The following is a 71,645-nucleotide window of genomic DNA, read 5'->3' as shown; positions in this document are numbered from 1 at the left end:
GGTTTGTCAAGCACGAGCTGCCCTTAGTGAAGCCATGTTGGCTTTTCCCAATCGCATGCTTCATTTGACTTGTGATGGCCCCCAGGAGGATTCATTCCATAACTTTCCCAGGGATTGAAGTAAGGCTAACGGGCCTAGAGTTACCCGGATCCTCCCTCGAGACTTTCTTGTAGACAGGGGTAACATTTGCCTTCCTCTAGTCCTCTGGGACATCTCCTGTTCTCCACGACTTTTCAAAGATTATGGAGAGTGGCCTTGCAATTATGTCAGCCAGCTCTCTCAACACCCTTGGGCGGATGGCGTCAGGGCCCCAGATTTGTAGGGGTCAAGCTCCTCTAATAATTCATGGACTAACTCTTCCTTCACTGATGGGGGGTTGGTGTTTGGATCAACCGGCAATTTCGTTCCCAAAGCCTGGGACTCGACAGTGCTGGTAATGACAGAGGTGAAGAAAGTGTTAAGGACCTCTGCCTTTTCAGCATCATTGGTGATTGACTCTCCTATTCTGTTTAACAGTGGGCCTGTTTTGCTTTTTTTCCTGCTTGTGGTTGACATATCTGAAGAAACCTTTCTTGTTATTTTTGACATCTATGGCCAGTTTCTATTTGAGCTGGTCTTTTGCTTTTCTAACTGCATCTCTGCACACTGTGGCAATGCACTTGTAGCTTTTGATGGATAATCCTCCACTTCTCCATCTCTGGTATGCTTCCCTTTTGGATTTGAGTAGACCCAGGAGGTCATGGTTGAGCCAAGGGGGCCTCTTGCTCCGCTTACTTCCCTTTCCTTTTTAGGGGATAAACTGGTTTTGTGCTTCCAATAGAGAGTTCTTTAAGAACTCCCAGCACTCACTAGATCCTTTATCTTCCATGGAAGCATCCCATGGAATCCCTCCCACCTGAGCCCTGAGTGAACTGAAGTTTGCTCTTCTAAAATCCAGAACCCTTGCCTTAGAACTGACTTTCAGCATGCTCAGCATGATCCTGAACTCCACAATATTATGATCACTGCAGCCAAGGCTATCACTGAGATATTACAAAGCAGGTTTTCTCAGTCTGTGAATAGCAAGTCCAGCAGTGCCTCATTCCTGGTTGGCACATCTAACGTTTGTATGAGGAAACGGTCCTCTACGCATTCCAGGAACTTGGTGGATGACATGCATGCTGCTGTATTGCTCTTCCAGCAGATCACATTAGCAATTTGCAATAAAATATGTTATAGGAATGTTGGATTATCCTAAACCCAAAAGGTTTTAAAATCTAGAATGATTAAACTAGGATATGAGATTATTAAATGCTTATCTAGGACACGAAAAAGGATTTAGCCCTGTCATAACAACATAGGGGAATTACCTTTAGAACAGGAAAATGCCTTTGGAGTATTGTATTGCATTTTACTGCCATAAAACAGTAGGTCATCTGGGAGTCTTGATGTTGCATTTCCATCCCACACATTAGGGATGGGAGAAACATCCCCAGTTTCTTAAGAAGAGAAGGATTTTGTGGTTGAACCATCTGTTGTTACCCTGCCCCATAGGTTTCAGGCCTATTGGCCATACTCAGCACCATTTAAATCATGTAGAAGTCTCAAATGTGATCCTAAGAGGGTTTTTTACTGAAAAAATTGATAGCCAGGGAGGCAGACTCCACAGCTGAATGACCCCCATGAGAAAAAAAGTAGGCAGAATACAGGCATTTTATACAAGCTAGTCAGCTGGCCAGTCTGTGGATGGCTGCACAGTTAACTGTAGCGTGTGCTGCCTATGCCCAGTGGGCACTTCAGGGGAACATGCAGCAGAGCTACTATTATGAGGTGGGCAGCAGAAGTTAGGAGGCAAAGAACTAAAATCTGTAGGAATCTACATTCATTGCCTCTGTTGCTCATTGAATAGCTTGAGAGGATTTATCTTCTACATTTCTTTGAGGAATAATTCTTGGCTTGTGCAATAAATGACTACAGGATAAATGTATGAGAATATTAATAATGAGAGCATCTTGCTCTTTATGCTGCAGCCCATCAAAAGATCAAAATCTTGATCACTACCTGTCTCCTGTGAAGTTGGGAGCGGTGCTTATTTCATTCTAGGGAAACAGAAATGACACTCAGCCGCTGTATCTGACTTGCTTATGGCCACCCAGGAAAACCAACAGGGAGGGAGGGTTTCAGTTAAGACAAGCCTTGCCATTTTTAACAGCAGTATGCGCATAACTGATGTTCCTGTTGTCCTGGTTTAAAGGAAAGGAAGGACTTGTTCAAAACTGGAGCTAGATGACTGTATTCTGGTTGTAGTCTACTGAAATAATTGCTACCTGGAAGTAGCAAACACATCGCTTATTAAACCAAGTAAGCAATTCTGTTATTCTTGCAAAAGTTACATTTATAAAAGCCCCCTGAAATCATCTTGTTTCCTGAAGCTTTTCAAGTATCATACTTAAACTGATTTTTTATAGACGATGTCTTTCTATTATAGTCACTGGGATACAAGGCTAGTTACTAAAATAAACCTATACTAGCTATTCAGAGTGAAGCCAGAGATGAGGCACCTACTGACTTGAACAGAGCTCAGACTTTGTGTTAGTACCTTAGTACAGCATTAAGTTCTGATTTTACAAATTCAGCTGTTAAAATATTAAAAGTTAAGGAGATTTCTTTCACCAGCTCGACAGGAACTTGCCCATGCTGCATGTAAAAAATATTAATAGCCCTAAAATGTTTTCTGAGATAATAGGAAGGCAATGAGTTGGAAGCACACTGGGCTGAGCCCTATTCTCCCCAACCCTCTTGCCTGTCTCTCCCTCACCTGTAATTCGTGTCCTCACATATCTTGGCATTCTTGCCATGTTTGAATTTCTTCAGCGGTCAGTCCCAGCATCAGCCTTTAGCTTGGCTCTCCACAGGAAGGTCACAAAGTCATTACATAGGGCAGGTTGGGATCAAGGCAAGGCTATGTCTGAGAAACCAGCCGTGAGCCTAGAGCAGCTCTGTGCTATTTCTGTGGGTGTTTGCAGAAGAGCAGGTGGAATACATCTCTCTGCTGGGTAGGAGTATCTGGTGTGGCAGGAGCCGAGCTCACACAAGGTAGGTTGCAATCACCTTTGTTGTTTTTTTTCTCTTTAAGAAAGGGGAAGAGAGGACAAATGAGTGAGGCTGTTCTGAGAGGGACTGCAGATCAGTTTTCTTCACCCTAGGCCATTCATTATTTCAGGACTTTGCCCTCATTCTCAGGGTTGCAAGACCTAAATTACTGTGTATACATTAATACATCAAATCATTGTAGATAGGGAGAGGATCCACTGATACTGCATAGAGACTGTCGCCAGTGATGTATGGTTTTATGACTATATTGGCCTCAATGCTATTCACTCTGCATTGATACCAGTGTTAAAAGGAAATGAATTGTGTATACTTTAAATTTAACCTGTACTGTTTTTCTTAGCTATGTACACAGAATGCATCTTTTCATCTCCAGTTTGGTTTGGGTATTCATAGTGGAAAATTAGCCAGAAAGAAAGTAAAAGCTTTTCCTGTTTCCTGATGGATACAGCCTCAAATGTCCTATGATTTGAGCAAGGTGTTGGACCACATGATCTCTAAAGACCCCTTCCAACCAAAATTAAGTCTGTAATTCTATGCCAATCTCCTGTTCAGAAGAAATTGCCACGACCTGTGTGTGTTACACACTTTGTAGCCACACGCTGATTGTTTTCTATCTCCAAGCTTGAGCTGCAGTTTTGTGGGAATTTAGGGCTCTTGTACCCACAGAGCCTGTCAAGTCCGAAATTGCTGCTCTGCCTAGACAGCGGCATACACGAGTATGCATTTTATATGGCACTGTCTACTGTTAAGATACTCCTTGTAACATGAAAACTTGGGGGTGGGGGTGAAATGAGGACAGGTTGACAATGTCCATAGCAGAAATACCTCCCAGTGATAGTTGTCATCTCCATTACTGTCAAATTAATTCTGAATTGTTGCCCATCATACACTGTTTAGCTTCAGGGAAGCGAAATGGTGGCTTTTCTTTGGCGGCAGAAGTGAGAGTAGTTCAGCCCTCTGAGGAGCCTTGCAGAGTGGCAAAGGAAATGTCAAATATCATTTGGTCAAAAAGTATTTTTAAAGTCCTCTGAGTCCTTGCTCTATACACTTTATCTCCACTACATATATAGAACAGAGAAACAGAAGGAGCATTTACTGAGGAAGTATCAGCTTTCAGACACAGCTGGAGACATTTAAAGTTGAGGCTACTTTTGGACTGAGACTTAAGCTTTACAGACAAAATCTGCACCTTCAAGCAGCTATCCGTCAATTTGAGAGCAGAAATGAGCAGTAGATGGGACAACAGGCTGAAATTCAGTATTAGCAGTCTTGATTTCAATACTTAACTTGTTATGAGACACTAGGCAAGTCCACTAGGCACTATGACCACTCCTTCCCTAATCCAGCAGAGAGAATCTCAGTGCAGCAGACCTTCTAGTCCAAACTATCTCAATATTTCAACTCTCAGGCAAAATCTAGGTACGTGTTTATGCACTCTGATAAATGAGATGATTGCATTTCAATGAGTGTAAGTAGCTCAGTAAATGAAAGAACATCTATTTAGATACCTAGCTAGAATCAAAGTACCCAAAGAGGTTTGTTTCTACCTTTGTAGCATACATATTATGTCTAGAGAAAAGGAAAGATGATCATATGCTGAAAACAAGGGAAACTGATCCCTCTGTGGACCTTAAGCAGTTTTTCCCTAGATGCCTCTCTATCAGCTTGCTGGTTCATTTTTTTCTTCACTCGCTTGAAGATGTACATGAGCTTTTCTTGGATCCTCCAGCTTACCAAACTGAAATTTGGTGGAAACATATTGGGGAAAATGGGAAAGTACAGTGCAAATTCTGTCTCTCAGAGCCAGCTAGAGGTCTTGAGAAAGAAGCTAATGGTGCTGAATGAGTTTAATGTGATGGTCTTGTCTAGAAAGCACAAAGAATCTGAGTACTGCCAGACCTGTATGGCACTACCAGAACTATCTCAGATGTATGGAGTGTGAGACAATGATTAGGCCTTCTGGTGTATGATGCTACTGGTGGACTGTACAGAAAGAATTAAATGTTTAAGAGTCATATACTTGGGGTGATTATACAAAACCTGGATTATTCTCTGGGGTCAAGCAACTGCTGTTGTTGCTTAAAGCTTCACAGATTAACGGCCATCCTCCATATTGTGAAGCAACCTTAAAATTGCAGTCAAAATGGAACTTAGAAATTACAATGACAGTCTGCACTAATTACTTTGTGTTCAAGTAGGAACAAGTAGTTTACTATATATGCATTCTATATGCCTGGCTAAAAACAATGCAAGACTCTCAGCAGGAGCTGGTGAGAAAACAGCTAAGGGGAGCCCAGGTGCAACTGGTAGGGTCACCTTGAGGAGAGTGCAACCCTGTAATTCCTGGCATGAAGTTTAGAGACTCTATGGATTTTTCTCTCTCCCTTGCTTTCTTCCCTGGGTGAATAATGGTGGCTCTGTGGGTCCCTGTGGCCAGAGGCAGAATCACTTTTTTTCTGTGGTGAGCAACTCCGGTGAAGGTTTTATTTGTGGGGTCACTTTGACATAATTCTAGGAGGTGGCATTGTAACTTTCAGCTGTTAAATGCTTCAGTCTATTCCATATAAAGCTGTGGAGCATGACTAATTAATGTAATCACCTCTAGCAGAGAACACATTAACTGCCTGAACTCTCAGGTCTTAGAAGATCAGAGAGAACAAGTTGGAAGATGCTGAGAAATTAAATTAGCACATCCTCAGGATGGCAGCCAGTAAGGGACGTTATGCACTCATGTGTGGTAAGGGATGAGCTCCATGCCCTGGGGACGCAGGCAAAGCCCCTGTCTTCTCTGGAATTACACCATGTGGGTACTTCCCTGAGGACAAGAAGGGAATGAGCTCCAGAGTGCTCTAGAGACCTGTATTTATTCAAACTAATATTCTGGGAATCAAATTATCTAATTAACTAAACATGCATTCAACCACAAAAATGTTATTTTTAGCTAACATTGCAAACCTACATCAGGGGTGCTGCTTCTTCTCACCAAGCTCTGCATCTGTTTTCTACAAAATTCCCCTATTTTTCTGATTTAAATCATCAGCAACTTGTGTGGTTGTTCTTGATTTTTGATCCTCGGAGCCTGTTATGTCTCTTCACCCTTTTTAATGATGAGATAAGCTTCTAACAGAAAGACAAACAGAAGTAATCAGGTTCTTTGAAACAAGTTGTAGCCAACTATAGGTACAAGTTTTCTTCCTGTTTTCAAGTAGAAAAAGAGGGGGCAATTACAGATCAATGTGATCCACAAAATTCCATTCCTATTTGGATTTTTATTACAGATTTCCAAGGTTCAGGCTAAGCTTGAGATGTCACTGAAATCACCAAAATGGAAACAAATAAAACAGTGTCAGATTCTGAGCTTTAGCCCCTCCAAAACTGAATGAGGTCTTGTAGAAATCACATTTCACATTCAGAGAGAGAAAGCCTCAATGGCCTTAAATATTTATTTGTTGCATACCAGAGTAATTTTTGTCATCTTAATTTTGCTGACTTTGGGGACTATGGACTGCCTGAGGTATGAGCAGCCACTGCTCTAAACTGTCTTTTTTAATACTATAGCCACTAACAATATATCGCCCTACTGTGTAACATCGCTGCAACATTTTGTCACATTCTCAGTTTCCAGAAAGATGATAGCAATCTGGAAGAAAAAAAAACCATGATAAAAGGCTGTACAGATGGTTCTATAACAGCTGATAGGTAGCTGTGGTTGTTGACAAGTACTTTGGAGGTGACAGGCAGCAAGGGCAAAGAATTACTGCCAGCACTTAAAGAGACTCTGCCAGGCCACAAAATAATCCTGATGAAAGAAATGCTTCAGAAACTTTTCCAGCACTGAGATTTCTTAAATGGGAATAAATTCCCCAAGAGACAGGGACATCTCTTTCTTTTTTTTTTTTTTAAGACAAAACTGTGCTGTGCAGTAGCTTTCAGAAAATGTGACCCTGGAAATAGAAATCTCTTAAGTGTCTTGCACAAGCTATTTGCTGTGTGCTGCTGCGAACAATTACAGAATTACCTTCTGTTGTAACAAGGTATGCATAGGGTCTTGCAGAAAAGAGTTTGGATTGTAATAAGTAATGACGACAGTTCCTATCAAGTTGACTTTTGACCAAGTACTAGTCATATATCACTGCAAAGAGCAGAAGAGGCTTACTATGGAGGCTGTAGAGCAGGTAGATCTTCTGGGTCCTTTAAGAAAAGCCTTGATAGGCACGACACCAAATCCATCAGCTAGTGACTCTGCTCATACCCAGGAGTGGTCCTGGGTCCAGGCCCTGCCGGTCAGTCTGGGACTGCAAGATGTAAGTGTACCCAGCAGTTGAGAATGGTGCCCAAGGTATCGTGACATGGTGGCAGAGGCTTACTCAGGAGCATGCAGCTACCTGAGTCCTCCGGGAAGAGTGTTACAGGTCAGAGCCTGCAGATTGCATGAGATTGCACCTCTTTGCTACGCTACCACACATAAAGGCTCAGCCATGTAACACTCCCATTTACTGCTGCAATGCATGTCAACAGCAGCAGGAGGCAGGCTATGCTAACCAGCCAGACTATTCCAAATTATTGGATGTATGATTAGACAGCTGTCATTTAAGATGAGCATGATTTCAGTCTTGGGTATGTGTGAAAAAAACAAATTTCATCCAACCTCAACATGAGAAACCCGGGCCTCATTAGCAGCAGTTAGGGAGACATGCTCTTGGACCTTGGCATATCCAAGACTACGGCATCCCCCATAACCCCAGCAGCAGGTTGACAAGGTGACGGTCGGGTTCAAAGGACAAGAGATTTTTGAACATAAAGGCATCATTAAAGAATTAAAGGGGTACTGTTGCTCTACCAGCAGAGGTTTTTAAGGCAATTAGGCCTTTCAGCAGCCTGGGGGCTGCACCCACCAGAAGATATCTAGGCATCCAGCATCTTTTACACAGAAGATGTTTCACCAGCTTTCATGATGGGTCCCTGGGGTCTTTCCGGTAGGAAGTTATTTCATGAACTTTCATCTGCCTTGGGAGGAGATGAAGGAGTTCCTCCCCAGAAACAATCTCTGAACACCGAGACAACCTTAAGGCCTTTACCGAGTGATGGGCTCAGGAGTGGGAGTGGAGCACTAGCAAGCCACTTCTCATGTTTCCCAGTTATCCTTAGCAGTGGGATATGACAACCAGATTCTGAGAGAATGCTTTCAAACATTAAGCAATGAATGTCAAAGACAGAAGTTGGTTTAGGATGCTGGTCCTACCTCCAACCTTCACATAGTCATTCTGGATGCCTTTAGCCTCTTTAGACATTTCTGCTCTTTTTATAGGTGCCCTTGCTCTGTTTGAGGGCCCACTCCATGCACAGGCAACTGAAGCATAGCCATCTGCCAACTATATTCAATATGTCCCTATTAGCTGTTTTACTTAGGCACTCTGAGCATCTTCTAATTTCTGATGGTGTAGTCCAGCCTTTCCAGGAAAGCCTGACAATAGATATTTTCATTTGGCTATAAAACAACCCTGTGCTGCAGGGACCTTGTTTTCCCCTGTGGTCTGTCACAGGGCTGAGGGCAAATAATCCTACTGAAGAGGTAATCTCCCGGATAGTGATATCAGCCCTAAGTAGAGATCTTTCATGCAGCAGGTTCTCCCTCTGGTCCCACATATTTCCAGGTAGCTTTTCACATTGTTGGATTTGCTGAGTGCCAAGATAACTCTCCCCTGACCATGACAGGAAGAGCTTCATCAACCTGGAAAACTACAACCTATTTCTTCTCTTTACTTGGAAGATTAACCTTGAATTTCTAATGCCTGCCACCAGCAGCTAAGTCTTGCTGTTTGGCAAGTTGTGGTGAGTAGCATGAGACACAGCACTATGACCTTAGTACTAAGCCCGCTTAATGCCTGTGGCTATATAGAAACTGCAGAAGTTCTCCCATCTATGATGATAGGTATTCTTAGCTCACTCACTGAAGAATGACAGTATTCTGAGCCTGATTTCCCAGTCCTAGCCTCACACCTCTGCAGTGAGCTTACTGTATGTCTAGGCAACACATCAGTGTGGGCTCTGAGAGGATAAATCAGGCTGTTGCTACAGGATGGCATTCAAGGTCATGGGTGAAGTACAGAAAAGTCAACTACACTGTGAGTACTGCAGAATCCTATATTAAAGGGCTGTGCTGGTTTTAAGAAACAGCCCAACTGACCCTTGCTGAAGGCAACAAAATTTTTGGTTGTACAAGAAATATATATACTTTTGTTTTAAAGTGCTCCTTCTCAAGATATTTCTATATGAACAAAATCTGAAGAACAGGGACAAGAGTTCATAACCATATTGGCTTTATCAGTCCTGCAATAGCTGGCTTCCTGTTTTCTCCAATTAACCTAAATGTATTAATTCTGTCTTTTCCATAATAAGGTCCACTCAGAACTTGGTGCTCCCTAGGCAGGAAGTCATATTAATGTCATTAAGTCTCTTCCTGGAAGCCTCCTACAGCAATAAGGCTTAAAAATTGTGAGGAAAAAAGCAAGGTGGACGCTTTGGTCTTTAAATATTTACGTCTAACCACTATATTTGTTGATTGTTTCAAATGAGGACAGCTGAAAATATTTAAACATATCTGAGTACAAAACCAAGATTTGTTAAACTGTGTCTGTCAGTTGCCAAATGTCTACAAGCATCTAAATAGATGGGCCCTGCCTTACCCAAAGGATATACTGAGGCAGTAAGCTCTTTAAAGAGTTATATTCAGACATGGTGTTTCCCTTCTGTTATTTCCACTGATGACAGTGGGCCTCCTCTACAAGCCTCACTGCCCACCTCTTGCTTGCTCATAAAGTTTAAGCCAGAAAGAAATATGCTCTCACCTGATCTAATGTCCTGACTAGAAGATTTCACCCTGCTTTTATGGATAGAACTTAATAATCTGTATATGGTTAAAGTTTATCTTTCAAAAAGAAACAGTCCTGATTGTAAGAATCAGAGAATCTTCACTCACCTTAGTTGTCTGCTCCTAAGGTTACTTGCTCTCTCGGCTAGAAATCTGTGCCTTTTCCTCTAATTTGTCTGACTTCATCTTCCAAAAAAATCAGTTCATGTTACGACTTTCTCCATTAGTCTGAAGAGCTTGTAAGTACCAGGCATTTTCTCCACATGAAAGCACTTATTCACTATAATCACCTTAGTGTAATATAAGTAGGACTGGATTTCAGTTTGGTTTCTGAATAATACATGACAGATTAAAAAACCATGTAGTTCAGTAAGCAGTGGAGCTAATGAAGTTTGTTTTCCTGTGGATTTGTATCCCATAGTTAGATTCTCTGGTGTCTCAAGACCACACATTAGTCAAAGGTTTTCCCAGCAGTGAACCCATTCATCATCATCACCATCCATATGGATTCTCTGCTCTAATAATATAGTTGAACACGTTAGGATGTTTCTTCCTTCTCTGCTGTTCTTGGAATTTGTAGGAGGAGAAGAGATACAGAGACTGAGAGGAATATATTGGTGGTATGATCAGTTAAGTTCCATTTCCATAGGAAATCGGCCAAAAACTCAGTTCTATGCAAAGTAAACACTGGCTTTTAAACCTTTGCAGGGAAAAATGCCACTTCAGATGGTGGCACTTGAACTGTCTTGGTTTTTAAATCTTTGTTTGGTATTGGCATTGGGAAGCCCACATACCAGGATCCCCACTAAGGCAATAGGTGTTGCAGTTGCTCCAAATTTCAGATCTTTCCTGTTGAAAATCAGGCAGCTGGTTTCTTGTAATTTGAGCTTAGGGACACTGGGAGTTCTGTACCATATGGTACCAGAATATGTCTTCTGCCAAAAATTTCTGTCTCTCCATCCTCCGCTCCAACCACATGGCCCTTTTTCCTTAACAGTCAATTACATCAGATATAACTGATATTTTTGGCACAGGAATTTATTCATCTCCTCAGAGCAAAGGACTGTTATGAGGTTTCTCTGTATTTCTACATGGGGCTACAGTATGTTATGTACTTGTACTGTCAAGAGTTCCAACAGACACGGTGCCACCTGTTAAAACATTGCTACACCTCTTTATGGATCTTGCTTCATGGAAAATACTGTGTCTAACCCTTCTTTCTAATGCACTTGTAACCTTTAACATTACAAAATCTGACTGCGTATTACGGGCAGTGCCCAAACAAGACTAGGCATTGTAAATTGGATCAGTATGGTATGCAAACTGATTCCTTCAGTATCTGCTACCAAAAAAATACCTGAAGAGATATTCTACTTGCAATAGGTAACTAAAGTTTCCTCTTCTCCATTTGCTACTAAGTAAGCAAAATGTAGGACTGATGAGGACTAAACTCTGCCTTTGTCTAAATAGAATAGGAATAGGGGTGGCACTGTGTCTCTGCTGGCAGTTGGTTTTGAAAATTTGGTCAGTGAATGCATGCTTCAGCCAAAGGAAGTGTGGTGTGAATGAAGCTGGAGAGGGCTTGGCTGTCTTCCAAGCTTAAAAGCTGAGTTATCAAGACTTTGCAGAAGCTGTTGTGTCATTAAAGAGTGCCCCAAAGTATACTGAAGCCTTCAACTGGAAGGCAGAATATATTTGGCAGCAACTGCACACTATCTTACCGCCTTACTACCTTCTGAGTGTACAGGAAGGTACTGGATTCAGACTAAGCCTTAATTGCATGCCCTTGTGCAGGTGCGATGGCCAGGGAGAGAACGTAGAGGAGATTTCGCCATCATTATTAGTGATTTCTCTTTAATGTGATTTCTGTGCATCTTTCTCCTATGGGAGAAGCAAGGCAGAGTAAAAATCTATTATTCTTATGGATGGCATGGGTCTATAGACATGGGGGGTTAGAGAAATAATGACTGGCCTGGTAATGAAAATACCTGTGAAAATAATGGTGCATGTAGATCTGGTGATGGCTGTGCTTGAAAACATTTTCCCCAATATGCCTGAAGGGACTGTGAGTACAAATAAGTACATAGAAAAACATTTGAGACTGACTGGTCCATAATAAGAAACCCTAAAATTCAAGCACTTTCTGTTCTTAAGGTAAATGAATACTATTTTGAAAATTAGCATATATATGAAGACATATAAAATAGATAGGGCTGGTTTCAAGAAACAGAGCTAAGTAATTATATACTTTCAAAATGTCCAGCCATGTATTGTATTTAAATATTCCTTTTATAGAATGTAAGGAATGGATAAAGCAAATCTGGAGTTAGAAAATTCATATGCTTCCTTCTCTGAATGAAAAAACATGTCTTTTCTACTCTCCTCAGCCTCCTCCTCATTAATTCCCATGCTGTTAGATTTTTGTTTTTTCAGTGCTTCATGTAAAATCTTAACCTGCTGCTGAATTTATTTCATGTGAGTTAATGTTTTCCTCATTTTAATGGTTTGCAATGCAAAACAATAAAGGTACAGCTGCTGCAACAAACTCCCCTATTGAAGCTTGCTGGCTGTGCATATCGCTTTCGGAGTCTAACTTGGCTTTGAATCCTACATTCATCACAAAAAATGAAAAGTAGTATGGTCTTAAGCACTGTAATTAATGCTTCTAAATTTTGTTCCTTTGCTGTCCTGTCCACAGCTGTGTTGTGCAGAATTTCTTCAATGAACATGTTCTTTGTTTCCCTCCCAAACCAGTAGAGGAAAAATACTAGGAAATGTTACCCTCTGGTACTTTTTAGACATGTTTCTGTCTAATATCCCAGCATTTTGTTTTTGTTAATCCTATATATGGAGTTTGACATTAAAGTCAGCAATTAGAAAATTAGAAAAAAATGGTGTCATCTGTGTACAGTAATCCTGGGTAAATGTAAGATTTCTGTGCATGGACCAAATAAGAGAAGGTGAGGAAAAAAACCCCCATTGTGCATAAAGATATTTAAGGACAAATGCAACTGAATATTAAAAATTGAATATTAAAAATTGAATATTTAAAAACCCAAAGCACTTACGTGGTGAAAATGAACTAAAATAAAACATTCATGTCTCGGTCACTCCAATATTTATAACTCTTCTTGTTGTAATTTAAAAGCATTCTTAAGATCTCTTACCTTGCTAATATTAGATAGTCAATTCCTCTTTTTTTGCTGGAAGATTCTGGCACTTTTCTGAGATCCTGGAGTATGATTTTACCTGTGTTTCACCTCTTTAAAGAGAAAAGACAGGGTTTTCTCAGATATTTTTCTAATTATTTTTAATGAAGTATATTTATTTTTCATTATTCATCCTCTTTGTGTTAATTTTCAGTACTCTTCCTACTGAGCTTCTTTTCTGTTTCTGAATCCGCACTTCCATGCAATTTTCTCTGATTGGCTGTCAAAAAATGTTGCCAGAATTATAATTTAATTTGCTACAGTAATTGACAATACTTTTTTGCTATTAATCTGTATAATTATACTGGCTTATAACACAGCAAAGTGTTAGCCATTTAATTTTACTTATTACCATGCGTGAAAAAGAAAATATCTGGGAAATATCAAATTACCTACCATAATATTTATCTTTAGCATTTAATATTTTGTTAGATTGTATTGGGTTCACGTGGCAAGGTTTTGGTAGCATGGGGGCTACAGGGGTGGCTTCTGTGAGACACTGCTAGAAGCTTCCCCCATGTCCAACAGAGCCAATGCCAACTGGCTCCAAGACGGACCCACTGCTGGTCAAGGCCAAGCCCATCAGCAACGGTGGTAGCATCTCTGGGTTATCGTATTTAAGAATGGAGAACAACAACAACAACAACAAAAAGCTGCACAACTGCAGCCAGAGAGAGGAGTAAGAATATGTGAGGGAAGCACCTCTGCAGACACCAAGGGCAGTGGAGAAGGAGGTGCTCCAGGCACCGGAGCAGAGATTGCCCTGCAGCCTGCGGTGAAGACCATGGTGAGGCAGGCTGTCCCCCTGCAGGCCATGGAGGTCCATGGCAGAGCAGATAGCCACCTGCAGCTTGTGGAGGACCCCATGCCAGAGCAGGTGGATGTGCCAGAAGGAGGCTGTGACCTCATGGGGAGCCTGTGCTGGAGCAGGCTCCTGACAGGATCTGTGGACCCGTGGAGAGAGGAGCCCACGCTGGAGCAGGTTTGCTGACAGGACTTGTGACCCCACAGGGGACCCACACTGGAGCAGTCTGTTCCTGAAGGACTGCACCCCATGGGAAGGACTCATGTTGGAGAAGCTCATGGTCCCATGGGAGGGACCCCACGCTGGAGCAGGGGAAGAGTGTGAGGAATCCTCCCCCTGAGAAGGAAGGAGCACCAGAGACAACATGTGATGAACTGACCACAGCCCCCATTCCTTGTCCCCCTGCACCACTATGGCAGAGAAGGTAGAGAAAATCAGGAGTGAAGTTGAGCCCAGGAAGAAGGAAGGGATGGGGGGAAGGTGTTAAGACTCAGTTTTATTTCATATTAACCTACACTGATTTGATTGTTAATAAATTAAGCTAATTACCCTGAGCCTGTTTTGCCCATGACCATAACTGCTGAGTGATCGCTCCCTGCCCTTATCTCAACCCACAAGCCTTTCATTGTATTTTCTCTCCCCTGTCCAGCTGAGGAGGGGGAGTGACAGAGTGGCTTAGGTGGACACCTGGCATCCAGCCAGAGTCAACCCACCACATAGATAACCAGGCCCTGAAATAAGGGAAAAGGTACTCCTTACAGCACAAATGACAGATGTCAAAAAACCTGACAAACTTTGGCAGAGAACAACAGAATAATTTTGTGTGTGTGTGTGTGTTAAGTTTTGGCAAATGATCAGTGAAATTTGATGTTAAAAAAACCAGAATAAAATATTAGAAGCAATATTATACATAGACTATCGAAAACTGTTTTGTAGCTTTCAAAGACCTGAAGTCAGCACATGTATTTTCAAGACTAGAAATCTAAGAGTTGCTCCTGAACTAGAGATCAGAGTTGAAAATACAATACCGCAAAAAAGGGGCCCCTGATGTGTGTTTTTGGAATCATTGGACTCTGGGTTCTCTTATAAGGCCAGCGTGGAAAGCAGAAAGAAAATGGAGTGCCTACTGAAATTTTAATGACCACTTTTAGAAATGCATTTTTCTCAAAATTACCCAGGTCTTAAAAAATAAGCATAATCAGAAGTAAAATGACTACGCTACTGGTTTTTGGAACATGACATTTTGACATTTCTCTGATTCAAACCAACATTTCTAAAGAAACTTTCAAGATAGTCCCTAGACAAAACACAGTATTGAAAACCTAGTCCATTTCTTTTGAAATATAAGTAGAAAAGTTCCCATTGATAACAGTGGGGATGCATGATGACCTTTTGCTAATTTGAAAGTACAGAAGTTTGAAAAGGAGATACCTGAAACCAGAAATTAAGCTCACAGCCTGGATAATACATACTGGACTTTTTGTCATTTTTACTGCCTAATCCCACAATTTATTTACCATGCTAGTGGTATATGTGAGGATTTTCTTTTAAGGTAATTAAAATCAGTGATAAAAATGAACCATTTGAAACACCCTGTTACTCATTAACAAAACTAAAATGTCTTTACACTGTACAATTCGTTTGTTCATATTTTCCTGTAAGGAATAGTCATTATCTACAGACAGAAAGCTACAGCGTTTTTATAATGGGTAACAGAGCTTTTGTGCCTCCTGATGATGGTAGTAAAGACTTAAGATTTTTCTAAAACCTAGTATAAGAATATTTCATAAATATTCAGTAATAGCTTGACACCTATCCCCCTTAAACCTTTTTCAAAGCCTGAAATAAAATGGAGAAATTATTAATGAGACCATGTGGAGATGCAGTATGAGAAACTACTCTGTCCTATCGCTGAATTTCTAGGTCAACAAATACAACTGTTCCCTTTTGCACCTGATTAAGGCATTATACAAATGCATCATAATTCTTTGCTGAAGAACTAGGAGTTCCCTTTTCAATCATAGCCACCTCCACACAGAGGGAGATTAAATTGAATACAGAACTGCACCCTAGTATCACTCCAGAATTATCCTAAATGATGCTAGAAAATACACACACATCTTAAAATTTCTGTGATATCATTTAGTATATTGTGGTTTTATTTAGTGTCATTTAATATAACCATAATAATTACTGGTTCAACTTTTGGATATGCATAATACTCATGCATTCCTGTTTTCAAATTTATATATTAGGCCATTACATTATTTGGTTTGTTTTCAAAAGATGTTTGTGTGGGGGATAACACAGGTGTTCATACATGGTCTAACAGTAAAGCTGCCACGACTTCTGGAGTTTTTAATGAATAATTTATTGAAGAATCAAGAGAATTTTTCCTCATTGGTTTTAAAGTACAACTTTCCAGAACGAATTTATAGTATTTTAAATAGCTTAAGTGTTTTTAACACTTCTCAGTATTAAAAAAACTTTGTTAAGATCTTCCAGTTTCCTATCGATACCTGTTCAATAAACCTAAGTATCTCAGGAAAGGGGATAATTTATTAGTTATTTTTACTGGAAAAAAAGTCTCTGAGGAGCAACGAGTGCGTCACCCACCCGCACGAGGGCTACCCAAGCCCGCCCGCCGCCCCGCTCTGCGCGGCGCTGGTGGGGGGGTGACACGGACGCCCCCACTCCAAATGCGGTCTAGGTCTGCTGCGGGGCGGCCGAGGAGGCGGCCACCCCCGGCTGTGGCTCGGGGGGAACCTCAAGGGCTGTTTTGCCGGTCATTTCAGACCTCGTTCTCCTCAGAATACCCGACCAAAGGGAACCGAACGCCGCGCGGCTGGCGGAACCCCGAGAGGCGGCCGCGCGCCTCACCGGTCTGCGGGCAAGGACGGACACCTGCTGCCAGCCTCGCTCTGCGAAACCGCGCGGGGAGGGGCTGCTCGCCTCCGGGCTGGCTCGCGCGGCGCCGTGCCGTGCCGTGCCGTGCCGGCGGGTCACCGGTCACCACAGGCCACCGGTCACCGCCCACTCGCAGGGTGCCCCGCTGCCCCGCCGATCCGTGACCGCGCGCAGCCCACCTCTCGCGATAATTCTCTGACGCGGATGCTCGTAACGGCCGCAACCTGCCAGTCGCTGTTTACGGCGGCGTAGCCAATGGGAAGGCGGGGCGCTCGGGCGGGGCTGCGCAGCCCGGCCAATGGGCGGGAGGGGCGGTGCGTTTAAACGGGGCGGGAGGGGAGCCGCTTCTCTGGTGTGTTTGCGGTGGTCGCGCCGTCATGCCCGGCCATCCCGGCGACTACGAGGTGCTGCTCACCATCGGCGCCGGCTCCTACGGCAAGTGCCGCAAGGTGCGCCGCAAGGCTGACGGCAAGGTGAGAGGTAACGGCGGCGGCCTGGACTGCGGCGGGGGCTGAGGCACCGCTCTGTTAGTTGCGCCTCCTGGTAACGTGCCGTTGCTGTCGGTTTCGGCTGGGTGCTGGCGGCTGTCCAAGATAAGCGAATGGCTCTGAAAGCCCCCCTTCCCTTCGCCCCTGCAGAGCTCTGCCTAGTGCGTAAGTCACTCCCTAAAGCTTTTTTTTTTTTTTCCCCTAGATCTTGGTATGGAAGGAGCTTGACTATGGCTCGATGACGGAGGCAGAGAAGCAAATGCTTGTTTCGGAAGTGAATTTGCTTCGTGAGCTGAGACATCCGAATATTGTCCGGTATTATGATCGGATCATTGACAGAAGCAGCACAACCCTGTACATCGTGATGGAGTACTGCGATGGGGGTGACCTGGCTAGCTTAATTGCAAGGTGCACAAGAGAAAGGCATGTGAAACCCATTTGTGGCAATTTTGCAGTATCTAGCATGTGTCTTGACAATCAAAAGAAACAGCTCAAAGTGAAATGTGCCTCTCTTTAATAACTTCTGAACAGCTTTGTCTCTCATCCTTCAGCCCAACACTCTCCCAAAATGTGAAAGGGTTGCACAAAATTACAGCGCCAGTGGGAATTGTGCTAATGAATGCATGAACTGTTTGGATGGTTATGTCCAAATAGTAAAAAAATCCAAAGCCCTCTTATGAAGCTGTTGAAGGGTTTCTGGAATCCATGCTGTGCATGGCTTTGAAAACGTAAAACAGCTGTTGCAGATAGGTAGCTTGATCTGTGGGTTCTTCTGGCTGGCCTGTCAGTAAAACCACTTGTACCCTATTTTTTGTTAGAACACCAAAATATGTGAAAGGGAAAAGTGGTTTAGAACACGATATTAAAAACTACTTTGTGTGCCTGCATATAAAGCTTGTGGAGACATCAAATGGTAAGAATTGGTCTAATTTTACACTTAGCAGCCTACATATTAAGTATAACATTGGTTTTCATGTGCTTAGGTTAAATAAGTTCTCCTCAGGCACCATGTGTTGCTTTGTGAGAATAGTCTAAAATGGTACTGCAGCTTCCCCCAGATACACAACTATTTTCATTTTAGGAGGGCTATATTAAAAGTTAGTGCCATCTTGGCTCTATTGTTGTTGTACATTGCTTTTAACAGTTTTAGAAGCAGCTGACAAGATACTGTTATTGTAAGTGATCAAGGGGGCAGATCTCATCACAAAAGCATTAGTGGTTGTTTGTATTATAAGTGATGGACATGCTACATATTTGTTAAACCTTTTGGAGGAGGAAAGGAATATTACAGGTATTTTGCAACAAAAGTCTAGATATCTTCCAATGTATTTGATTTTTTTAAAAAAATTCCATTTTAAAAATAGTATATGTAGATGCATGTTGCTATTAGCTTTCCGTAAAGGTGCTGGGGTTGATTCAGTGATGTCTTATAGCAGTATAGTGTTAAAAAAAGTTAGAGCTGAGAGTGGCAGCAACTACTTAAACTGATGTAGACTCAGAGAATACCTTTGTTAAAGTATGTGCTCATCTTTCAGGCATTACTTGGAAGAAAGCTTTGTTCTCCGAGTATTGACTCAGTTGACACTGGCCTTGAAGGAGTGTCACAGACGGAGTGATGGTGGAGTCACTGTGCATCGTGACCTAAAACCAGCAAATGTCTTTCTAGACAGCAAGCAGAATGTGAAACTTGGAGACTTTGGACTGGCTAGAATATTGCACCATGACACTAGCTTTGCCAAAACGTTTGTTGGAACGCCGTATTATATGTCTCCAGTAAGACCTTCATTCTGTGCCTTACCTTCCCTCTTGTCCCTCCCAGATCTGGTTTCTGCAGTATTGGTCTTGGAGCCCATGAATGTCTGGGAGGTTTTAATGAAGAGTTACTAGTCTTAAATACAGATGTCTTTTTTCATAGAATGTATATGTTCTAGACACAAGACCATTTTGCAGTTATTTTCATCTCCTTTCTTCCTCAACTATCACTGCCTTCTAATTAAGGTTGTTCTTCACTCTAAGTTTTGATATGCTCTTGGAATATTAGAGATGTAAACTAGTTATGTTGGAGTATCTTGTACCTGAAAAGGAATAGGGAAGCCAGAGCACTTTTATGTTTCATAGTGTTAAGGTAAAGAGCTTATTAAACTACCTCTTGAAGGTAGGATTTTAATTTGTAGTGAAAATAAGCAAGAATGAGTTATTTCCCTGATATGGCGCATTTTGTGTGGGAAAGATTTATGTTGACTGAAATCTGGAGTTGTATCAACTGAAAATTGGTGCAACACTTCAGTATTCTACAGTGTAGTACTCTGTAACTTGTTAAAATCCTGCTAGTAAGAGTAGCTGTGGAGGTTAATTAAGACAAACTCTTAATAGTAACCCCAGTAAGTAATGGCTTAATTCAGGTTTGAACAGTAGCTGATTATCCTGCAATAGTAGAACAATGTCTTTGTTAATAAACTTGAGTTGTTCTATTTCTTTAGGAACAAATGAACCACATGTCATACAATGAAAAATCTGACATCTGGTCTCTAGGATGTCTCCTGTATGAATTATGTGCTCTCTCGTAAGTATAGTGGTGTAGTAATGAATGTGGGAACATAACTGTTAATGCATTTATGATTAAATTTTGCACAGATGAAAGCTTAAAGGTTTCAGAGATTAGTCCTGGATTTTTATTTTTGTATTGGTCTTGACATTAGGTAGTCAAAACAAACCTTCAGTTGCAGCTTTTACTTAGTCTGGTACTTTTTAAATGAAAATAAGTCCTCTAAAACTAGTGAGAGATTCCAAGAAAAATGTTCTTCTTCAGGCCTCCGTTTAGAGCTTACAACCAAAAGGAGTTGGCAGAAAAGATAAGGGAAGGGAAGTTCAGGCGAATACCATATCGTTACTCAGAGCAGTTGAATGAACTTCTCAAAGAGATGCTAAATGTAAAGGTAAGAATCAATTACTAATTTTTCCACCTGTAATTTGAACTAGTACTGAAATACTAGTTTTCCTTCTCAATTATGAAACAAACTGATCTGAAATAGTGGTTGCTATCACCTTGTCACTGGCCATATCACTTGTAGGTGAAGGAGGGAGGAATTGTGCTTTGAGTCCCTTAACACTTGAGCTGCTGCCTTTGTTTATGCCAGGTTCACAGGATGAAAAAAAGGATGTCTCAATATTGGCTTGTACAGAATTTCCTAACAGCATGTGTAACAAGGTCTTATAACTTCAAGGTTAAAATGGTTCTGGTGTGTTTAGAAGCTGGAAGGGGTTGTTTTCGTTTTGGATTTTGCTTTATATGGCTCGTGTATAGCTCTTCCCCTCCCCCCCTCCTCATTGCTTGCATGGGGTGTTGAAGAGTATTGCATGGGACAACAAAGCTGTAACAACCCAAGTCTCGAACAGGTACGGATCCTTTAGTAATCAAGTCACTATGGTAGAGATGCAGAGTGTTAGCTCCAGAACCTGCTGACAATTGCCTCTGTAGGCTCACCACCCCATTCTGGCTCTGAAAGTGGGTGCCTGGGCTAGGAGAGCCAGGCTTGCAGCTTCTGGAGCTGAAGGCTGGTAACAGTCTCCCCCCTCAGCTTTTTGCCACCTGGTCGCGCTACTCCTTAACTCAATTTTTCTCCAACTTTTCCTTCACTGTGTAGCACCTCTGCTGGCTCCCATGTGAGGTGGGTCTTGCCTGGGAATCCCTGGCCTTAAGGTTTCTTGGTTACAGATGGAACCTGTTGGTAATGTCTTTCCTCTAGGATTATTGCCGACCTTCTGTTGAAGATATTCTGCAGCACCCCTTGATAGCAGACTTGGTGACAGAAGAACAAAGACAAAATTCTGATAAAAGAGGCCAGAAATCGTGGGAGCCAGAAAGACTGCAGCATTCAGATGCTGCAGTGAATGAACTGAAACGGAAGGAACAACAATTACAGGAGCGAGAACAAGCCATTAAAGAGAGAGAGCAACGTTTGGAGCGTATGATATTCCACTTTGGGAAAGGGGTGGCAATAGGATTATGATTCAAAAGAATAAGTGCAGTGGAAGGGAAGGTAGACAATTTTCAAAACCCTCACTTTAATGCACCAGGATAGTGGTGAATGCATTTCTGCATTCACCACTATAATTCTGTCTAAATACTGAAAGAAGAATGCTTGGGCTTACCCATCTATACTAGTTCTTGTTTTAAGTTACTAAGATATAATTGGCAGCTTGGGTATAGAAGTCTGGTTTAAGAAGGTTATTAAACATGAGTGGCAATTAGGAAAGTGTACAGAAAAATAGGGCTTGAATATATTCTGCACTGTGCAGTGTAGATTGCTTTTCACCTACTCCATCTAAATTAACATTAGCTATACTAACGTGTAACCTAAGGTGAGCCTGATGTTGGAGCAATGTATACTTGAGTAAACTGCTTTTATAGAAGCTGCACCCTACAGGTAGATTGCCTGTGAAACTGTATAGATGGCTGGTCCTCAGGTGTTGGGATTTCCTGCCTGCATAAAATACCTCTTTGCATATGCAGTAAGGCTTTGTAATACAGATTTTAATCATGTTTTCTGAGCCTGAATAACAGCTGCTGCTGCTGCAAACAGGGTGTTTAGTCATAGCTGAATTATAGTATCTGGTATCTAACTCATGGCATACATGATACCAGATCTAAATAAATACTTAACTTGCAGAATAGAAAGCTGCTATAGCTTCATCGTTGCAGATATGGCAGAGTTTGCTCTGCCAGGGGGCAAGCCTGCCTGGCATTTGAGTACTTGTCCAGTGCTTTATCAGTGCATTGATAAAAGTGTATCTACACAGCAGTTATTTTGCTTTGGTTAGAGCCACAGAAACAGAAATATGGGTGCATCAGACAGGCTATTACTGCTGTCTTTTTCTGAAAAAAAAATCCATCATGCACAATCACTCGAACTTTAACATTCATGTTTTAACACTGCATACGACCATATTTCTAATTCCAGAGAGAGAACGGGAACTCTGTGTTCGAGAGAGACTGGCAGAGGACAAACTTGCTAGGTACCTTACTAACCTGTAATTGCCTAGATTAGAAACATTATAATCTTACAACAAAAAGCTTAAATGTCTCTCTTCAAAACAGAGCTGAAAACTTGATGAGGAACTACAATCTCTACAAACAGCAGAGGACATTAGCTTGCGCAGATGGTCCAGGTATGAAAATACACAAGAAGCCACTTGCACTCATAAATATGGGCTGGTATGATCAGAAGAATGCCCCTGATACTTGGCATGCTGTACCTAGTCCCATTGTAGTGATACAAACCCCAATTATCTGTGTGGTTGGGAAGAGACTTCTGATTTTCTACTTTGCAAAAAGACTTATGATTGAGCATCATTCATTACACGTGACCACTGTCAGCACTGCAGTCTTGTGCTGTTTTGAAAATTAGGTTCTTGTGGTAAGCTAATGGAAGTGCTGACTTGTAACCCAAACTTTCCCAAGCTGTACTTATTTTACTGGTGGATGTCTTTTAATAGACCTTTGATTTAGTTAATTTTCATAAGATTGCACTTGTCTAATCATTTCAACTGTGGAGTTCAACTTCCAAAAACTTCAAGGTGGGCAATAATTGTTGCAAGAGACCCAGCTGTGATTGGTGCATCATGTAAGCTCTGAAGAATAGAAACTTCTATTATCATATTCCAGTTTAACTCACTGGAAAAAAAAAGCAGCTTTGAAAATGTGCTCTAAAGCTTTCTGACTACCTGTAGTCTGATCTGTTTCACAGTAGTTATTACCCCATAAGTATTTGACCCTTACTTTGGCCTTGATTGTTCAGTCCTTACTACCATAAAAAGTAGTATCGTCTGTTCATTGAACCAGTCTTTAATAGTAAAAATGATTCAAGTATCTAAATGCATTTTGAAATACTGGTGGAATTTTAAATGGCTGGGCCCCAAGTAGTACTCTACAACAAAGACATGTGAACACACTTTAACATGCAGAAGCACTCTCTCCATTTAGTGTTGCTCAGATAAAGCAAGATAAGCATGTCACTGCCTCTAACACAAATAAAATGAAGTTTCATTTTTGTTTTTCAAGAAGTGCCTACACAGCAGGGAAGAACACAAGTAAAATGCCACCAGAAGTTAGTGGTACTTGAGATTTCTACCATTTCTCTCAATTTTGAGAATTCCACCTGTCTTTCAATATCTTGTCTGACTTTACTACATTAAAGAGTATAAAATTAAGAATAAAGTTGCTTTGGCTGCCTGATGTTGCCTCTAGCACTGGATGACTGAGGGTAAATGAGCTTCAGCATTTGCTTCTGTTCTTTTCTGCATCTCCCACCCTTTTACATGACATTTTGATCTTAACAGGGGTATTAATTTTTGAAGATGGGCAAAACCACTTTGAGTACTAAATACCTCAAGACAGACAATTCAGAAAAGTGAATATAGCTATTACAAGAGTGACCAAATCTTGCAATAGTTGTAGATCACTTAAACATTTGTCATAATGTTCGCTACTCTTCAAATTCATTCCACAGTACTCTTGTAATACTATTTCTAAAATTCTCCCTGAACTGGTATGAATAGACTAAGTATTTATCAAGATTAACAAGATTGCTTCTGTTATCTTCAGTTACTTTAACATGACTGTCTTTCACAACTGGATTGCATCTTGCCCATCCTAGACCCCTAATTTCTCCCCAAAGTCAGTTGTGTGGTTCTCTTCACAGTAAAATGGAATAACAAAAATCCTGGTTTCTGGAACAGTATCCTAGACAATACCCAATTTTTGCAGGTATTTTCTGGTTCTTAGGGAGGGATTTAATGTTAAAACAAATATAGCTTACTGACAATAAACTACAAAATGCTGAAACATTCACTAGTCCCTTCAGTTTGGTCCTTCTCACTTTTATATGCTTATTGCATCTTTGCTCTAGCCTGATGAATTGAAAATGAAGGCTTCAGCAGAGTTATGATTAAGACAGTTAGACCTTTGATAAGGTCTTTTTTTTTTTTTTTCCCCTGAGTTGAGTCTTGTGAAGTTGGCTCTTCTGAGAGACAAGTCATCTGTTTGTTGTTGTTTTTTTTAATGGTAGTCCTTGTGCCCTATGTCATTAAAACCAAAACAAACTAAGTGTCTTTTGATTGTAGCAGTTCCATACAGCTAAAGCATAGCTATACAATGAAAATTCCTGCCTTGGAGGCTGCAGTGAAAGTAAATTACTAATTGTTAATGCACCTAAACTCATTATTCATCAAATCAGAGCCTAGTTTGTACCCAATTGAATTAATACAAGGATAGAGTTGGAATAATGTGGGTAGTGTAGAAAGACCACTGGACAGGTTGGGTTTACCCCTGCTATGAAGAAATGACAAGGTTTTTCAGTAGCCGAGTGCCTAATACTCCGTTTCCTTTTCTTTTTTGGAACTGGATTATGTTACTGTCCTGTCCTTCAGAAGAAACTCCATGTCTTTTGTTCTTACGTCAACTAATATTTCCTTAGGTGCTGGGAGGTACACCCTAGAAATGACAATGGCATATATCCTTTTACCACAATTATTTAAAAGCTCTGTTTTCAATTTTCCCTCCAAAAATGGAAAAGAACTGAAATGCATTTAATTAGATTTAATTAGATTACTTCAAGTAGGTAGCAAAATGGGTCACAGGGTTAAAAGACACAAGCTGAGCACTAAATGCTGGAAGATGCACTAATTCAGTACGTACTTTTTGTTTTCTTAAGGTAATGCACTCCTGCTCCCCTTTTCTACAACCAAGAAGAAAGTACACTTTGATGGAAGTGAAAAGAATGCTGTGTCTCCTGTTAATTTGGAAAACTATCCCCTTTCCAAAGGGAAATGCTCTGATCTCAAAAAACGTCTCTATGCTGCAAATCTACGGGCTCAAGCACTGTCTGAACTGGAAAAGAACTATCAACTAAAGAGCAGACAAATCTTGGGAATGCGCTGAAACTGTAACAGATGTACAGTATTTAACTTTTTAGAGTTGATTAAATGTATAGGAAGATAATTGTGCCTCCCACATTTAAGCTAGAACCTACTGAAAACATATTTTAACAGTTGTTATACAAAATCTTAGTCTATGGTATGTAGTCTATGATGAGGCCATAAGAGATCATATTATCAAAACAGGTAGTTTCAATACCAAATCAAACAAGCTGAATGAATTGTATTCTAGAAAAAAACACTTTGGTCCTCCTTCTGTTTACCATCCATTCATTATTCTTTTGAAAATATAAAGAATGAATATTGTAAAAACAGATTTTTTAAAATCTGGTGTGAAAAACTTTTCAGATTAAAAACTTACAGAGGTTCAGAATCTGTAGGTTAAAATGATGCTGTATGTAATGTACAGTACTTGATAAAAGTATTGATATTTTGTATATGTGGAAAAACAGTGGTCTTTTGTCTGCACTTGTAAATATTTTTTAAGTATCAAAAGAGCAAAAAGAGATTTTATGCTATCTCTTTCTACTAACCTAGGTGGCCCATCAAAGCAAGCTACTTTTAGCTTAATGTCTTTGACTAATGAGTGGGATGGGTCAGCTTAGTATGATTGATGAGTTTACAGTTCTTTCTGCCTGGGCAGCTGAACGGCTTGTCCATCAGCTCCTGAAAGGCCTGCTTCAGAACATAGCATTTGAACTAACACCTTCTTTGGTTTGCCTTGAAACTGTGTTATAAATTGATCTCCTGAGACTGCTGTCCTGGATGGGACATCATCCAGGGTATTAGCACCTGTGTTGGGGAGGGGCAATTGTACTTTGAATAGCAAATCCTTATTTTCTAGAAGCTTATGAGATGTCTCCATCTTTTCCTTCACAATTCTCTGCCAGAGTAGGAGTTGCTCACTTAAGGTGGTCTAAGTTTCATGAACTAACTCAGATTCATAAATTTTAAAAAATCCTTTGAAACTGTAATGTCTGACATATATAAAGATTTTCTGTCTCTGGGTTGAAATGCCATAAAACATATACTTTCAGAAAATAGCTAATTTTCAAAACATCAGTTTCCTTATTGGGCCATGAATCTTATCTCAGGAGGTATTCTAGATGGTTTTTACTCAAAAAAAGATAATCTTATTTGAAACATCAATTTAATTTGGCATATTTGCTGATAGACAAGTACTTGTGTTGCCAAACATAAGTTGTGCTCTAACAGATTCTTAACCACCCAGCGGAGCTTATCATATTTGTTTGCATAGTGGTTACTGTTTTCACCATAGCCTTTGCTTAAAAGATTTAGAATACGACCATTTGGTTTGCTAGTCTAAAACTACCACTATTCTGGTAGTCACTACCCAGCGCTCAGTGTGGTCAGAAGTGTCTTGTCGGTATGCACAGCCAAAGTGTCTGTGACACACTGATCAGTGCAGCTTTCCTGCTGCACTCTTTCATATTGTTTAAGATTCTCACACGTATTTGGAGGGTGAATCCCTGCTCTCTCACCATGTTTGCATATTCCGATTTTTCTGTTCTGTGCCACAACAAGATGATCTGGCATGCAGCCCTCCTGGCCTTCATGTGGATCCTTACTGTATAGCCCATAACCTAGCAAAGAGTAGAATATGCAGTAGTGTTAATCTAACCTGAGCGAATATACAGGATGCAGTAATTTTGTATGCTTTGTCATCTGCAAAATGCAGGTACAATTAGTGAAAGGACGAAACTAAACAACCAAGAAAATAAATTAGTAATTACTGATTCAGGAAAGGCTGTATTGTGAATTGGCTGGTGTTTGCAAATGCTTTGCTTTTCACAAGACCAAACTAAGAAAATGGCTTGAGAGTATTTTTTTTCTTTTTTTTTTTCTTTCTTGGAACATGTAGATGCAACAAATAATTTCTGCATTTAAAAGTAAAATACCTTCAAGACCAATGCCTGCAGCTTTCCTTTAATTTTCTACTGACCTCAAGATGGCACTGTTGCCCTGTAATTGTTGGGAATTTATTGAGATATTCATACAAAATTTATGATCTGATTTAAATATATTTTTACATGTTTTGTTTCAGAAAATCAGAAGTGTGTTGCTGCAAGATGCTGATTTTCTTAGGCTATAGGTGCTTTAACACTTGCTGGTGCAATTAATTGTAGTTATCTCTGATTTGCCATTTTGCATCTCTTATGCATGTTTTATAAAAATGGTTGAATCAAAGTCTTAGTTAACAATTACACTATTATAAATAAGAAATGTTATGGAGAGTGCAAACTCTCCAATGACAATGGTAGTAAGAAATGAAAACAGCTTAAGTTACAGTTGTAGCATTGAGCTGTTTAAGCTGTTCTACTCACAATGTCTTCTTGAAGTATTAGCATTCTAATATGATAAATGCAGCATCTCTCAAAGTTTTTGAAATAAGAACTTCCTACTGGTATGTGTCAAACATAGGGAAAGGCATCCTGGGGATGGTCTTCATTCTCTCTTGGGATTTTTGCTTTGGAATCCTGAAATTCACATTTTCCTACAAAGGCATAATTGTTTTTCCCAGAGCATGCGTGTAGTATTGGAATCGCATTCAGGATGTCAGTTTCAAATATATTCAGGAAAATAAATAGACCATTTACAGGAATAGTGACTGTTTATGGAGTACTTGCAAAACATTGCCATTATGTGGATGGGTGTACTTGTCTCTTAAAAGCGAAGGTGAAGTGAAATTGTACATATGTATACAGTACAGCTTAAGCCTTATAAGATGATAATAATGGTGTACACTGTTGAATGTTGTGAGGTAAATTAATTGATGTTTAATATCAGTATCTGGAATTTTAATAATATGTATAGTTACAGAAGTTATATATGCACAGAACATAATTTAGCCCAAGGATAGACTGGAGGGGAAGTTGCATCACCCATGGACCAGATCCCTGATTTCAGCTTTCATGTGTGACCTTCATCCAGACCCTGTCCTGGGCCTTAGGTTCCAATCTGTAACAGGTTCATCACAGGCCTTCTGCACTTTGGGCAGATTTTGTGCGGCGGTGGCACAATCACTTTGGTCTCTGGGCAGCTGTGCATATACTAGGGAATGGAATTTACTGGGAAATAGCGGTAAGTTACCAAATTTATTCAATTATTAGCCTAGTCAACTGTCCCGTCTGCAGCCAGTTGACCAGGCCATTCCATGTAACTACAGCACTTAAACGGCATGAAAGTGCTGGCTAGCTGGGCAGATAAAATGCCTAAAGAAAATCAGTCTCAAATATAGTGGACCATCAAGCTTCTTCCTAAACATAAATATCAATAGGTCGTTTAACCTCTACTATATCATTGAACAGGTGGAGACAGAAATCCCTCCAGAACAAATATAAAATATTTTATAGGGAATTTCACATTTTTGCCTTTACTGTCAGTGAGTAACCCAGGAGGAAGCTATCTGGTCCTAATAGTGGCACAAGCTGGTTCACAGGCGCTCACTGAAAGAATCAATCTCCTGCAGTTTCCTGCAGGTACAAGAAACAGTGCAGAGCAGAAGCTCCCTGCTATTACTCTTGTCTTCACCCAAAAAAGAGATTGCTCCTCACATATGCTGCATGTCATCCTAGCCCCTGCATGTACCTCATTGCTGTGCTAATAAAGTCCATTTCCTGGTAAGCAATGCTTCCAGCATTCCTAGCCCAAAATACAGCTCGACCCAGTAATGACACAGTGACTGCCTTTGGGCCATGTCTTTGTCTTATTCTTCCCTTGTGTAACTTGTGTGAAGCCAGAGGAATCCTAGTATCTATAAAGCTGGTGTATTGGGCATAGAAGCTGAAGCCTGCACTGGGAGCCTGCTTAATAGCCATTCTAGCACCGTGGAAGACTGTGGCCTAATTAAGGCTACACAGAGTATAATCCACATCAGGTATTAGAAGTGAGTTTTATTTATTTATTTACCTTAAAAGTTAGCTGAAAGTTAAATATTAATCTTTACAACTTTAAAAAGCTCCACAGACTGATAGGGTAACGCCACATATTGATAACAGTATGATAACAAACTGCTTTTCCATTTAATCTTGCTTTCAGCCAGATCAGCAATACTGAGAAGTTACTACACTTGAGGCAACAGCGCCTTTATGTGACGTATTATTTTGAAGGCAAAGTGCACTTCTGAGGCTCAGCTGCCATGAAAGGATGAAGCTTTGTTGGAAAAAAAATCCTTTGTATTCTACAAAATGGATTCATGCTAGAGTTTTATGATATGAAGGGAGAAGAAAGGTTACACAGATATCTAGAATTAGCTAGCTCTAGATAGTCTTTATTTTCCAACATAGGCACTTTCTGGGTAAGAAAACATATTTATGAAAACTTTTGGCTTAATTAACTTTCATATTTGACTGGTTTAATTTTTGACTAATGGATGATGCTTGTTTCTGGGCTACCTCGTTTGAGCAGAGGTAATTTATGGGCCCAGTTACTACTGCATTGTTCTCTACTATAAATATATTATTGGTCTCAATGCATTTCGTCTGCTTCCTCGGCAACTGAAAGTCTGACTTGGACATGACACGCAGCGAGTAATAACCAACAATGCAGCTTCCACTATCAACTGTCACATGTAGTTTTTTGTGGTAAAATTAATGCAACATGCAGATTTATGAGGAATATGGCAGTTACTCAGCAGGTGCTTGAATACTTGGCTAGAGCTAGTAATTTTTTTCCCATTATTCATACTAATCTGAAAAACTTTTTTATTTCCAAAGATAGCTGCTAAATACTTTTTTACTATTTAGTCAGCTCTTTTAGCAGGTCCTGCTCTTGTAAGGTCAGCAGAAGCAAGCTTATGCATAATACAAATTTTGCACATGTTTGTGTCAGTCAAAGTCCCAAGGACACAACTGAAGCCCAGTAAAGCCAATGACAAGCTTTCCTTCAGATTCAGTGAACCCTTGGCTGGACGTCAACTTCATCAGCATTAGATATACTAGGCATTTGTAAATACTTACACTTGTTTGCTATTTGGGGAGGAAGATCATTGCCAAAGGTACAGCAGGAAAAAACAATATATCTTCCTCAACAGAAGTGAAGACAAGCCACTTTAGGCAGAACTCTCAATCTTGGCTTCTACCAAATCGGACCTTCCTTGACAAGAAGTCACATCAATAGCCCTTGGGCAAGCTTGGGTACTGCACAGACCTCTCTGGAGTTGTATGTAGTGTAGGGAACAGTGAATGCTTTTTTTTTCTGCTCATAATGTGTTTTTACTATCCAACTGCAAATAGAAGCAATATTATCTACGTGACCTCTCAGCTCCTCCTAGACCATCAGGGAATACTCCAGTGACCCTAGAGCTGGATGGCTATTTAGGTCATCCAGGAAGTTTAGAAAATCCTTCCTGACAAATGCAAGTGTTAAAGTCACTGACCAACTTGAGAGCTTATTGCCACGTAAAGTCTTCTCTGACTACCACTAATCAATCTTTAGATGCCACTAGGGAAAGATAATATGGACTTTCTGAGACCTGGATGATAACATAAACAAAGCCATCAGGGCAAATGGCAGATCATGACAGATAATGATTTCCTGGGAGGTGAAGCAAATACCTCCTATGGCAATGATCCACGTAATTAGCTTGCACTGGATTATAAGTAATTTGTGGTTGCAACTAAAAGCAGGAGGAAGCATTAGCATTAAAGAAAATGATGTCATCAAGGAAGTATTCAGCTGATTGGGAAAATAACATATTTTTATGAGAATTACTACAGACTTACCTTTAAGGCACATTTTAAATATTTCTCCCCAGGTGAACTGAAAGCTAGGAAAATCTTCTCATCATTGTGCCAGTTTCTAGAGGGACAAGTGTGACCAGAGAACTGCTGCTGTGTGATGTACTCAAAGGGATCTATCTGCCCGTAAGGCAGGCAGGAGCCTCACCCTTTTCAGGTGTAAGATCATTTTTCACAAATTTTAATTCAGTCAGCTTCAGCAATGTGATGGTCACAGGTCAGCAGTGCGATGAATACAGGTAAGCAAACAAGACTATGTCACTAAATCTCTGTGTAAGATGCAAGGAGTAAAATTCCATGCTCTAAATTTCCCACTCTTCTTCAAAGTCAAACTCCTGTCTCAGTGCTTTAGGTGTTAAGATGAAATTGGAGGCTACAGGGGGACCTCACCTCTGTGCAACGCTACATTCAGTAGAGGTCCATGTATTATCGAAAGGGTGTGAAAATATATTTTCTAGTTACGGTATTAAGTAAAGGACTGAAAACTAGACCCTGCATTGCCTAAGTTCAGGGCAGAGCCCTAGCAACCTTGTTTCAGAGGCTGTATGTACAACCACAGTCTTCATTTGTGCGTGGTTTTAACCTCTTTCCCTGTTTCATTTTGCTGTCTCACGTTCTGGCTAAAAGAATCCATGGCAGACTCATCTTGTAACTGCTGCTAATTTGCACTTGCTGCTGGCATGGCTGTGGATGCAAACCAGACAGTTAAACGTTGGCAAGAAGTGGTAAGTTAATCACGGCCTTGGAAGCGTGGTCCTCTGCTTCTGCTCCAGGGAATGAGCTCAAGTGAATGGCAAAGTCCAGCCAGGGAACTCAGCCCTGAGTTCATGCCAGGGAGTAACCATGAGTTTTGTTTTCAAATCTGGCTCTGAGTAACTTCTTACATAAAATCATAGAGCCTGGCTCAAATTGACCAGCTGTTCCAATGGCCACTTGCTTTTTCTAGTGCTGTTTTTTTACCGTTTAGAATCCATCTTCAAAGACATTTTCTGGAAGTGAAATAGCACTTGCTACAGAGGTCAATTCTAAGCTCAGCATTATTGCAATGATTTGCAGTGTTTCCTAGTGGCCTGCCATATCTGCATCGCCTCAGTAGCATGCAAAACTTCCTGTCAGAAATGGAAGTTGTTTCTAAAGGTTTGCTCCAGGCCCTGCCCCCACACCCCTTATCAAGCTGTTTCTCTACAGCTTCAGCTTGGGCAAAGGGCCAACTTTCTCAAAAAAAATATTACCTTTATAAAGTGGGATTGAAGAAATCACTGTGCTGTGGTGAAGCACCCTGAGATCTGTACATGCTGCATAATCCTATTTAACTCTTCATGGCTTTGGAGTTATTAGTGGACATGTAAAGATATACTGTACATAACCAATTGGCATTGGTACAAAGTTGGAGAAAAAGGTGTATGTTTTGCGTGGATTTATTATCATACAAACATGTACTACCACAGATGCTGTAAACTTTAGTCCTAATCCAGTATCCCACAGTACCAGGCTGTGAAAACATATTTTTAGTGATCCTATAGTAAACACACCAATTGTTCTCTTACAGAAAATCAGAAGCATCAACAAGAAAAACACTGAATGAAATAAAATCTTTGCAATGGTAGGGACAGCTTTCAACATATGGAAACACAGAATTGTCTTCTACTCTTCTTTTTAGTAAGCAAACACAAAATAATTAGCCTCTTCCCCCACTTACAGGCTTATTCTCCCTGGTGCCTTGGCCTGGAAGAATGGTAGCTGCTCATTTCTTTAATGCCAGGGGAACTACTTACTTATCATGCTGTAAATCATTCTGTCCTGTTTCAGCCTCAGGAGTGCTGAGAAACAGGCCATGTACTCAGTCTCAGCACCACATGTCCCTAACCACAGGCAACACATTTAAGTCCCCTGATTACCAGTGAGGTCCCTTCTTGCCCTTGGTAAATAATAAATAAGAATAAATGCATGAAAAGAATACTAGACATTTCTCACCCTGGGAGTTATTCTAAGGAAACTCAGGACTTGCATCACCTGGCAGTGAGTGAGGTTTTTAATTTGTTTTGAACATGTAGCTGGTAGAAACAAACCCGTGCTGACATATTGTCTTTGAACAACTATTGGGTCCTTCACAGCACACTAATGCAGACCACTAGGTAAACTGGAAATCTCTGCCCTTCTAATTTTATTAATTAATTTAATATCATCCTTCTGATTGACAGTCCAGTAGCCTGACTTACTTCCTTCACAGGAGAGGAAGTTCACTCTGAATTAACAGAGGGAGGCTGTCTCTATATGTTCTTGGTGCTCTGCTTTCTCACTGAGGTTGCTCAGATTAGTGTCACTCTTGCTTATTTGTGTTAGGAAGTGGTTACTTCTTTGAAAAAGAGGAAGAATAATTTAGGTAATTGTATACAGATTACTGAGGAGGTACCAAATTATAATATTTAATATCTTTTCCCCTTTTTTCATTTTGTCTGAGCTAATCCTCCTTTGGCATGGGAGTGAGAGTGGCTGTTTAAACAACAGTAGTTTATTTACAGCTGCTTGGGGTTTCATTGTCATCTGCCTACGAAGGTAGAAACATTAACCCTAATTCAGCATTGTTGGAAACAAAGGATTTCCATGTAATTGTTTTTGCAAGGTATGTGTTATAAATGAGAATTCTCATTTAGGGCCCATTTCACAATCACTTCTTCCTCTGTGAGTTATGGGGAAATTCTTTTGCAAAATTTGGGCCAAATATAATTAAAAGCCCATTGATCCCTTCAGCTGTTGTTCAGCTAGGTCATCTCTTTGCAGCACATTACTTCTGGATTTTCTCTCATATTGAGCCTCATTAATGTTTTATTTATCTACTTCTGAAACATTCCCAATACCTGGACCTGAGTGATTGTGGCTGCTTTTGCCAGAAGACACTGGCAGGCAGCGCATAGCCAGACTGCAGGGCTAAGATACTGGGGAATGAGGTGGTTTCCCCATGACCTGAAACCTTCCCACCACTGCTGACTAGATTTCAAGAAGACACTACACAGTTTAGGCAGGAGTCCTTGATGTGCAAATCACTGAGTCAGGGTTTAAAGTCATATCAGTGCTACAGTTCCTAATGATCAACCTTTAAGCAACGACTTGAGAACTTGTCCTTGAGGTTATCAGTAGTTTTTTCCTCCATCACCCTTAGAGCATCTGTGAAGGACATGGAATTCCCAGAGACACCTGTCCTTTTTGGCAAAATATATCCCATTATGAATTGTCTTGCTACAAGCTCCAGATAAATGCTGAGCATTCCCCCTGCTGACAAGTCTTTTATGATCCAAGCCTGGGTGACATCAGGATGATAGTGTGGGTGCTCAGCAGCTCTGGAAGACATCTGCCATACATCAGACACTGATGAACTGAGAGGTTTGCAAACAACGGAGGAAAGTTGCTGAAGTATGCAAAGATAGGGGAAGATTATTAGGCTTTGTCATTCGATTGTAAATGCAGGAGGAATCCTGGCCCTGCGGGAGCCATTGATGCTGTTGTGGCCTGGGTTGCGTACAAAGTCCTGCCTTTTTGATTTAGAGTGTTTAGTTATTTCCAAACCTCCTTCCCCACCACCCCTCATTTCTGCTCTCCCTGGGGATGATTCAGTGGAATAAAGCCACATGAGTATAACGCCCATCCAGCAAAAACACTTGAGGACAAGCTTTAAACTGAGCAAGTGTTTTATTACTTCCTGAAGATGAATGTTTTTATAAAGTTATATGCTTATGTCTGTTACAAATAATAAGTCATTTTAGCTAAAGAGAAACCTGTAGAAACTGCTCCCACCATCTAACAATCAAGTGAGGCTGGCAGAAGGAGCCAAGAACTTTGGATTTAGTAAAACTAACTGCCTATTATTTGCTTTTGATTTTTCCCCCCTCTTGCTGTCTCTGCTCCATCTTGTCTGCCTGCTCCATTTCCTTTGCATTTTTCAGTCACACTGGGTTTTTTTACTGGAAGAAATAAACCCCAGGATATTACTTTGTCTGTTTGACCAGTGTACTAGTCTCTAGCGCCAAGCAGCCAACAGTGTATTCCCAGGACTTAGGAAAGCGAGGATCCTTGCTTTTAACCTTCCTCCTGAACTGCATCTATTCTGTGTGCACACATGTCATTAGAGGGAAGATGACCCTATTCGTAACTGCCAAGACTGTGCACAAATAGATGCCTGTGCACACTTTATGCTATAGTTGTAGTAATTTGAAATTTCCCCGAGACCATCTTGGAAATGCAACTATTTCCCCTTTTCACTTTAAAAGGAACAGCCCTGAGAATTTTTAAGAGGGCTGAAGAACTCACTGATCTCACTGAAACTGGCAGGGGAAGTAAATAGCAGCACAGAAATTAGCATGTGAAATGCAGGCCAATATTTACCTTGGGTATCTGGATATTCTTTTGATGTAAAGAAGCATTGTATTCTCCTTAATGCTTTGCTACAGAAGCATTTCTCCAGCAGTAAAACTGAAAAAGTAGGTTTAATTATTAGCTGCTTTGCCACCTGAGGTGGCTTCAGCAGGCTGTGTGCAGTCGTTGCAGATCATGGCACTCAGGCACACCCAAAGGCTGTGCTGGCAGCCTTGAAAGGAAAAGCTGGAAGCAACCATTCCCCTTTAAGGGCTCCATCTCTTCCAGATAAACAGCTGTACAGGAGTGAGTATGAGGAGCTGGTCACAGCGCTGCTGCTCCTGTCAGCTTGCTGTGGGCGGGGGGGTCCCCAAGCACACGTGCTATCCTGGCACCACAGAGGGACAGATCGTGCAGGGTTCCCTTGCTGGGTGGAGCAGATAATACAGAAACATAAAACTGAGCTACCTCCAAGTTTGGGGTTACACTGGGTTATGTCAGTCAGAAGATAGGGCACTGAGCTCCAAGCTCTGTAACTGGTTGCGCTCTGCCCAGGGCAGGCAGCACTGAAGGCTGAGCGCCTGGCTGGGGCCCAGGACTCAGCGCTGCCTGCAGACCTCTTTGCTGCCCCTGGCCCTGCCTTTGGGGCAACCCCAAGGAGGCTTTTTGTAGCCTGAACGTGATACAGGATCAACATTCACCCATGGCTGGATTAACTGGTATGCAAACTGTTGGGTTTTGGCTGCCAGTGAGGGATGTCCATATGCGGGGACCTGTGTTATCATCCTGACCAGCACAAACAGGCTGTGTGACACAGCTACAGGGGGTGAGAGAGAGGATAAGGAGGTCAGGAGGACACTACGGTATGTGGGGCTAGGATGAAATACCTCAATATAGAGAAGACTTATTCCCACTACATGCCCCAGTGTGAAGCGCTGGGCCGTGCAGCACTGCCAGGCTGCCTCGACTGCTAGATCAGGCCAGAGTCAATGCTGGGAAAGCACTGCATATGACCATGCTGAATTATAATGACAGAGATCAAGCAGCTCCTCCTTTCCCTCTTGCAACACTTCCCAGCCTACGTGCTGCCTGCATGCCGCCATACTAAACATTTCGGGAGGGGCTGCACACGTGCACACCCGATTTCTTGTACACCCACACAGAGTGTCCTGGAGGGCAATCCACTGGTATGGTTGCCTCCCATGGAGGACTGTGTGTGCGCAGCCTGTTACGAATGCATAAGGAAACATGAACACTCAAACACTATCAGCTGCCTTTCTGTGGGCTTATAGGCTGCAATCAAGTCTCCATTAATCCAAAATGTCATGTGGGAAACATTTTTCCTACTTAGGATTAGACATAAAGGTGTCTAATTATTAACATCATTATTAACAAGTATAGAAGCTCTGAAGACCAGCTTGAAAAGATCTACTAATTAATTGATTTTTAACAGTTAGTGTCTACATATATATATATTTTGATAGTGCTTATAGTGATTTTATATCGTTACAGTGATATAACATGCATGTACCAGTGCATTAACAACACTGATGTGCTGTGATGCTGCTCATCAAATAAGCACATATTTTGCTTATTTACATATTCCCTTTTTTACAAGGAGAATATTTTCCTAGAGGAGAATTTCCAAGAAACAGTCTCTGGTTTATCTAAATAGCAAAGGCAAAAAGTATGTCTATTACATGTGTCTAACAAAAAACTGAATAAGCGTATTCCTAAAACTGTAGTTGGCACTGCTCATGATCCTAAGGTATATGCAGTTTAACTGCAGCTTTTTGCACAAGACTTGCCATCCAGCAGGAAAAAGGCCTTTATTCTCACTGTTAACTAACCATATAATATACATTGTTAGTCAATAAGAGAGATGGAGCATGTATTTCACAAAGAGATTACTTGGACACTTGATGGGTGAGTCCTTCCTGGGACAGCCATGGAAACTGCTGTATTTAATATTTGCTTTGTCATGTTAGCAGTGGTAGAAAGAGGTTCCCTCCATTGGCTCTGCAGCTACTGTGGTACATCATTTAATCCACCCATGCTATTGTGAATTTTCGTTTTCCCAAACATTAAGACAGAAACATCTGGCTAGATATAAAGCAGGACAACACAAATAAAGCTTTCAAGAAGCAGTGTTCACAGTTGTTATTTTGCTATGCAAATAGCCGTTCATAATGAACTGTATAGAATTAGCTTGTAAGAATTAGACGAAGGTTTTTTGAAAACTCATGCTTGAAGTGAGGCTTCTCCATGCTTAATCACCTACGTAAGTGACCTGCTTTCCAAAAGCAGCCACCACTCTATTTGCTTCTGAGGGAACTGTTGGCTGCCTAGGATCGATTAAATCAAAACACCTCCTCTCTGCCTGTGACTTTTAGCTTGGAGACACAGCTTCGAACAGCACATTTCTAGTATATTGGTATAAGCATTAGCATTAGCAGGTCTGGCCACTGGATTCTACTCTTCCTTCTGACATTATTCAGTTTGTGGCATTAAAGAACTCACGCTTTAATGTACGAATAAGAAAAACCCTTGTTTTATAAGAGGTAGAACTAACATTTGGGGGCAGGAGTCGCCTCATTAGCCATTGACCTAATCTCTGAGCTATTCACACCAGGCTTTCTTTACAGTCAAGGACAGAAATGGGCACTCTAAGGATGGGATTCATCTAATTAAGTACATACTACTATAGGAGGAGATAAACCACATTGCAGCTCCCTGACACAGCTGATTAGATCTCCGCTGACTCTAAAGGGAGACTTATGATCTGAAGATGTGTGTCAGCTACCAATTCCCAGGCATGAATCCCTCCTTTATTGTCCATTTGAGGCTGTGGTTTCATGATGGGCATCAGCAACTATGGCCTGTTGCCAGCATATGGTCACACGCTTTCCCCTGCCCTAATCACATGGTCCTATGTGTCAGCTCTAGCAATCCTGCAGCCCTAGGTAAATAGGATTAACTTGCTGAACTGGCTGAATACTAAAGCTGAAGAAAAAGAATTTGGTTTTGGTTGCAGTGGCAGGCAGACCCGATGCCCCTCATGGCATCACATGCCCTGATAGCTAGATCCGAGGCCTGGTTGGGGGCAGGAAGGTAATTTCTGAAGGGGAAATGTGCCCTTTTTGGCACCAGCTTTTAGTTGGACCAGCTTTCGATGACCACAAAATGGCCTCCATGTAAGGCAGTTCTGAAAATTAATAGATTTAGTTACAGAACATAAAGTTAATATGTTTATGCTTACTGTCTTGGGATATGATTTGATGAACACCAGATACAATTGATCCTTGAAAACAGGTGATGAGACATAGCACAGACCTTCATGTCCCTCTCCATCTTTATGTGAAGGCCACATTTGGTGCATGCAGAAAGAAGCAGTGTCCAGCAGGTCTGAGCTGGGATAGCAGCATATTCCAAATCACAGCATCAGCCCTGGGGAGAGGCAATGTTAATAATCAGGACTGAAAAAATGTAACTTCTGCTCTGGGCAAAGATGCTTTTCAAACAAGTCTCAAAATGGTTATCTGCAGAAAATGTTTATAGTGCGTGCAAACTTGCTTTTAGTAAGATGGCATTAGTGATATCACATCATTTGCTAGAATGGCTTCTTTCTAAGTATCTGCAGCTTAAAAAGGGCAGTCTTTGTCATGAGCTTGACTAGTGGCTGATGAACAGGTATTAACAGCACCTACAGACCTAAATGGAATCTAAAGAAAACACTTCAAGCAGCAAATGGTGTTTTGACACCATTTTTACACAGATATATCCATTTGTTTAATAAAGGGAAATTAATCCATCTCAAGCTGATACAGTTAGTATCTATTAAACAGTAAAATGATAAGCATGCTAGAGCTTAGCCACTTGAAGGACTTTACATGAAAAAGACTTTGTGTCATCAAGACAGATGGATGCAGTTCTTGCCTGGTGTGTGTTGTGGCAGCAAGGGCAGCAGAGATGTGCAGGTAGACGAGCTGGCTGGAAACCCCAGGTGTGCCTGGGTTGCCAGCTGAGGATGAGCCTGAGGCTGCCCTCCCAATCAGACCTGTTGGTGCTGGGTCAGAGCGGGAGCCCATGAACGTGTTGCACAGGGGCCCCCATGCCCAAGCATGCCCTGCTAGTCCTGTGCCACCAGGCTGTTTGCCATGCTGCAGGCAGACCTGTCTTGCAGAGCAGAGATGATAGGATGTGCCATATCCTGTGCTCATGGCAGCTCCAGGAACCACCCTGTAAGTTTTGTGTATACACAGCTGGTGTGACGGCTTTCATTCCAATTTGCCTGGGGATCTTCCTCTTCTGAGCCAATACTGTTCTTGTACTAAGGTCTCGCATTGCCTAGATCAGTCCCTGGGACTGAAATCAGATCTTTGCACTGTGTGCCCTTGATGTAGCACTGAGCTCCCAGGAGATAAGAGGTGTACCAGCAGGTCCCCATTTATTGGGGCAAAATATGCCACCAAAGGGCATTTCTCCTTCGGCAGCATTGCAGAGGGGTGTTTTGCAGCCTCACACGATTTAGAGCTGCACTTGTTCAACTAGTTTTGAACTGACTTTTCAAATGCCAGAACATGCACATTTATGATTTCCCTACAGTATTAGCTGTTCTTGTAGGGACTTTTAGGGACTTGCCTCTAAGGACCTGAGTGACCTTCTTCCAGCAAGAGACCTTTAGAAATCCTACACCAATGAAATCCAACATCCTACAGTGACAGTGGAAATCCCTGCCCCCAAATAGCCAACTTTGATGCCAGGTTCTCTGGCAGGACCTGATATTGTAGATAGGTGGAGGGGGCACCACAGTAATTAGCATACACCTCTCTCAGTGCCTGTCCTCAGCAAACACCCATTGATTCATGGATACTCATTGTGACAGGTCCAAGAGCGGCCAAGATTAGAGCTAGAGATCTCAAGTTCTTTCTAAAGATAATATAAGGCAGAGCTTAACAATATGATTTATTAAAAATGCTGTATGAAGGATAATTTCCTTCAGTAATAATAAAAAATGTTACCAACTAATCAGCTGCAAAGATATTCTTTCATTCCGTGAATTCCATGTTTACAGAATTTTCCAATCGCTGTTGAATCGTGACTATTTTTCCAGCAGAGAGCCGCACTGTGTGCAAAACTGAATAACGCCACATTTTTTCTGACTTTTTTCCTTTAATGATTAATATGGTGGTGATTTTTCTAGTAGGATCCACTTGAGCACTGGCTGAATAAGGTATCAGCTCTAACTAATGCCTTATTAGTATTAACTTCACAGCTGACTAGAGCAACTATTTTGCCTGCCTACCTGCAAATTTTAAGAAAATACTAGTTGCACCATAAGCAGACAAAGTGGTAACCCAAGCAGCCAGGAAATGCTCTTAAGTCCGTCCGTCCGCCTGTCCCCCCCCGCCAAAAAAAAAGCATGTTCATTAAAAACATTTAGATATTGGCTGCACAGTTAATTGTGCCAGAAGTTATGAAGCAGTTGCAGGCTGCTAAATGCCACTGGATCAAATGAAAGGCTTGATAGTAAGAAAGCAAAATAACTAACCTAGAAAGGAAAGATCAAAACTGGACATAAGAAAGGCACACTTTTAAAATGTTTGTTTCTTTATTAGGGATAAAAGATTTTGGAAGGGAAGAAGTGGGGTTTTTTTTAATCTGCTTTGCAAGGCTCAGAAGATGTATAGCAGATGATATACTAACCCCCTCAAATCATCTGGAGTTCTGCCACTGAATTCCAAAGAGCCCAGATTTCACAGACGCGGTAACCAGGTAGAAAAAGAAATCTCGTTATAGAGCAAGACGTTCCTCATTTCCTATCTTAATGCCAGCTGTAACTATAGTCTTCTTCACAGGTCACGAGCAAAAGCACGCAAGCACATGCTTAACTCACCTCTGTTCAAAGGTGGCCTTTAATTAACTGCAAACACCTGTTTAAGTCCTTTCCTTGATAAAGCTGCTTTCCTGAATCAGGATATAGCAATGAATTTGATGTAGAGCTATGTGAATGCTAATACTCACTTTGCATTTGTATTGTTTTTCATTACAAGGAACAAACTTGTTTGGGTAGGTAAGGGGACAGTGAATGCTTCTGTTCCCTTTGGTGTTGCTGACTGGATCTAATTTGAAGAAACCTTGTAAGGACAGCTAACAGAGAGACACTGCCTGCAAGAAACGCAGCCTAAAATGAACACTGACAGCCTTGAAGTGGAACACACAGATGGAGTCATGTTTGCCAGAGTCCCACAAGCCTTTATTAAAAGCAGACAGGTCTGATGACTGCACAGAAAGGGAACAAGTTAGGTGTTAAAAGGAGGCAGTGTGCTCTGTAATATGGGACTGCATCAGTGGTTTATAGGCAGGGTTTCACCTTTTCCAAGTGGAAAGGCACAGAGTGATGAAGAGCCCTCCATGGCTGAGCTCTTACCATTGCAAACTTGTGCAGATATTCAAAGGAAAAAGCAGTAACTTTATTTACTTAGCAAACATGCTGAGTAATAGTGAATCTTCCAACCAAAGTCCTATTCTTCCCACAGTGCTCAGCTGACTTAGGAGAGCTCAGCAGCACTCAGTGCAAAACATTTTAGCTCAGAACAGGAGACAAGCAGCAGCTTTCTGTTTAGCCCTTCCCTATCTTGTCACCCAGTTCTGGGGTGGTATGAAGCTGCATACCGGAGATTCAGAGTTACTTCTCCCCTCAAAACAAGGAGCACTTACAGTAAGCAAACAGATTTGGAGACAGGTCCTTCCACATGTGTGAACCGGAAGCCGAGCTGAGAAAGAACTGGGTGAGTCATGAACAATGCCTGGAAGCCTGAAAAAAAAAAAAAAAAAGAAAAACAAACCCCAACAAAAAACCCAGAATCCTTCCTACTTTGAAGAGATAGTATTCTCCTCAAAATCGTAAGAAAGAACAAAATGTTCTCCTGTAACACATCATTTATGGCTTCATTAGGTACCTTAATCAGTCACCTTCCCATTAAGCTTAAAATTTATAATGCTGCCAGATGGACAGCCCTAAATTTAGGAACTCTCCCCATTCCTCTTGGATGCTGATGTATGGTAATACAATAGAAAGGCCTGGAAACAACACTGTAGAGTATACTGGTTTATGAGACAGAGTCTGGAGAAGAGGTAGCGATGTGAACACTTGTGTGGTCCAGCTGCCAGTCTATGCCTGACATGTCCAGCAGCAGGACTGGGCTGCCACAGGGGATTATTCATCAAAGTCCCTGTATTTTAAGCCAAGGAAGACAGTGGTGGCTGCTGGGTCCCAAAGGACAAAACTATATGCTCAACCCTATTCATCAGGGAGCAGTAGAGGGCCTGACAAACCATTATTACTTCCCACATGGGAAGAAACCACGCCCTCCCGCTCTACTGAGGTTTATGGTCCATGTCTTGTGGCTTTTGGCCCCAAGGGGAATTCAGTATTCAGCCTGGTATACTAGGAAGAAAAGCTATCCCTGAGCAAGGGCAGGATCAAGAACATGCCATCCTGTAAGGGGAAGACAGCAGCAGACTGACCAGCTGTATGGTACCCTTGAGCAGATTAAGAGGTCTCGTGGTGAAGAAATGTTATAAGAATCACAAATTGATCTAGACATTGGCTACATACCAAGAAAGAAGCCAAAAAAGCCATAACTCCCCTCCTGCAAATTAGTCAAAGCTCTTGACACAGTTTATGTTCAATGCCGATTAAGTTTTATTCATAAGGGTGGTAGTGATATTCGTATCCTGTTTATTTCACTCAAGGAGGGAACTGAGTAGTTTTAATCAAGAAAACTATGAATGACATCATGGGGGCAACCAACTAACACTTAAGTTTCAGTAATTCCTTAAGTCCAGCCAATGTGAGACATTAAACTCCTCATCCTCCCTTCCTTCCTAGCTAAATTCCATTGGATTAACACCAATTCCTGTAAAATTACAAGCCTGCCCCACCTGTAGGAATTAAAAAGGTTTGAGCTGTATCAGTTTCTTTGACCCATATACCCTAAATTTGGGCAGTTCTTCCTTATTAACTAATGGCCTTGCGTGGGGGTGAGGAGGAAAGGACAGGGGCATGTTCCATTTCAGTATAATTGCTGGTCAGCTTCCTGACTATTTACGACATCTTATTAAATGATATTATGGCATATGGGAAGCCAAGTAGATGAGAATGTTATAGCAATTTAATTACCAACTCTCATAGAGTACTCTTTACAACAGTCATTAAAGCGTTCCATACAGGTTCCTATCGCCAAACTAAAAACATCACAGGCCTAGATTTTGGCATATGAACAATCTCACAGAAAATGGGGTTCAGGGTCACAGGACAGTACAGCAGTGCCTGCAGTGCCCAAGCCATGCCTGTAATGTAAAGAGCACAACAACACAGCATAAATGAAGAAGAGGGGATGGCGTGCAGAGATTAGGGTGATGTGGTAGACAGATGTGGACTTGCAGGGACTCTGCTGAGCTTAAGTAAAGCCTGTCCTGAACTACTCATCTCAGTTACACTTGTTGGTAACTCTTTTGTTATGGAAGTGTGAACACCTTCAGCCACTTTACTAATGAAATGAGACTAGCTGTCCAACTCCAGCTGTCAGGAACCCTGAATCACAGTGCCTTTGGAATCTCCAAGTATAGCAACAGGCTTTTACATTCTTGCCAGAACTTCATTTTCAGAGCACCAGTTTTCTTACTGCCTCTATATATTCATACACACAACTACACCTCTACAGCTACAAATAGCTATGGCTCTTTCCTCCCTCTCCATTTGACACTCATGGAATATTCTCAGACACTGTCTCTCTTGCTGCCATGTTTGATGGCCCCCTGGAACACAGCAGGCACAGCGAGAGGTCAACTCTGCCATTTTGAAATGTGTCTTTTTTTGTGTGATTTTTTTAGGTGCCTCAGAATATTTACCTTCCCTTTTCTCTCCTAACTACAGAAAACTAAAACTAACCGTACCTAGGGACTGATTTTTTTAGCATTTATGTATTTTTGTGATATTACAGCTTTTCAAAACTTCTTCAAACAAAATTACTTTCTTCCTCTCCAAATTTTTTACCCATGAATGACTGCTTGTCAGTTATTACTGCCTCATCGTTCATCCCTCCGCCCTCAGCAGCAGGAGAAAAATTACACAGAAATCCCCCTGCAAAAGGCCAAACCTCCAGCGGAACTAGGAGTCAGAAGGGCGGTGAGCGATAGCCGCCGGGCCGTGCTGCGGCACGCGTGGCGGCTGAGAGATGGGCCCGTCCGTTTGACAGCTGGGGACGGGCGCCGAGCCGGTGCAGCTGGCCGGGTCCTTCCCCTGCTCCACGCAGGCGGGCGCGGAGAGGCCGCGGCCGGGCAAGGCCATTCCGGGCGCCTCACGAGCTGCAAGGCCGGGGCGGCTCCTGCTCGCGTTCGTGACCCAATGGGGCACAAACACCCGCCGGTAAAAGCCGGAGCTTCGGCCCGGGGAGAGGCGGGCGGCCCGGGGAGGCCGCCAGGGGCTAGGGACCAGCGGCCATTAACCCCTCAGGGGGCAACCGGTACTGCCCCTCAGAGGCCCGCCACACAGCCCAGCCCTAGCAGCCCCCCGCCGCGGACCGGGCTCTTCTCCTTCTTGTTCTTGTTCTTGTTCTTGTTCTTCTCCTCCTCCTCCGCCCCGCCCCGCCCCGGAGCGCACGCCGGGCCGGGGCCGTGTGAAGCGCACCTTTTGCACGAGTCCCGCTCGCCGCGGGGCGGGGCTTGCGGGCCGTGCGGGGCGGGAGAGGAGGGGCGGGGAAAGCTAACGGACCCAACCAATCGAAGCCGTCGCTGCCAGAACGTCAGGCAAGACCGCGTCCCCCCTCCTCGGGCCCGGCGGGGCGGGGCGGGGCAGCCACGGCCACGGGGCGGTACTAAGGGGGCGTGGCCGCCTGTCGCGAGGGCGCGCGGGCCAATGGAGAGCGAGGCGGGGGGCGGGGGCGGGCGGGAGCCGCCGGGCGGGGGGGCGGTGTCCAATGGGGCGCGGGCGGGGGGGCGTGGCCGTGCCGGCTCGGGTTCCGTGTGGAAAGAGTGAGGGGGCTCGGGTGCAAAGTTTGCTCGCCCAGTGGCTGGGCAGGGAGCGGCGGTGGCTGGGCCGCCGGCGGTGGGGAAGGGGCTGCCCTTGTCTTCGGGACTCCGCTACACGCCGCGTCGACCGCTCTCCTCTCGCCTCCCGGGCCGGGCCGGCAGCCGCTGCCGCCCCGCGCGATGTGCGGGAGGATGGCGGCGAAGGGGGCGGGCGGGCCACGGTGGTGGCAGAACCGGCGGGCGCGGCTGCTGTGCATGCTGGCCCTCACCTTCCTCTTCTTCGTGGTGGAGGTGGTGGTGAGCCGCGTCACCTCGTCGCTGGCCATGCTCTCCGACTCCTTCCACATGCTCTCCGATGTCATGGCCCTGGTCGTGGCACTGGTGGCCGTGCGCTTCGCCCAGCGCACCCGCGCCACCAAGAAGAACACCTTCGGGTGGGTGCGGGCCGAGGTGATGGGCGCCCTCGTCAATGCCGTCTTCCTCACCGCCCTCTGCTTCACCATCCTGCTGGAGGCCATCGAGCGCTTCACAGAGCCCCACGAGATCCAGCAGCCACTGGTGGTCATCGGCGTCGGGGTGGCAGGACTCATCATCAACCTGCTGGGGCTCTGCCTCTTCAACCACCACGGTGTTGGGGGACACGGCCATTCCCATGGACACGGGCACTCACACAGCGGCAGGCAGCACTCCCGCAGCAGCCCCAAGCCTGAACAGCCACCTGGGGATGCGGAGACTGCGCTGCACCGAGAGGAGACCAGCACCTTGGTGGAGAACTGCAGCAGCTCCAATGGAGTCAGCCAGGAGAAGCTAGGTAAGCCCTGCAGCACCTGTGTATCATCCCAGAGTAGAAGTGCCGGGAAAGCAGGAGAGGTCCTTTCCCCAAGTTAGGGCGGTGGGCATCCTGGTACTGCCTGGTGCAGGCTTCGTGGGGACCACCCACCCTTCCTCCTGGGGAAGAGGCAAGAAACTTTCTTAGCAGTGCTTTTGGGCACACGGCTGTTGGACCTCTACCTCACACCTCTCCTTCAGGTGTTCAGAGGAGCGCCCAAAGTTGTGCGTTTGTCTTGCCGACAGGTCAGAGTGTGAAAGAGTCTGTGTCAAGCAGTTTGCCTTGGAAAAAGTTGGTGCTGGTAGAGAAGGCGCATGACAAGTGTTTCTTGCCTAGCGACACAAGCTGTCACAAGATGTTGCCCTGATGCCGCCTGAACTGGCTGCATGTCAAATAGAGCACAGCTCGACATCTTAGCCCTGACAGTGGATCTCACTGTTGGGTCGGTTGTTAGCTACCTGAGCAGCTAACCTCAATCTGAATGTAACATACTAAAGTATATTCCATTGCAATAATGTTGTACTTCTTCGTGACCTACATATGATTAGGAAGAAATCTTGGACGTTACCGGTCAGAACTGTGGAAGGCATGCAGTAGGCACTGAAAGTGGAGCTCACTGGTTTCAGAGTACATGCATGGTTTTTCGAATTAGTTTTCGTTAACTTTCTTAAGCCTGCGCTTTCCCACTCACTTGCACATAGAGATAAATTTAAAATCTTCCCTTCCCAATTGTCATCAAACTGTCTGTTTTGTGGGAGGGAGTTTCTTGGTTTATTTTTTCAATGGATCCAGAAGTTGTTTATTTTGAAGTCACTTGGTCAAAGCCAAGTACTGCGTGCTAGCAGAGTGGAAGGTGCATAATTACCACTTCTCTACTTCAATCATATGGCATCCCCATTACCAGGAGGAAGGAGTTTCAGTCTTCAGGACCCGTGTCTCCCCTTTATTTTCAGAGCGACATGAGGAGACCATTGTTTTAGCTTAAATTGAGCTGTAATTGAACAGAGTGAACTTTGCTACAGTTTCGGTTTTCCCATGGTCAGAAGTTCCAATAGGCATTTGAGAAACTTCGCAGTTTCGTTCTGTCTGTCTAGTATTTTGACTCCATGTTGGTTTTGAGGATACAGATTTTGCAAGAGGGTAGAAAAGTTCCTCTGAATATATTACAGCATTTTCTTGACCACATAATAAGCTCTTAATGTTGGTTTAGTTCCAACAAAGGTATCCTAATAACTAGTTTCAAACAAAGTAATATTCCCTTAACTGTCGATCTAATAGATATCTTGGTTTGTGAATTGTTCTTAAACAGTGAAACTTAAGTTGTGCTTTTAGCCAAGTATTGGACTAGTTCTAGGCTAAAAGATTAATTTATAGTATGGATTAAAATGTATACTGTTTTGAGCTAACTTGTGTGCAATTTCTCATGGATGTCCTTCTGGCAATAACAAATAATTTGTTGCGGCTATTTAGGTGGTAATGGGGCATAATTTTGGTCACAGTGAAACTTGGAAATAAGTTTCTCTTTCCTTCTGTGCCCAGTCATGATTATGTAATGGATGGGGTTAGTAATAGTTTACCCATGGAAATGTTGCAGGTAAAGGTGCTCGGAGACTTGAGGGAAGCTGTAAGATGTGTAGGCGAAGACTAGAGAAATGACTGAGACTGCTGTTACTTTACTGGAAATTACAAAGAGGAGGGGCAGACCCTGATTTCCTAAGGTGGAAGTGGAAAGCTAGTAATAGTCTTAGGAGCGAGTCCTGCACAGGTATCTTTGTGCATACACTTTGTGTGAAGTAATCCGTTTATAGTTAATTTTAAATGAGTATATTTCAAATGGACACGTTTTAACCGTTTGCCATGAAAAAAGCTCCAGAGCTTTCTGGAACCGTGTTTCCTGTTATCTACCCTTATAGATAGGTCTACTGACTTTACAAATCTCCTTTGCTCCAAGTACTTAGTACGCAGCCGAGCGTTCCTCTTCCCTTGCTGTTGTCTTGGACCCTGAGTTCTGAACTCTGTAACCTGAGATGTTTTCCTCTAATTTATTGATTTCTCTGGAAAGTTACAGGTTCTGTATTCCATAACTCGTAGAGGTTGTGTGGAAAATGTAGCTGGAGCTTTAGGATAGAAGTGTGATGCACAAGGTAATGAGCCTGGGCCTTGGAACTGACCCGCTCAGCAACCTTTGTAGGAGCCCACCCCTTCTTCAGAGAGGAAAGAACTTGTAGACACTTTATGATTATTGAATTGCAGTCACAAGAGCGGAGTGGCAGAAGCTGCAGGTCATACTAACATGTTAATGTTTACAAAGCTCTGAACTGAATAACCACAGAAGCAGTAAGAGCTCCTTGTTTCAGTTTGTCGGGCCAGTGGCCAATGCCCATTGCATTTCTTTAACACTGGAAGTTTTCTCTCCAAAACAGAACTTCTGAAGAGAAGTAGGAGGTTAATAATGTAAAATACTATCAAATTTGAAAATTGCAAGATGTTTTTCTTTCAAAAAACTTTATTTTTTTGTAATGATGTGTGCATTTATTCCCGTATAGCTAGTTAGGTGTGATGGAGTGGTAATATCACAGAGAGTTTTGACAAAGGAGGGCACTAAAATGTTCATTTATGCATTGCACAGTCCATGACATATGGCTTTGGGCATCAACAGCTGTATGTCACTCAACAGCTGTATGTCACTTAAAGAAAAGTACTAAAAATACGTTTTTTTAATGTGTTCTGAAATATAAATAATACTAGTTCATAGCCTCTGAGAGCTTCAGTGATAACTTATACTGTCCTGTGGTCAGTACTGGTAAATTCTGCACTTTAGACCTAAGAGCTCAGCATATTGTATCTCACAGTTCTGCTGGCTCCAAGCACCATCTCAGAAAAACTTCCTTTTCCTTGAATTCAGAAGGCTCTTGGAAATGAACTACTAAATCTGAGAAGTTGTTACTATAAAGCAGTATCCATACAGCTTTTGAGCTTCTGGCCTCATAAATGTTAATATAAAATAGCAATGCAGTCCTGTGGTTTAAGAGAGATTTTAGCAATGTGATTAGCTGCCTGGCTTTTCAAAAGAGGGAGCAAATATAAGTTACTTAGAGACTTAGCCAGCTTTTTTTTGTATATGCTCTGTAATTCTGCATTTTGTCTAAGAAGTGAACAGTGAGTAGTGAAATGGTTAAAGAGCTGGAAAACGTGAAAACGTTTTTTCAGTGGAATAAATAGAAATGGAGTCATCTTCATACTTTGCCACTCTACATCTTTAAGTTCCATGTAGAAACAGTTCTAGACTGTTTAGGTCACTTATTGGGACAACTGAATATTTCTCAGGCAGAGAAAATGTTGCTAAGTGTTATGGGTAGAGTTGCTTGCTTTTCAGTTTTGTATTCAATGTGTCAAGCTTAATGTTATTAATTTATATGGGATTATATTAATGTGTGGTATTATAGCACATGCCTAATTGTTTTACTGTTTTCTTGTCAGGTGATGTGAAAGGCGACGTGACTGACCTACAAGTGAATGGGAATGCTGGTCATTATCCTCTGGATGTAGAAGAGGTTGAAGAAGACTCTAGCGCGCAGCTTAACATGCGTGGAGTTTTTCTGCATGTTTTTGGAGATGCCTTAGGTTCAGTAATTGTGGTAGTGAATGCCTTGCTCTTTTACGGGTTGTGGAATCCGTGCCCCAAAGATGGGCCCTGCTTTAACCCATGTGTCAATAATCATTGCATGGAAAACGCTACTTTATCCCAAACACTTGGCAGAGCAAACAAGTCTGAGCAAGAGAGCATTACAGTGGCTGGTCCATGCTGGTTGCTATATTTAGATCCCATCCTTTGTTTGATGATGGTTTGTATACTCCTTTACACAACTTACCCGTTACTTAGGGAGTCAGCCCTTATACTTCTGCAGACTGTTCCCAAACAAATAGATGTTCATTCATTGAACTCAAAATTACGTACCCTTGAAGGAGTTGAAGCAGTCCATGAATTACACATTTGGCAGCTAGCAGGCAGTAGGATCATTGGCACTGCTCACATAAAGTGTCCTGACCCTTCCACATACATGATGGTGGCAAAGCGCATAAAAGAGATCTTTCATGACGAGGGGATTCATGCAACTACCATCCAGCCTGAGTTTGCCAGCGTTGGCTCTGAATCGGGGAGAGGGAAATGTGAGTTTCCCTGCAGGACTCAGTGTGCTTTGAAGCAGTGTTGCGGAACAGGAGAAGATAGTACTGCAAAGAAGACAGAAAAATCTTCATCACTTAGTATTTCTTGTTCAGATGTTGTAATTGAATTTACGAAAACTAGGAGGACTAAGTCAGAGAGCATCCCTTCAGTGAAGCTAGAGGCAAACACCGATCAAAATGAGCAGTTTGAATCATCTTTGTGACTCCCCAAATGGTGCTACCTGAGTTTTGGTGACTTTGACAACAGCTATATTGCAAGAGGAAGAGACAGACATTTGAGATGCAATTTTGCCAAGTAGTGTAATTGCTGAAGTCCTTGTTCTTGTCATACTGCTAAATCTAGAATGCTTGTTTTAAAGAACATAATGTCACTGTCATGATACAATGTGTTTGTGTTGACGTTGTACTGAGACAGAAAGTGCACCAATGCTGTAACAACTTCAGAAAACCAGTTTCAACATTTCAACAGAGATGCTTTTTGCTGTGCTTCAAATTAAAATATTTTTTCCAGTGAAAAGGTATTTGAGGGACAGCACATAGGAACTCAATTTGTGTTACAGATTTTTTGGGGCCTACTCTTTTCTTTAATAATTGATTTGTAGATATCTTAATATATTGTTTATTTAGAAGCCCTAAGGAAACCAAAGCTCATAGAACGTTTTTAAAGATATAAGTACTTAAAACTGGAAACCACTTTGCAGTTTCACATATTTTTCTTAAACCTATATAATAATAAATGTGAAGGCTTTTCTACTGAATTTATCTTATCACATATTTTAAAGAGAACATCATGTGATTGTTAGAAACTGTCCCCACTTTTTCTGGTAAGGTAGCAAGGTAATTAAAATTAACGGCTTGTGAAAATATCAGATGTGAAAGGGTTTTTTTTTCTCAGAATGGAAGTTCAAGCTATTGTATACTGCTCTGTGACCAAGATGTGAGACTGACGGATAAAGTAATGCACACTTCCGTATCTTACGGATTTCCATGTGTCTCCTTACTGCCAAGTTGCGTCTGGTCATAAAAGCCTTCAATGTTTAAAGAATCCTTGACTCTCAGTACTTTGAATGAAGAGCTGGAGCTTTATTTTTAACTGTTCCTCCATTTGCGAAAATAAAATAATTAGTTCTGTCAATAAGTGCTCTGTGGGGGAAAGTCTGCCGAGCACCAACAGTATCATTCATGCTTTTAAGCATAGACAGTATCCTCTGTAACAAGTAATTCAGTGGTATGTTTCACTTGTAGTTGAGTGTCTCTGTAGGCACTTGCACTGACTGCCATCCTTGTCCCTGCGGTGTCTTCAGGAGCCTTCCAGTGACTTTTGAGGAAGTGGGGCAGGGAGTAGGACTTCATTCACTGTATTTCACACTTTGAGATGTTTATGCATCACGTAATTTCACTTATTAAATATCCGAATCTATGGTTTAAAATGTTAACTCAGTTAATTGACAACTGGCTCTAAAGAAGCTGTTACAGTATGCTGCCAACTTACACCTTAACAAGGAGAAACTTGTCTATGGATGCTGTGAATTTGGCAGAGACTAGATGAGAGTTGAAGATAAAACATACAAGATATCTAATCTAAAACCCTGACCCTTTCGATCCATCCCCAAGTTCTGTATGGGAAATAATGTCTTGTGATTTAATTGACTGCTCTTGTGCTCAAAACTGGAAAATAACTCAGATCTTCCATTGTTTGCTCTATGACTCTGGACATGATAAACACCCTGCCTCAGTTTCCCTCTCTTAAAATGGGGATAATACCTACCTCACAGGGGTGTTGTGAGGTTTAACTCTTGTGTGAAGAGCTCTGAGATCTGTTACTGGAGGACACTGGAAGGAGGATAAGATACTGAATTACAAGGTATTTACTCCGTCTACAAGTGTATTGCAATACCTAGACACAACAGAGGGAACTGAGGATAGTTTTGGCCTTACAAAATTCTTTGATGCTGTGGTTTTCAGGTTTCTAACAGTATTTAAACGTAGAATTTTTTTAAAAAAGAATGTTTTGTTAGTGAAGGGCATGTAGCTTTGCCTCCGGATACAGAACATCTCTCTAGTTTGCATTTCTAGTACGTGTGTCTCGTATGATAATTGCTCCTAAGTAGTTCAAAATAGTCTGCTGCTTGTCAGACCTGGATTGGCCCAGGTCATGTCAGTGGTCTTACCCAACTTCTCAGCAGAGCATTGCAGTCAACTCTCGATTATCCATGGGTGGATTACCAGTGTTGTATATTACCAGTGCAGTCTACAGGGTCAGACTAGCTCCGTACGGTATGCCAGTGTGTTGGCCAAATGCTCTGTGCCAAAGCACTGAAAAAGTAAAGGAGCTCGGTCCAGTTTTTGCACGAGCTCGCTCTCACAGGGTTTGTTAGCTTGGGCGCAGCACAACACTGTGCAGTTATTTTGCCTCTTGGCTGCTCAGATGCATCCACAGGAAGCTGCGGTGTGTGGATGGGTCGGTTCAGCTTTGTGCTAGCTTGGGGATGTTGGTGCTTCACAGCCATCAGCATCGCTCACCTTTTTCTGTGTTTATGCTTGTTGTATAGTCTCATAAACTAACTTAAATATGTTTAGTATTTATGTATGGTTTTGTTTTGTCTGAATTATCTTAACTCTTTCTTCTGTTACCTGTATATGATCTAGAGTTGACTGTTAAATGAGATCTTGTATGAGTCTACAGTTGCAAAATATGCTACCACTGCTAGTATACTACAAAGTATTAACCAAGTAAATTTTTAAATTAACAAAGTACTATTTTTTTTCTTGGAAATGTGTATCCTTGCTTTTTATGGTAAACTTTCACTAATCATTTTGCTCCATAGTTTAAAATTGGTCTCAGTCATTAGTATGAATTATTGAGGTCCTGCTGCATATCACTAATGCGCCATAGAACTACTGCTCTTTAGTTTATTTAGAAAAGAAAAAAACCCAAGGCAAACCATAGTAGCACTGAGAAGCCAGACTGACTTCTCTCCTGTTGCTCTTATAAAAAGAGAGCAACTATCCATTGGTTAAGAGTCTCAGTAAATGCATCTGAATAGATGGAGTTGTAGTCACTAATTCCATTGTAACTATTTAATCCTCTTTTTTTTTTTTTGTGCCAGAAGTAATATTTTTCTATTTCTGTGTCCATTGCAGGCAATGGCTAGCTTAAAAGACAAAAAGCTCTCCCCCACATTATTTTTATTACCAGGACAGGATGCAGATGTGACAATGATGGTGGTGATGATGATGGGGGCAGAAGGGGGAGTTGTGTGGCCTCTCTGTCATGGGCCATGTTGCATGTGCAGCACCAGCTGGTGTTGATGGGTGCTTCAGTCTCTTTAGTCCTCGACAGTAAATTCTCTGAGAGCATATAGTCAGGTCAAGGTGGTGGGTGTACAGCAGCAGGAACACAATTTTTGCATTTGTTCTGGCTGTATGAGACCCGACTGTAGCCTGCTAGCTTGCGATATAGCTTGATGTTTTTTTAACCCCATCTGTCTGTGGTTACACAGACTTGATCTGTTCTGAAGATCACAGTTCCAGAATACTGGGAACATTCAAAAACACTGCGCAGTCTCTTTTTTTTTCTTCGCAAAGCATGAAACTAGCGAATCTCATGTAAGTGAACACTGCAGTGGTGGGGAGCTAATTGTATTGTGTATCACATTCCTGAATTTTTAAAATAAAAAAATATGGAACACTGATTTTAAGGAAAAATAAGTTTGTATTTCAGTGTCTAGAATGATTCTGCTTCTGATTAAATGTGTCAGAGATGTACCAAACATCATTGGGTGAAATATTTTACAATTAGTACACGTCTCATCCAGAAACTTGCTATTTTAGAATCACTTCTTAGATTATATCTGCACCTAAGGGTGCAGTGCAGAACTAATTCAGACACTCAGTGGGCTAGCTACAGTACCGTGAAGCTTTACTTCTTACCAGAGTAAATTGCTTCTGTGGGACCCCTTATAATTTTAGCTCAATTGCTTTCAACATCCACTGTAGGCTTTTGGTAATATCTCTCATTGCTGCGTCATGGTATTTGGTATGGACATACACACAGTTAAGTAAAAGACAAAACTAGCCCCAACTTGTGACTCCCCAAAAGTCATGGCAAGGGCTCAGTCCTGCAAATTTCTGTATTCATGAATAGTTTCCTCGGGCTGACAAGTAGTTACTTGCATGCAAGGAATTACTTGCGGGAGTGAGTCCAAAGCTTCTGCCAATACAGACTGGCTTTCGAAGAATGGCTGAGAGTACCTAGATTTTACGGATGTATTAAAGTCAGAAGTGCTGTGGACTTTCTAAATTTGCTGCAGTAATACTAGCAGTTTGCTACAATTCCAGCATTTATTCCTTTCCCTCAATCTTCAGAAAGAAAGAAAAAAGCCCTAAGTCCTAAGACTTGTTAACAAGTTTAGCTAAACTGACTTTGCTGTTTGCTTCTGAAATTGGGCCATCTGAATTTATTAAACACTGTCTAGTGGAGTTTGGGGAGGAGGGATAAAGATTCTTGCCATTCTCCTTCCCCTGCCCCCTGCTTTGACTGCACTTTCTAATCTCTTCAACTATGGAGAGACCGGAGGAGGTGGAGGGGGTGAATTTTGTAGCTAGATGTTCCGAGTTCCACGTGGAAGGAATGGGAAATACTGCTAACTATATTTAAAAGCATATAAATATGCTCTGACTATTTTAGTTTCAGAGGATAGCATCAGTTACGCCCTTTTTAGGTATGCATTTAAGTTGTTCAGCGCTGTAGTAACTTTGGTTTTTTTTTCTTTTTCTGCTGGACGGAAAGAGGTGGATGCTCCATTTGCCTGAGCTGAAGCCAGTCTTGGCAATTTTCCAAATCAAATGTAGCTTTGCTGATAACAGGAGGTCTGATTATTCCCTGTGACCTTTGCTTTGTGTGGTTAGCTGCCAATGAGGTACAATACCATGTTTTAGCAGGTTCACGTTTATATCTTTTTGCATTGACCATGTTATCTAAGTAGCTGAAGAACAAAACCACAATACTGAAAAATACCTTTCATCTATATGTCTCCAAAAAGCACATGGGATTAATTTGGCTCCTTATTTTCCATGTCCTGCATCCTGTTTCCAAGCAATGTTAAAATATAATTGGCACAGCTAGTGTTAATTGATGGTATTTCTTTTTGACTTCTTTTAAAATAAATAATAATGTTGTTCTTTTTTCTTTTTTTAATTAAGTATTAAAGTCCTGAGAAAATAAATGGAGCTCTTGAATGTCAAATACTTTTAGTTGGGATTTCTTTCTCAGGTCAGTTCCTAGGAAGAAATTCGACTAGTAGAAATGCACTTTCACTGTCTCCCAGAACCTCAGAAATAAGTATAAAGAGCACGAGTAGAGAGGAGGTTAATAAATGGGTTGTAAAGTGATGGCCTCCAACTGTCTGGATTCCAGGTGCAATTAAAAGAATAGTTGCTCAGTTCTAGTATCATGTGATGAGGTAATTATGCAAAATGCATTTTTTTCCTGCATTTTTTTTTCCTAAGAAAAACAGCCTTTGCAAAGAATAAAAATATCCTCCTGCCCTGTTAATTGGCCATGGTTAAATATCTGACATATGGGTCAATAAGGCAGGCTTCCTAATAGAAGTCTGTATTGTTTAATTTAATGTCTTTGGAAGATAGCTATTTTAGAGCAGAAGGTTCTTTGGTGTTTTTCAGCTTAATTTGTTTCAATTCAGAAACACTGTGCTTTATGAAGTTTGTTGGGAGAAAAGTACTGGCTGCAGAAGAAGGTGCAGCTGCCAGCAATAATACTGAGGAGGGCAGGATCTGTATTAATACCTGCCTTGAGCTGTTTAGGAGCTTGCAATGATGAGTTCATTCTGGAGCCCTTCACTGGTGCAGGTTCAGCAGCTGCTTTTTTCTGCTTCAGGAAGGAAAAGTGATTCCTTATTATTGGTTATACACACAGGAGGGTATGTTCGGTTGTACAGTGAGCATTGCACATGAGCTTGAGCTTTACCATTTTCCAAAACTACTTCTACCAGATCATGAAAAGATGTGATTTAAACTTCATATGAACATGCTTTATGAGACATACTAGTGTGGGAATTTTTAATTAATAGGTTGGGAGAGGAAGCTTCAGGTCTGTAGCTTAGTTCTGCTTTTACACGTACCTTTACCCACATCATTCATAGATCTCCTACCCCAGATGGTTCCCTGACCACCTCAAGGACCAGATCCAGTCCCCAGAACAACTCCTTCATGCTGCTTTTGCATCAGAGGAGCTGATGCCACAGGGGAAGGGCAGGATGGAAGTGAAGCTGTGTCTGACTCGAGGCAGACAAGCACCTTCAGCAGGAATCTCCTCCTCAGTCTGATCTGTGCTAGCATCCCAAACCTGGCATTAGACCCTTGCCACCAAAACTTTGGTTAGCATTTATATATATGTTTTGTGTTATCTTTTCTTTTGTCACAATCAACACAAACTTTCAAATAGTGCTCAGACCAAATTGTAATCCCACCCCTCCTGTCGCCCAAGCTCCATTTCTAGTCACAGCGTTGGTAGGCATCCCAGTGTTTCCCTCACACCAGCTACTGCAGCTAAGAATAGCTATGGTGATGCTGTGGAACAGGATGTGCAACCTGCTGGGTTTCCTGCGTTTGTGCCTGTGTTGCCGGCCTGTGCTAAAGCCTGTCCTCCTCCATCTTCCCTGCTAGTGCTGCTGGACTCGCTACGTGAATTTGTTAGATTGAATTTGTTAGATTAGGTTTGCTCTGGGTTGGCCTACGCTTGTTTCAGTTGCATTCTGTAGTATAGACAATTGCATTCTGCAGTAGAGGCAAAACCTCAGCTGAGCGAAATACTTACTTGCTGCCCGTCTCTCTTGCTTCAGAGTACGCTGGTTGAGTGTAAGTGGTTGCTGCTGGCCCACTGCAGACAGTGGCAGATGAGGGCTGCAGACCTGGATTCAGCTTTGCTGGTTGGTTTACGTTACTGTGTCATCCTTCTACCTGAGGGTGCAGCTCAGCAGGTGTGTGCAGCGAGTACAGCACGGTGAGTCTCAGCAGGTAACTAGGTCATTGACGCTTACCTGATCTCGGTGCTCATACCCTAGTTTAGGAGTGAAAAACACTCCCACAGATAAATGCTGCACATAATGCTATGCCCTTGAGATTTTTGCATTAGGCAGCATTAGCTGGAGACTCAGCTCATCTTTCTTGTCCTGGGGTGCTCTAGGACTCTTCCCCAGTTAGTTGCAGACAAGCTCATTTTCCTTTGAGAAAGGGATTATGTGTATTAACAAAATAAGGGTGATAATTTTCACTTGTATTTTTGTGGCCATGTGGTAAGGTTCTGACCCAAATGGATGGGGTTGATTCTATGTGCTTCCAGCTGAGTGTAAGGAGGTGTTGGGTTAAAATACCAGGTAAAATCTAAGTTCAAGCAGTTTATCTTCTAAATATCCATAGTGGCAGAGGTCTTAGACGTTTATGTCACACTGTTTTGAAGGGATTTGCTCTTCTCACATTGCTGTTCAAAAAAAAAAAGGAAGAAGTGTGTTTAACTATCACAAGAATTAGTAGCCAGCCTTGGTAGCTGTGTTTCCAGTTTGCCTGAAAATCTGCCTGTGTATAGTAGATGCGCAGTAGAGACACTGATGAGTTAGTTGGCAAGCTATCGCTAAAAAGGAGGTGTTTGGTACATATGCTTCAGCTTGGAAGTGGAATGACACTTGGCACCGTAATGTCCCAGTTATCTTTTTTTGAAGGAGTAGGAAAACTACAGAACTAAATATTGAGTCAAGCTGCGTGGGCAGAGCTCCTGTGTTAGGACCATGTTGACGTCAGAGTTGCAGCGTGACATCACTAGCCATATGTGAAAAGCTCAGAGCATCACCCAAGCCATATATGTTATTCAAAACCTCAGTAACATTTCCTGAAAACTTGGGGAAAAAATGTGCCATTGAGCCCCAAGTTTGATTGCCATTGCCCTTGCATTCCCTTTCTAAAAATATCTGTGAAAACAAGGTAATGTCAAAACAATGTTTTGCTACTGAAAGCTGTTTGGATACTAAAGTCTACAGCTTCTGCAGTAGTCTTCTGTCAATAAGAGGCTGTCTTGCTTGCAGCACTCCTGATCACAGATGCATCCCAAGACCAGCATCTGTGGTGCTCTTGGTTGCTGCCCTCTGCCTGGACAGTTATCTTGGCTATTACTGCATGTTTGGGAGTTTCGCAACAATGAACGTGACATGGAAAAAGAAGGGGACGAGCACTGGAGTTCATTAGATTTTTTTAAGAATGGAAAATTTGATCTGTGAGATTTTTGCCAAAACTTCCTTCAGCTCTGGTAGCATCAGGAAGGCAGATCACTTCTCCCATGGTGGTCACTCTGGTTAGCAGGGAGCAAATGAAATTATAGAACCAATGGAGAAAGATGAGCAACGGAGTGTGTATAGGTTTTGCTTTTGGACTGGTTATAATTCTTTTCCCCCTGCAGCTGTTTTGGTGAGGGTAATGATGTTCTTTGGTCTTCCCCTGTAGCTCTGCAGTGCTTAACCGCTTATTACTGTGAGACCTACACATGATGTCTGTGGAAATCAAAGTTACTGAAAGACATGGAAAAAAACGCTTAAACAGATCACAGCTGAAACTGAGACCTTAATCGTTCCAAGACGGACAAGGTAGTTCTCCGTAGTAGTAGTGCGGCTGTTACGTCAGCAAAGGATAGCGCAAAGTACCAAGCTTAGCACACTGCTATAAAAATGGTGTAGAAAAATCAGGTAACAGTAGTCTTTTTTCACACCTGAGCATATGAGAAGTAGCCTATATTAAGAGACTGCATCTTGGCAAAAGTAATGTCCTTGCGCGGAGGTTTTGTTGCTGCCAATGGTTAAAATCCCGACAGAGCTGTATTTCTCCAAATGACTTAAGGTAAAGTCAAATGTAGACTCCTTATGCAATACGGAGTTCCCCTTTCGAAACAGCAGTTTGGAGAGAAAAAGTCATCGGTCTGGGCTAGGACAAAAATTGCTGAAACAAGATAAACAAGGGTGGACTGCTGCCATCTTTCCCTTCCCCTTTAGCTCTAAACCTTAACCTTAAATTATAAATACGAGGTTAATGCAGTGCAGTGCACCTGCAACTACTGAAACCAGCTACACTTTAATAGATTTCATTTATTTTGATGATAATGAAAGTTTAAAAGTTCCTTTAGGTAACAGAAATATTTCTATGCTGTGAAGTTAAAATGCAAGTATTTTTTAATATTACTAAGAATGTTTTCAAATTAAATAGTAAGTTCTCCTAATAAAGTGTTCCATAATCAACAAAAAAAAATATTTACTAATTCTGTATCCTTATTTCTAATCCAAGTAGCTCACAGAACATAGAAATAAACTTCATTTTCAAAAACCTGTCCAATTTTTGTGGGCATGGTATTTTTTAAATATCAGCTAGAAGGAAAGGAGGTTTCAGTCATAAAATTTGAGCTAACTACATGATATTGGTAGAGGTCACTTGCCACTAACATGTACTTCATCACTGTGCAGAGCTCTGAGTGGCGGTAGAACATGTGAGAACAGGGACGACATCAATAAAATAGGGTGGAAAAATCTTTGGACAAGCGTCACAAAGAAGAAACTGCTTCAGTGATATAAAAGAAAAGGTATCTGTTCCTAGGTCGCAGTTTTTCTTGTATTATACATAGTGTCCTGCAAAACTAACCCTTCAAAGTTCGGGTTATGTGATGATGACTTCATTCCAGCAATACCAGATTAGGTCCTGTCCTACACAATGGTTTATCCAGGCAGCAAAAGTACGGTAGGGAAGAGTGGAGAGCATGATAGATGCATTTCTGGACTGTACATCACTCACCTACTCCTTGGAGTACACACATTCCTTCTTTTAAATAATGTGAAAGTGTGGTCAAGGTTTTACACAAATCTGCTCATCCTGGTTTCCAAACAACTTTGTTCTGACAGGTTCTTTTTGAAGGAGAATGTCTTAACCAAATCATCTGCAGAGTGCCTTGCCACGACGATGCCTTCAGGTGCCACGTGCTGGCTGGCTGAGGCAGTGACACTGTATTTTCCTGTGCTCAGTAAGAATGAAAGAGACTGAACCAAGTCACATACTGGATGGAGAATACTAAAGACTTGGAAATGTGGAAGAATGTGCTGAAGATAAGACTTGATTTATTCTCAACGTCAGTAGTCTTTGTTAAGAAAGGGTTTTTTTTTTTTCTGTAAATGTGATTTATCCCAAATAGCTGCTCATATTTAGAGAAAGAAAAGCTTAAGATTCACTGAAATTTCACCGAGGCACTTTTTGGTAGGTCTAAGCTGTTTACTAAGTAAATTGTCTAGGATGGTAATGATTGTTACAGAACCCCTTAGAGCATGTTTTCCATCTGCTAGCATCTGTGATTAGTAGATTATGAATATAAGAGCCTGCCCTGGTACAGTGTTGGGAACTCTGACAGAGGTGAAAAGCATTCTCTGTTCATGGCACACATGGGGTTCTGACCTCTGTCATGCTTTTCATCCATCAAACCTTGCTAGATAGTGTTTAAAGAAATATGAAATAGTCTCTGAGACCAGAAAATGTGACTGCTTACTTTGTAGTAACTATGGTTCTCTGAGTGGTCTCATTTGCCTCCGTATGGACTTCAGTTTCCCCAAAAAGCTAAAATTTCAGTTTGAGGATGACCTTGTAAATAGGGATGGGAGGTGGCTTGCAGAAATCTTGTGGATATCCAGCAGGACTACAGCCATGCTAGGGAAAGAAGCCATCCTCCTTTTGACTGCACCCCAAGCAGACCCAACCTGAGGAACAGAAAACCTGGCAGCCCTCCTGGGAGAAGCCCAGATTGCCGCTGGTTAATCCCTGCGGTACTGCACCAGCTTTGGGGCCGGGCACAGGAGAAGTGAGGGCATCACTGCCCTGAGCTGGGACACGTGCAGGCCAGCTAATCTGTGCTCCAAGCAACTCCTCTTGCAAAACACCCATCTAACGACAAATACACACACAGCACTGTCCCTCAGTGTTTAAATCTCTCACTCTTTGTATAGGAAAGGCCTCCAAATCAAGGCCATGTATGGCATAGGTGTAAAAGGAGCGATGGGCTGATGGAAATGGCACTGTCAGGGATGTAGCAGCTCTGATACTGGGCTACCAGTCCAGTTGTTCCTGGGATTAGCGCCACTGCTGAGTTTAGATCTGACAAATGAACCTCCAAACTCAATTTATGCAGAAATGGCTGCTTACACCTGGTTACTACTTCTTTCCTGTGCAGGTGGCTTTTCTAGGTTGTCCGCTTTTCCCACAATTACTTCTAGGCGCTGGTTGGGCAGGGGTTGTCTCCTCCCAGCATAGCACTGAGCACACAGGTGGGTATCCTCCAGGCAGGGCTGCTGGCTACTTCCTAATCCAGTAATGGGGAAAAGCACCCACCATGAGGGAGTGCGCAGTGCTTCACTAAATAAGTACAAGATACTAAAGTCTCAAGGACTTTGGAATCACGTAGATGCTGACTTTTCATGCAATGCTATATAGTGTTTAGGTAAAAGGTTAAAACTATACTTACTCTAAAATAAACCTACACTGTAACATGGAGGCAGAAAGACAGAATTAGTACTGCTTCCTTCTTTAATAGCAGTCAAGCTGAGATGGAGAAGGAGAGTTTATAAATATTTTCTGGTTGCGTTTTTTTTTTTCTTTCACACTTTGCATGTCTTCTTGTTAGAATGCTGGAAACAGACTTCTGTTAACTTTTGGTTGTAAAAAACCCTGAAGAGCAGCCTTGAAAGAAATTCGGGTCTGAGAACACAGCAGGGTAATGGGAACCTTAATAAATATCCTGTTGTTATAACATCTGTCATTTTAGCATTAACAAGCTCATGACTTTAGCTGTTGTATGATCACAGCTCCACTCTGCAGATTAAGGGAAAGGCTGTTAGACCTTTCAAGTAAAAGCTTTCTGCACAGCAGGATGCTTTAACCTCTTGTATCCTGAAGCTATTTAGCTAAAGCAGCCTGAAAGTGATATTGAGACAAACTCCTGTGTGGGTCAATTAGGACGGATACAGAAGCAGTTAGGCTCAGGGGTTTTCCTCATTTTGTTCCCTTTGATGTCCAGAGAAGCCAGAAAAAAAACCCAAACCCCAAATAATGTGGGTTGTTTTTTCTTTTGTGGTGTGGGGTTTTTTTGTGTGTGTTTTTTGGTTTGGTTGGTTGGTTGGTTTGGTTTTGCTTTTGTTTTTTCTTAATCTTGATCTAGCCATACTTTGGCTCTTTTAAAGGTTGTAGAGAGGAGATTTAAAAGACTATCTTATTAAATGAATGAACATCACTGGAACAAAACTATGGTAGATGTCCATTGCTTTTAAGGCAATAAATGTATACCAACTGCAAACACAGAGTGGTATTTTGGTTCAGTTAAAACAGGCCTATGTAAGGACCAGAACAACTGTCCAAATACTGAACTCCATGCAGCATCTCTCGCCACCTGTTTCTGTGATTTCTTTAGCCTGTTGACTCATATTTTTCTTTTCTGGAAGCTAAGGAAAATGCCTGCCATGCTGGAAATGCTCCTGGTTTGGTTTTAATCTCAGACAAAGTTCATCCAAAACAGTTCCATGGTGATAATGTTTCTGACTTCTTTATTTTTTGCTTTCATGTGTCAGGTGGTGAAATGAAAGCCCTCCACGGACTGTATGCAGCCAGTCAGTGCTGCAAAGATACAACAAATATCGCTCCCCCAGTATACGGCTTCTTAAGCAGGGAGGAGCAGAGAGGCTGAAAGAAAGAGGTTGTCTTGGTGCTCAGAAGTCCGTAGCACGTTGAATGCAAGCAAGAGCTGTGGTTTTAGAAGAGGCCATCTTGTCTTGTCCCACAGCTCTCTGTTGTCCTCCCTCAGGGGGAGGAAGCACCATGTCCAGCTCACAGCTGCATCCAGGACCAGTGTCAGTCTACAGAAGTATTGGTGGACCACGTCTCATAAGGTATAAGGACAAACCACCATGTCCACATGCTGCTTAGATGCTTCTGAAAAGCCCAGAGGCATCAGTTTGCACTCCTAAGTGCTTCCAAGCCCCTGCACACTGTAGGAGCCTGCATATCAAATGATTTTTTCATAGATTTTAGGATCCTTAATGCATGTTTGGTAAGGCTCCTTAAAGCATGTTTGCTTGCTTTAAAAATGATTGAGATTGTCTTGGAAATGCTACTATTCTGTTCAGGGAAAAAACTCTTATGAACGAGTAAGGCCAGGTGTACAGAAGAGACGCTATGCAGTGCGGCATGACTAGAAAGCACAGATGTGATCTGGGGCACACAAAGCCCTTGCTCAAGTCATTAATAAGCAGCTGGTTTACTTTGGGTGCTTTCAACTTCTATTCCTTTTAATCACATTAAAGCAAGAGCAGGAATCTACATCCTCTCCCCCAAATTTTGAAAATACCCACACAAAAATTTTGGTAGCTGGTGGTGGTTTCACTGCAGTGACAGACTCAGGGAGATACCTTTTTTGTGTAAAATGCCTTAACTTCCTGAAATAGTTAAAAAAACCCCACCTAACTCCAAACCACTTTTCATTTTGAAATACTTTTCCCTTCTGTAAGTGAAATTACAAGTTCAAATTCTCACAATGTTTGAAGTAGAACAAAACATTTGGACTCCAGTAGGATTTGCTAAAGTCTTTCAGAGCTGCTAACATCTAGAAAATCGGTTATTTGCACAGGGCTAACTAGAACCCGTCAAAGAACGAGAGAAATGCATCCCAACAATGCAGTCAATGGTAGTGCTAAGATTTTGCAATGAAACTGTGCTGTTGGCTGATGCATATTAGCACATGAATTACTCTTTAAATTATAAATGTCGAACCAAATAATTATCTAAAGCTTCTGGGAAGGGATAATCAGCAAGGTTAGGCTGGCAAAATACAATGCTTTTCTTTTGTAAAAATCAAATAGAAGTACAGCTTGCTGAAAACACAGCAAATTGTTCCCTGCAACTGAATTGCCAGGTTAAGCCACATTTCTTCTTTTTGAAATATGAGTGGCACCTTATGCTATTTTTCCCTCTAAAACCACGCAAAAATTAGAATAATCAAAGCCTTGAGGAATGCCTACCAGATTTCCAGACTAGATGCAAAAACCTATGGAGGTGCTAATTTATGTTCTTCCCACTCCAGCAAAGAGGGTGCTGGGAAGATCCCCAAAGAGGGTGACAGGGAGCGCGGCTACGCAGGGATGTTGCTCTTCATTTGATGCGAGCATGGGCAAGTGCAGCCTTGCTGCTGTGCCTGGGCTTGTGGGAGTCAGCTGCCTCCAGAGGGGCTGCACCACTGCAATCCTCGTGCATGGCTGCAGTCCTCATGGATGGCTACAATCACCTTGCACATCTGCAGTCCTCGTGCACCTCTGCAACCACCACGTGTGGCTGCAGACCTTGTGCATGGCTTCAATCCTTGTGGATGGCTGCAGTCACCTTTCACAGCTGCAATCCTTGTGCAGAGCTGCAGTCCCGTGCATGGCTGTGCTGGGGTGGGCCTGGGCAGGTGCAAGGTGATTGATTACAGGGGCTTTGCTGCTGGTGCAGGGGGGCAGCCCCACACATTTCTCACGAAGCAGCCCAGCAACACCCTGCCTCTGCCCTGGGCCATGGCGTGGCCCAGGGACTGCCGCACTTGGGCTTAAGCAGGCTCTGGCCAGCAGCTGTGCAACACCTTGCTGGCCTCTATGTGCAATGGCAATTCACTGAGCCCTTCTCTGTTGCTCACTTGTCCAGGAAGTTTTAGCCCAGCCCCCTGCCCCGTGCCAGTGACTGACTAGGGCATTGCCTGCAGGATCAGTCCCACTTTCTCCTGCTGGTGGGTCCCTGTCTGGAGCTGGCCCACAACTGCCCCAGAAGACACCAGCCCTCCGGCGCCTCTCTTCCTGAGCGCAGCCCGCGGCGGAAACCAGTGCGAGGATGTTTGTGGCGAGCGGAGCAGCAACGAGGCTTGCCACAGAGCCGCTGCACAACCCCAATGATGTGAGCGATTGCCCTCGCGCTATAAAATGCAGTTTGCCAAAATGAAACCGCTCCAGCCGCATGCACCTGACCACAGCATCCGAGCAGTGCTGGAATCGCCGCCACCGCAAGAAAATGGGTGACCGCCATTAGCAGGGAAATTAATCTTTTACAAGAGCCACTATGGGCCATTAGCTGTTAACCAGGTTTTAGGGGTGGGAAACAGCTTTCATGTTGGGCAAACCTTAACAAGGAAATAACTGGCTCCAAACATCCAGGGGCAGTGGGGAGTTCAGAGCAGAGTTAGCTCTGAACTCCGCAGCTTGAGCTCCTCTGTACAATGCAGCCAGCTCCTGCGCATGAAGGAGCCGGTGGCGGAGCGGCAGGGAGCTGCCCTTATTTATTTGTTCCTACATCACAGGCTGAGACAAGGGCTGTGTTTTATGTTCCTCTGCAGGAAGGTGATAAAGTGCCTGGGAGCTGCTGAAAACCATTCACCAAAAAATTCAAAGGGAAAGGCCATTTCTTGTGCCTTGGAAGGAGAGCTGAGAGATGTTGAAAGGCAGAGAAGACGAAAACGGCGCATCGCATGGCAGCGTGGCAGGAGGGACCGGAGCAATTTTTCTGGTTCGTTTCATTGCTTACTGTTTTTTTTTTTTCCCCCTCCAATGATTTTTACTGTGCCTGTGGCTAGGCAATCAATATCTCTTTGCCACCAACAAATATTCCGGGCTTTTAAATGATTATGTGTTCCAGGGTGAAACAAATTAAATGTGCGATTGCTGCCCTCTTGTACGCAACTAATTCTGTGGGTCTAAATGGAAATTCTGAGAGAGATTCCTGAACTGGGCTCTCTGATCGTGGCAGATTTGTCCAGGGGGAAAAGCATCAGGTCTGACTTCACCTTGTCGCTGATCCCTCTTCTTTCATTGAGCCAAAGCAAGAGATCGGGGCAAGCTGTGTGAGCACTTTGGCAGGTTGAATGCATCGGGGAAATGCACATGGTTGAGAACCAGCTTGCCTGGAGCACCACAGCATCCTCGTTTCCCTCGGTGGGAGTCTGCAGAGCTGGGTATGGGTTCAACTGCCTGGTGTTGTGCAAAGCATAGACTGGGCTGAGTGGCACTGGCCCAAATGCCTGCCCCCCAGGGTGCGACACTGGCAGGGACTTCAGCTTTGACCTGTTGGTGCAGTGGCTGGTCAGCATCCCCTGAGGACCTGCTATTAGAAGCAATCCTATTCTTCCCTTTAATACCCATCTGAGAGAGCTGGGTGGGAACCTGTCTGGAGCCCTGAAAAGTCTGCTGTGGCTGTGACAGCAACTGATCCCATCCCTAAGTGTCCAAGGGAGAGCAGATCAGCGTAATTAAGCACTGGGGAAGCAATCTGATTTGCTTCTTGGATGATTTGGTGCAAATAAATTGTTACAGGATACATTATTCTCTTTGATTTCCTATGGTGTTTTGCTGAGGTGGTGTAGGGCTCGTGTAGTAACTGCCTCTGTGTTTCTCTCACGGCGTTACTGCTGCTTGAAACCTGCAGCAGAGAAAATCTACAGGACAGTTCAGGAAATATTTGACTCTGTTTCCCAACATCTGCTACAACAAGAGCTGTTGATTTTCAGGATTAAGGCAACCATGGGAGATGGAGGACAAAGACACTGGTCATCTTTGCCAGGAGCAGATATTGCATAGTAAAACACAGCCAGCCCAGAGCAGGCAGACACCTCATGTTAGTGATTGGCAGACCCCCTCATTCAGCCCTCAGAGCCGTCACCACAGGGTCCCGGCCCCTGGGTACAAGCGATGGGGATCCCTGTGGAGGGTCTTCTCTCTCACCCTTCTTCTTTGGGGGGGCAGGTGCTGTCATTTTGATAGTGTCAAAGGTGCAATACCTGTGCATTAATCTTCATTAGCTTTTATGTGTATAAGGGCAATGCATGATGGGCCTTGACATTTGCCACCAAGAAAATGAAGAGACCAACACCCACCTCACTATAACCTCCTTTCAGGTAGTTGGAGACAGCGATAAGGTCTCCCCTCAGCCTCCTCTTCTCCAGACTAAACAACCCCAATCGCCTCAACCTCTCCTCATAAGACTTGCTCTCTAGACCCTTCAACAGCTTCGTTGCCCTTCTCTGGACACACTCCAGCACCTCAATGTCCCACTTGTAGTGAGAGGCCCAAAACTGAACACAGTATTCAAGGTGTGGCCTCACCAGTGCCAAGTACAGGGGCATGATTGCTTCCCTATTCCTGCTGGCCACACTATTCCTGATACAAGCCAGGATGCTGTTGGCCTTCTTGGCCACCTGAGCACACTGCTGGCTCACGTTCAGCCGGCTGTCAACCAGCATCCCCAGGTCGTTCTCCACCAGGCAGCTCTCCAGCCACTCCTCCCCAAGCCTGTAGCGTTGCATGCGATTGTTGTGACCCACGTGCAGGACCCGGCACTTGGCCTCGTTAAACCTCATACAATTGGCCTCCGCCCATCGATCCAGCCTGTCCAGGTCCCTCTGCAGAGCCTTCCTACCGTTGAGCAGATCAACACTCCTGCCCAACTCAGTGTCATCTACGAACTTACTGAGGTTGCACGTGATCCCCTCATACACATCACTGATAAAGATATTAAACAGAACTCGCCCCAAAACTGAGCCCTTGGGGACACCGCTCGTGACCAGCTGCCAATTGGATTTAGCTCCGTTCACCACAACTCTCTGGGCTCAGCCACTCAGCCAGTTTTTTACCCAGCAAAGAGTACACTTGTCTAAGCCATGAGCCACCAGCTTCTCTAGGAGAATGCTGTGGGAGACAGTGTCAAAATGTTCATTTTTCTTCCCCTTGGGTTTTGACCAAGGAAGCCTGCATGTTTGCTGATGGTCAGCGTGCAGTGCATGCAGCTGGTGGCCCCAAGGCTGAGGATGAACCGGGGAGATAAGCTATGTGTGAGCATAAACATGCCTCTAGCCTTGCACACCTTGCAAAAAAAAGGAGAACTTCTGAAGAGTACACGTCAAGAGAGGGGCTGGGCAGTGTGTGCCTTGTTTCTCACCCTCTTTCCATCAGCACCCACTGCTGAGTCCTTTTGGCGGCAGGCTACAGAATGCAAGACCTGTCAGACAGTGTAACAGGTGACAAAAATATGGGGATTTGTGAACTGATAAACATGGGATACTTCTGACCCTGTGCAGACACAAGAAACACCCTGCTTAGGGGCTAAGCCCTGAGAAGTTCTAATGACCAGGGCACATGTGGCTTTTTTCTTGCAGCTCCTGTACCCTGATATTCATCCACATGCTGTGAGATTTGAAACAGATACTCCACAAGCCAGTGCACTGTTCAAGAAATCACAGTATGTGCAATTTTTCAATCCTCCAGCACAGTTTGGAGCATAACTCTCACAGGCTGCAGTGAAACTTCCAGGCAGGTGAGGTGGCTGAGCCAGCAGAGGTGTTGCAAGGTGTTGCTGAGCACTGCTGCAGCAGCTAACCCTGTGAGCAACCGGAGACTCAGGTGTCTGCTATATTCCCTAATTAAAGGCCAAAGGATCTGGTCTCTGTATTAATCACTGCAAACCCAGCTCTTCCCTGTTAATATCGTCCCAGGGTTTTGTGTATCTTGGCATGTTTAGATAACCAAACAATTTTTTGAGTGCTCTGCTGAGAAAAAAACATTAGTAGCAGACTCCTAGGAGGCAGCACCATGGGCTGAGTAAAAACTGCAGGGCTGTTCTGTTCCACTTGTTGCAAAGGGAAATACCCCAGGCCGCTGTGCCGTCGCCATGCTCTGTGCCGCATTTTGAAAGAAGCCTGGCATGGATGAGCAAGCAGTTCTGCAGCAGAGCAGTCTGTTTCCACTGTGCCCTGCAGAGTTTCTGTGAGCCCGGTGGCCCATTGAATGTGTTAATAAGTGAGCTGCAGCGTTCCCGCTAATTTAGCGTAGTAGTGCTCAGCACATCCCTGAGAAGTTGTATGGAACGAACTGCATCTACTGCAGCCAAGGAGAGCTGCATCCTTTTGCTCGCTATCTTGCCATTTTTGCTGTACCTTTTATGTAAGGTCTGAGATGGAGAGAAGCACCTGAATGCTGGGGATTTTATACTATGACCCCACTGTGGGTATTATGCTGCAGCCCCAGTCTTCATGGCTCCCTCTTTGGTCTGGATGATTTTAGGTCAGGTATGTAGCTCTGCCCACAGCCTGTGCACCTACCTCAAGGTCTAACTCGCTGTGCTGATTTTATTTGCACAAGTTTTCAAAAGTGTCATAGTGGCCTGGCGAAACTTGATGGATTGCCTGCCTGGATGATCAGCTGAAGTGTTTATTTGGGCATATAGAGTGCTGCTTGTGTCCCAATATTTTAATTGCTGATTTCAGCCTGTGAACTGTTTTGGTGAACTCTTTTTGGTATTCCCTGTTCCTGAAGTGAAAACCCCTTTGTCTGTACATTTCCTACTTTCCTCTATAAAGAAAAATAGGATTTTATGTTTGAGTAAGTAGAATATGATGCACTATCCAGCAGGTCAGTTTAATGTAGGGCTGCTTTCTGTTGATGGACAACAATACACTTCTGTTTGTTTTTCTTAGTTTTTTATGATATTCTCTTACTGTGAGAAATGAGCACTGCCAGGAAGAGATGAAGACATGGCTTAGCTATGAAGGGGGAGTACAAAAGGCTGACAATCCAGGAAAAAAACACTGCAAATGCAGAGCTGCTTCTCGGGCTCATTCCCCCGAGCTGTGTGACCTCTGGGGTGCTTAAAGGCAGGCTTGTGGTTTCCTTAAAAGGCACCCACACAGATTTCATTTCCCTGCAACGCGTGCGCATGACCCTGTGGTATTTCTGGCAAGTCCCCATCATGTGCCTGCCAGCAGCTGCCTGTGTGAAACATGATGGTCAGATGTGCTGCCAGCCTGGGGAGCCTGAAGTTTTCCCTAAGGCACAAGCCCAGGGATATTGAGGAAATGGTCAGGAAGCATCATCCCAGAAAACCATCCTAAACAGAGTTAGTCTCAGAGCTGGCATTTCTCTCCTCTCCCAAAATCACAAGATGCAATTGCAGGTGCTTATTGGCTATCTGGCATCGACTGGCATGTGGCACAGAGCCAGAATGAGAGGGGGACCCAGCACTACCGTTGAGCTAACGGCAGCACACCAGGTATCTCCTCTTCTCCTGCTGCTGCCAGAGAGGCGGGTAATTACTGTATCCATTTTAGAAATGAAGAAACTAACACATGCATAGGTGGAGGGGTAGAGTTTTAAGAATATGTGGGCGTCTGAGATGTAAATGCTTTGGGAAACACCACGTTGTGCCTGATTTGCATCTGTAAGCATCTAAATACTTGTACCGGTCTGACCCAGAGGGCCGCGTGCAAGGGCGCAGGGAGCACAAGCAGCGGCGCAGGGTGAGCTCCTTTGCTCCCTTGCTGGTGATCCCTCGCTCCTCATGGTGCCTGGCCACTCACTCCCCTGCCTCTGGACACACTCCAGGGACAAGTGCTCCTGGATTCCCCTGAACGGCAGTGATGATGGGATGGGATGGTGTTTCCCGCTTCACCCTGTAAGACCACCTGCATTGGCAGCCTCGCTGATCCTCCCAGCTCCTCCTCCGTGCTAGCTTTTCTATTTCAAATAGAAATCTATTTCAAAATGAAAATGATTTATTTTGCTTCAGGGATAAGAAACCTATTGGCTTTGCCTACCTGAATATTGCCCCAGCCCAGGCTGGGCCCTGTGTGTCACCTGCTGGGTGCCCTCGATGCTCCTGGGCAGGAGGCAGAGCCAAGGCCCCACACTTGCCTCTCCTAGTCCCTACAGGACTTTGGACACTCCTCTTTATGATGAGGACAGGGATGTTGAAAGCTATCGCCCAAGTTGAACTACAAAAGAATGAGGGAGGTTACCTCAGTGGAAAAAGAGATATAATTACCTGTAATAGACTTAGTAACTTTATGCAATCATTTCCTCCTTAGGACCTTGGTACACCTGAGAAGAGAAACTTCCTGGTTTCTATGCAAAGAGTATCGTCATGATTTATCATTAATGAACCATCCTGTTCCTAACCTTCATTTTCCAGTTTTCAGTATACCTGTGGCAACACTTGCTCTAGAAAAACAGCCAGAGTCCAACTCAGATTTTTTATGGAGGCTTGAAGTACAATTTTGTTAAAGGTCAAGAGGTACTTTTTTAGCT

At 42.8% G+C, this 71,645-nt stretch overlaps 2 protein-coding genes across 3 annotated transcripts; both read left to right on the top strand.

The window, feature by feature from the left end:
* The first annotated feature begins 17,200 nt into the window (after positions 1 to 17,200).
* On the top strand, positions 17,201 to 27,239 carry NEK2 (NIMA related kinase 2). Of its 2 annotated transcripts, none has more exons than XM_064446179.1 (9): positions 17,201 to 17,358; positions 17,579 to 17,781; positions 18,909 to 19,146; positions 19,854 to 19,936; positions 20,183 to 20,309; positions 21,120 to 21,339; positions 22,335 to 22,389; positions 22,472 to 22,542; positions 25,086 to 27,239. In XM_064446179.1, the coding sequence occupies exons 1-9, from the start codon at positions 17,263 to 17,265 to the stop codon at positions 25,310 to 25,312; spliced, it is 1,320 nt and encodes a 439-aa protein (XP_064302249.1). In that variant the 5' UTR covers positions 17,201 to 17,262; the 3' UTR covers positions 25,313 to 27,239. The 2 variants fall into 2 exon arrangements, with proteins under 2 accessions (XP_064302249.1, XP_064302248.1); XM_064446178.1 differs by having other exon boundaries at positions 17,579 to 17,796.
* Positions 27,240 to 45,437: 18,198 nt separating this feature from the next.
* On the top strand, positions 45,438 to 54,164 carry SLC30A1 (solute carrier family 30 member 1). The gene is made up of 2 exons (XM_064446177.1): positions 45,438 to 46,263; positions 49,762 to 54,164. The coding sequence occupies exons 1-2, from the start codon at positions 45,633 to 45,635 to the stop codon at positions 50,670 to 50,672; spliced, it is 1,542 nt and encodes a 513-aa protein (XP_064302247.1). The 5' UTR covers positions 45,438 to 45,632; the 3' UTR covers positions 50,673 to 54,164.
* The last annotated feature ends 17,481 nt before the right edge of the window (positions 54,165 to 71,645 follow it).

Source organism: Phalacrocorax carbo, chromosome 3 (assembly GCF_963921805.1).
Source record: "Phalacrocorax carbo chromosome 3, bPhaCar2.1, whole genome shotgun sequence".
In the NCBI taxonomy this organism is placed as follows: domain Eukaryota; kingdom Metazoa; phylum Chordata; class Aves; order Suliformes; family Phalacrocoracidae; genus Phalacrocorax; species Phalacrocorax carbo.
Note: the sequence above shows the minus strand (reverse complement) of the source record. Positions and strands in the feature narration are given on the sequence as shown.

Excerpts from the sequence above, each read along its gene's own strand:
- NEK2 (XM_064446178.1), top strand. The coding sequence starts at position 17,263 with ATGCCCGGCCATCCCGGCGACTACGAGGTGCTGCTCACCATCGGCGCC. Across the intron at positions 17,359-17,578 it reads GCCGCAAGGCTGACGGCAAG|ATCTTGGTATGGAAGGAGCT; the intron begins GTGAGAGGTAAC and ends TTTTTCCCCTAG. Across the intron at positions 21,340-22,334 it reads GAGAGAGCAACGTTTGGAGC|AGAGAGAACGGGAACTCTGT; the intron begins GTATGATATTCC and ends TTCTAATTCCAG.
- SLC30A1 (XM_064446177.1), top strand. The coding sequence starts at position 45,633 with ATGTGCGGGAGGATGGCGGCGAAGGGGGCGGGCGGGCCACGGTGGTGG. Across the intron at positions 46,264-49,761 it reads AGTCAGCCAGGAGAAGCTAG|GTGATGTGAAAGGCGACGTG; the intron begins GTAAGCCCTGCA and ends TTTTCTTGTCAG.